Source organism: Lygodium microphyllum, chromosome 6, assembly GCF_053477565.2.
Source record: "Lygodium microphyllum isolate KBCC chromosome 6, Lygodium_microphyllum_v1.1.10, whole genome shotgun sequence".
NCBI classification, from domain to species: Eukaryota; Viridiplantae; Streptophyta; class Polypodiopsida; order Schizaeales; family Lygodiaceae; genus Lygodium; species Lygodium microphyllum.
Window position 1 is genome coordinate 32,910,411 of NC_141140.1, and position 72,089 is coordinate 32,982,499.

General features: G+C 39.9%; 1 protein-coding gene across 2 annotated transcripts; it reads right to left on the reverse strand.

Annotated features, from left to right (window-relative positions):
* Window positions 1–21,869: 21,869 nt before the first annotated feature.
* Window positions 21,870–26,942, reverse strand: LOC148034441 (uncharacterized). Of its 2 annotated transcripts, none has more exons than XM_087679376.1 (11): window positions 26,785–26,942; window positions 26,017–26,087; window positions 24,598–24,817; window positions 24,327–24,368; window positions 24,130–24,180; window positions 23,758–24,056; window positions 23,463–23,561; window positions 23,294–23,384; window positions 22,991–23,076; window positions 22,846–22,907; window positions 21,870–22,521 (listed from the first exon to the last, which is right to left on the reverse strand). In XM_087679376.1, the coding sequence occupies exons 1-11, from the start codon at window positions 26,795–26,797 to the stop codon at window positions 22,467–22,469; spliced, it is 1,089 nt and encodes a 362-aa protein (XP_087535502.1). In that variant the 5' UTR covers window positions 26,798–26,942; the 3' UTR covers window positions 21,870–22,466. The 2 variants fall into 2 exon arrangements, with proteins under 2 accessions (XP_087535502.1, XP_087535503.1); XM_087679377.1 differs by having other exon boundaries at window positions 24,130–24,177; window positions 26,785–26,941.
* Between the last annotated feature and the right edge of the window lie 45,147 nt (window positions 26,943–72,089).

Sequence of the window (72,089 nt, forward strand, 5' to 3'; positions counted from 1 at the left end):
ACCTTGAGATCTTCTATGTGCATAATGTCTATGCCTACCGCATGTATGGTTAGTGACCCATTGCAATTGTGATAGCTTTCAGTGCTGGTTGTTCTTGGTCTTTCTTTCTTAGTTTCTCATAGTTGGTTGTTGTTGGGATACTGATGTAGTTTATTATAATAGCCTGTCATTTCAGTTTTATGCATTCTATTTAAGGGTAGTCACTTGGATTTGATAGTTAATTTATTAAAGTAATAAGTGGATAGCTTATCCTTTTGGTAGTTTCTCTTGCTCAACCCTTGATTTAGATATGATTTTGGGGTTGTTTTGCTATCATTTACAGCAACCTATTTGTCTTGGATTATGCTTTTATCTCTTCCATTATGGTTGGTGGGTTGAATGATAATGCTATCTTTAACATTGAGAAGTTGGATAGCAAAAATTATAGCTATTGAAAGGCACAAATTTAGCAGGTTCTAGTACACAAATTGTACATTAAGCCATTGAGACATGAGGTGTAAAGCCAGAACACTTTGGTGGAGAGGATTGGGCGTAACTGGACGAGTTATGTAAATATATAATCATTTTGTCACTCTCTAAGCATGTCTACTATAATGTTTTCTTTTTTGACCGCATGGGAGTTACCAGATAAGTTTCACAATGTCTATGACAAGCAGAGCCCTATCTCTTAGATGTATTGACTGAAGCAACTCACTGACCTTTGTATGAAGGAGTGAAAATTATTTTCATTCTATTTTCAACCACTTGTCTTTGTAGGGAATTGGATTTAAGGACAATCTTCCTCCCTTGTTCTTATTGGTTACATTATCTGAGTCATGGGACACATTTTGTACTTCTATGTGTGCAAATATGTCTATTGATGGGCTGAAATTGCAAGACATAGAGGGTGCTCTCTTGAATAAAGAGGTTACTAGAAAGAATGTAGATGCTTCTCGTACCTCTCATGCTTTGATAGTCAGAGGTAATAATGGTAGGAGTAGTAATGACCGCTATGGGAGAGACTCTCAGAAGTTTTATTCTTAATTATATGGATAGTCTCATAGTAAGTCTTGTGGCTATAAGTTTGCATTGACTTATCATTATTTTGGATAGTAGGGTCATATTCAGCCACATTGCCATAAAATGCATGATGGCAATTGCAAGGAAAAGGGAAAGGATAAAGTTAAGAAAATAATGATGATTGCAACATTGTCCCTAGCAAGGCTAGTGTCAAGATTTAAAAGATTAATACCACATAGACTAATTCTAATGATGATTACATACTTGCAGCTTCTTTTCTTGATGCTTCATAGTTGACTAATGCCTCATCTACCTGTGGTCAATGTTGGCTACTTGATTTAGGGCTTCATTTCATGTTACTCCTTATCAAGAGTAGTTCTACTCCTATTGCAACATGACAAGTTCTATCAGATTAAGTAATGACCTAGCCTTGGATATTCTTGCTATTGGAGATGTCTAGCGATAGTTTCCTTTAGATGGTATGTTTACTTTGCATGATATACACCATGTTCTAGCTTTGACCAAAAGCCTACTTTTGATTGGATAGTTGGATGATGCAGGTTATTCTGTATCTTTTTATGATTCCTTATGGAAGCTTACCCATGGGAATTGTGTCCTATCACAAGATGCCAAGTCTGGCATTCTTTATCCTTTACTTGCATCTAGGCCTATCAACCATGTATTGACAATGGCTACAATACCACATGTATCATTCTAGCATCATCACCTTGGGCACATATCCTTAAAGGGAATGTAATTGCTTACCCATTTTGGTAGTATCTTTCGCTCCTTGACTAAAAGTGTTTTGATTCTTATGATCGTTGTCTTTATGATAAGCAAATTCTCATAAGAAGTTTGGCATTACGTGCATGGGTGATCCTTTTGGCTCTTGTTCATTCTGATGTATGTGGTCCGATTCCATATCAATCACTAGGTAACGTGAAGTACTTTGTGACTTTCATTGATGATTATTTTAATAAGATCTCGATATATCCCATAAAGCAAAAATCCAATGTACTGGGTGGCTACATATCAATGTTGGCTTACTCTTGTTGAGAACTAGCTAGGCTAAAATGCCTAAGGTCAGATAATGGAGTTGAATATGTCTTTAAAGCATTTGAGCAATTTTGCAATGAGCAGGATATTAAGTGTCAATTGATAGCTCGTGACACCCACCCCAAAATGGTATTGTAGAGCACATGAATAGGACAATTCAATAGAGAGTCCATAGTATGCTTAGTTAGGAAGGCTTACCACATCATTTTTGGATCAAGGCAGTTACTACTAATGTACACTTGATAATTAGATCCCTATGCACTACTACTGGTTGTCAGGTTGTAGAGGAGACATGGTTTGGAAAGCCTCCATCATATGCCCATTTGCATGTCTTTTTGGATGTGAGACTTCTTGCCATGTTCCCAAGGATAAATGCAATAAGTTGGATCCTAAGTCTATGAAATACATGTTTCTTGGTTTTGGGGATGTAGGTGAGATTAGCTATCACCTATGGGATCTGCAAGCTTGAAAGGTCATCTACAACCATGATGTTACTTTCCATGAGGTAAAAATGCATAAGTAGCTTGACCAAGTCATTGAGTTATACATGATGATATTTAGGAGGAGCCTCTTGTTACCATACAACAAGCTAGATAGCATGCAATAGAGCTTATATTCTTGTGACCCATGATCATGATGTTGGACAGGATGTATAGGTCCCATAGCCTATTTTGCAATGATTTACTAGAGATAGACATCAATCTGATGGATTTACACCCTCTAGGACTACATTATGGCGATAGATACTGGTGAGCCTCTTACCTATGATGAGGCCATATGCAAAGGTAATAGTCACTCTTGGAAGAGGGCCATGCAATCAGAGTATGCTCCATTGCAAAAAAATCATATGTGGAATTTGGTTTCTTTGCCTAGTGAAAAATGTGCTTTGCCATGGAAGTGGGTATACAAGTTGAAGAGTACCCATGGACACCCCAAGCTAGCCTATAAGGTCAGAATGATTGCTAAGGATTTTAAGCAAGAGTATGGTATTGACTTTGATGAAGTCTTCTTTGTTGTCATCAAGATGACTACCCCACACTTGGTTTTGACTTTGGTTACACAGCTCGATTTGGATCTCTATTGGACGGATGTCAAGATAGCTTTCTTACATGGAGACTTGCGTGATGAGATTTATATGTAGCAGCCTAAGTGCTTTGAGAAAAAAGGAGGAAAACACCTAGTGTTCAAGTTGAGAAAGAGCCATTTTGGCCTTAAGTAGGCACCTAGGAAATGGTGCCACAAGACTGATACTTTCATGCATTCACAATGATATATCCATAGTAATATGGATCCATGTTTATACACAAAGAAGGCCCGCAATGATAGCCTTATGATTTTGATACTCTATGTGGATGGTATGCTAATTGCTAGGAGTGCTCCTGATGAGCTAGATGCCTTGAAAGGTTAGCTCAAGAAGAGATTTGAGATAAAATACATGGAACATGCCTCACATATTCTTGGGATGCGCATCATGCATGATCGCTTTGAGAGACTCCTTTACTTGCCATAAGAGGATTACATCTAGAAGGTCCTTGAGTGGTTTCCTATACATGATGTTAAGCCTATTAGCTATCCTTTACCTTCTCATGTGAAGATTAGTTAGGCTAATTGTCCAGAGTTTGATGAGCAGAAGGCCAAGATGCCTTATGCATCTGTAGTGGTAGTTTGATATATGCCATGATAGCCACTCATCCTGACCTAGCATTTGTAGTGGGAGTTATGACGTACTATATGGCTACATTGATAAAATGTCAAATCTAGAGCATGGCAGGAGCTATGGAGGTTGGAAGATGAAGACTAAATTCATGTTGATATGACAATGAGTAGACAATTGTTACACAAGTGAATTAGGTTCCAAGATGGAAGATTGCACTCACAAAAAACAATCTTGTGTATTGGAATGACAATGACATTAATTGAAAGAGGAAAGCATCATGATATTGTATTCATCATTATGGAAGTGACAGTCAAGTACAATGTTTTATAGAAGTTGGGTTGTTCCACTCTCCTCATTGTGCATATGGGATTTAGGACATCTCTTCCTAGAGCATACATAATTTTTCATTTCTCAACACCCCCCCCTCAAATGATGAGTTTCTACACTTTGCTCGCTTTTGCCCCCCTACATGATGACATGGCCTGGGAGACTAGCTTATAGTAGGTAGCCTAGTCAAGTTAAAGCTTGGAACTTTACATCTTTGGCAAGGGTTTTTACAAAGAAAATCCACTAAGGGAAAAATAGAGATCCACTATGGAAAAACATATGAAAGATATAATGAAAATTCTTTAAAACAATCTGTCAGAGTTGTTGATGGTAGCAGAAGCAACTTCTTCTTCTTCTTTATTCATGAATTGGTTCCGATGGTGATCATTCTACATCTGCTATACTCTTTTCTTGTGGAAACATTTTCTAGTTGTATGACCACAGTCTTGCCACAGTAATGACATATAATCCGATCCTTGTTGTTGTTGGTTCTGAGTCTTTGACCACGCCCTTTTGTTCCATAAGTGCCCTTGGTGTACAAGAGACTATTTTTGGTGGTGTTCCTTTGCATCCTTGCTTTTAACTTTGCTTTCTCCATCAAGTAGTGAGTGCACAATATCTTTAAGTGAGAGACTTGAAACATTACTTAGGATGAACACAAGATTCTCATATAGATCCTTATTTACACTTGCAAACAGTACGATTATTGCTTCATCTTCATCAATATCCTTCTTAAGAGTTGCAAGCTGGATTTCTAGGCTCTTGAACTTGTTAATGTGTATGGTCATGGAAGTACTATCTTTTATATCTATTTTATAAAACTGCATTGAGTAATTTTACCTTTTAATTCTTTGCTTGGGTACTAAAGATCTTGTCAAGTTCCTCCCAAGCAGTTCTAGCATCTCTGATGCTAGAGATATGATGTAGCACATCATCACTTAGTCCCCAGGCAATGATGCCTAGTGCTTTGTTATTCATCTTCTTCCATTCTTTGGTTTTGATGGAGCTACTACAAGGATCCCGCTTTCTGAATCTTCTTTCTCACCATCCGCATCACCTTCATCATCTTCAAAGAGATCCTAGAGGTCTTTCCTTATGAGGTGGTACGTGGTCTTTTCCTTCCAGGCATGGAATCCTTCTCCATTGAACTTTGCTATTTGTTCGAGCTCTGCCATTTTTTATCAATAGCAAATCAACCAACAAAAGAGTTGAACTTTAATGTGTCAAGAGACACAAGATGATTAGTGTTTAACAACATTGCATGAGTATTAAAATGGTATATCTTGGAGCTCAATGTTAGATGTTGCTGCTTGATATTCTTCTTGCTTGCTAATTTGGTGTGATGCTTTGCTAGAAATTAAGTGCTCAATAAGACCAGAGTAATAGAGTCTTCAGTGGATTAGGAGAAGTAAGAAAATGAAAGGTTTAATGACCTTGAAGGTCAATGGCTATGGTTACCCACAGATATGACAATTAGGGTTTCTCAGATTGTGATCAATAGAAAGAGTATTTTGGGGAACCCTCTTGGGTGAGATAGCCCAGTTGGGGGGCTACCAAAGCTCTATGGTGGCAGCACAGATCGTGCAGCGTGGAGATGATGGTAGTCGTACAACCAACAAGGGCACAGTTTAGGACATTGAGGAAGAATTTAGACGATGTCGGCTTCTGCAATAGCGATGTGTGAAGTGATAGCATGGTGCGCCCTGAGTAGAGGGAAAGATCTCCAAAATAAATTGTGTGGAGATGTTGATTGTGGAGAGAGATCTAGGTGCTGCAAGCACATAGGGTACTGTTGTCCATGGTAGCCATGAAAGTTGGGTAGTTACCATGATAAAATGTCAAATCTAGAGCATGTCAGGAGCTATGGAGGTTGGAAGATGAATACTAAATTCATGTTGACATAGACAATGAGTAGACAATTGTTACACAAGTGAATTAGGTTCCAAGATGGAAGCTTGGACTTATAAAGACAATCTTGTGTATTGGACTGACAATGACATTAATTGAAAGAGGAAAGCATCATGATATTGTATTCATCATTATGAAAGTGATAGTCAAGTATAATGCTTTATAGAATTTGGGTTATTCCACTCTCCTCAATGTGTATATGGGATTCAGGACATCTCTTCCTAGAGCATACATCATTTGGCATTTCTCAACATAACTAGCAGGAAACATTGGGATACTTTGAAGGGTATCATGAGGTACCTTAAGGGTACTAGAGATATGTATATACATTATGGTGGCTAGGATACATGAGTCATGGGGTACAATGACTCTGATTATGCAAGCAGGGCATGCAAATAATAGGAAGTTCATGCTATGTCTTCACCTTTGCTAGAGATGTTGTTTCTTGGATATATAGGGTACAAAAATGAATGGACCTATCTACTACAAGGCAGAGTACATTGTAGCCAATGAGGGTTGAAACAAGGAGGCTCTTTAATTAGGCCATATGGTGCCAAACCTTGGTATTATTGATGTGGTCCCTACATAACATTTTGATTCTATGAGTACTATTTAGTTGGCCAAGAATCCATTATTCCATGCAAAGACAAAGCATATTGAGATGTATTACCACTTAATTTGAGAGGTCATTGAGGAGAAGTCCATTGATCTTGTCAAGATCTCAACTAACCAAAATGTTGTCAATCTGCTCATTAAAAGTCTCTCAGTGGAACATTTTGTCTTCCTTAGAAAGGTGATGGACATTAGATGAGATAACATCTTTCCTCATCCTATTGTACTTTATGTACATTTAAACTGTCACTTTATTCTTGTTCTCTCCTCATTAGGGGCACGTGTCGGATTTGTGAGATGCTTTCTACAGGTTCTTTGTCCTCCCAAAGGATTGGCTTTGGAGATGGGTAGTGGTACAACCCCTTTGATGCGTGCATGCATCGCATCTGGCCGCCCCTGTTATTCTTTTGATAGTGACCGTGACATTGTTGTGGTCGCATTCTACAACCTTTGGTAGAGGGACCTTATGCAGGTATTAGAGATCAGTCCAGCTCAAACGAGGAGATTTTAGAGAGTGAGCCACTGGATGATGCATATGGTTTCCCTTTTGATTAGTATGGTTACTACTATTGACTTGTGTTTTGTCATGGTTTGTCAAGGTTACTACTATTGACTTATTTAGGACATTATATGCACTCTAAGATGATATGCTTTTGTGTGTGAGTTTTTGTCATGTGCTTTGAAATGTTAATGAATAGTGGTTTATAAAATTCTTATTGTAGTGTACTACCATGTTATGCAAAGGAAGTTGCAAGGGAGATGAGCAAATATGCCTCCTATGATACAATCAAGACAAAAACCAACAAAGGGAGAAGAGTGGGATGTTGTTTTGTAGACGAGCTTTTGGTGTTGTGTTAAGACAATGACTATTGTGCTAAGACTATGAGTATTGTATGGGTTGGTTTGAAAATTTTGATAACCTTGGGTCTTTTAATCTCTATCATATGGTTTACTTATCAAATTTGAGCATGCATGGACTGTTTTTTTGTCACTTCAAGTCATGATGTTGTAAGTAAGGTTTGAGAGTTTTCAATAAACAATTAGAGTAGATAAGAGGTGTGATTTTGGTTCTATAGTGGTTGAATTCTATCATTTCTCTTCATGTTTCTCTTTTTTACTGCTCAGCTCGGTCTTTGCATGCTCGATTTCTGTCTCTGCTCGGATCATGCATGCTCGATTTAAAGTTAAACTCCACTATTGTATGCTTGCTATACGAACTATTATGATAGTAATAAAACTCTACCAAACTGAGCTAATCAAACTCTAAATAATCCAAGGAGCATTTCAAAGCATAACCATACTATCCGAGCATCCCCAAAGCATTAAACATGCTTTATGGAATTTATCAATTATTGTCCAAACCAAAACTATTTTGTTCTATGTGCAATAGAGAATTAAAAATTGCACAAAATCAACTTTTTTGAGTGCTTAAAAATATGGCTCTCATTATGCTCTTCTTTTCTAGCCATAAAACACATGAGTCTGATATCATATGCAAAAGTTATGGCCAAAATATAAAAGTGTTGTTAAGTTGTCATAGCTATCCACGACTTCTACAACATGCTATGTATGCACCCAAAATAGATAGAATGGATGCTCCTCAGCTCAATAAGAACTTAACAAGTCTTAGCTAAGCTCTGGGAAGCTCCTCAACAAGGGAGCAAGCTAGAACAAGCCAGGAAAATGAAAGACTCGATGCATACCTCAAGAGGAAGAAACAATGGTTGCCATGAAACCTTGAGCTGAAGCTTTGAATTTGACCCAAAGCAAAGGATGAAGAAGCCCCTCAAATGATTGTCTCTAATACTAGTTGAAAGATAGATCCCAAGTGGAAGCACGCACAAGCGAAAGCAAGAGCAAAGCAAGAGCTAAGGCAAATGGAGCAAGAAAGTGAGAGAGAGAGAGAGAGAGAGAGAGAGAGAGAGAAATCATATGTGGAAACTCAAAGAGTTACAATGTGTGACCATCCTTCCCTTATTCAATAGTTATTCATCACTGAAAGAATAAATAATAAAGTGATAGTGATTGGTGTCTACCACCTGTAGTATACAAGTATGCGGTCATAGTGTGAAGTAAATACAAGCCGATGTAGCACAGGCACCTTTACCCCCAAGAATAACATCCCTGCTCACTCTAAACTTACATGTGATAAGGGTATAACGATGATACTCTTTCTACTCTAAAGGATGTCCAATGAAAATACATTTTTTAGCCTTTGGATCAAGCTTCTTTCGCAGCTCATCTAGAACGTGAACATATGCAATATAATCAAACACTTTTAAGTGTGACGCGTTGAGCTTCTTGCTTGTAAAGCATTATTCAGGGAACATTCCATGAATTGCAGTTGTGGGAGTTCTATTCTTAATATAGATAGCAATATAAACAGATTCAAACCAAAAATATTTTGGTAAATTCTTTCAACCCATCAATACTCATGAAACTTCTACAATATGCCTATATTTTATTTTTGCAATCCCATTTTGCTATGGGATGAACCTACATTATCCCATGAGACCTTCGGAAGTCATTGAACTCATTAGAGAGATACTCTTCCCCTTCATCTGACCTCAAGCACTTAACTTTTAAGCCTATTTTTGTTTCAACAATAGTCTTGAAAGTTTTGAAGCTCTCAAACAAATCACTCTTTTCCTTCATGATATACACCCACAACTTTCTCAAACAATCATCAATAAATATGACTAAATATTTGTTACCACTAAGATATGTCTGACCATCATGTAAAGATAGGGAAACTTTTCTAATGTGTGAAATTGGGTGACAAATCATCACCATCTGCCTAGATTTTGTAAATCCTACATCTCTCTAAACTATTCAAGATGGATTGTCATATGATTAGAGCACTTGAATCAACATACCATACATCATCATGTATCCCCTTTCTTATAATAGCATTCATCAAATGTTGCATGATAGACAAACCCTCATTTTTTTCTTCATTATGTTGTAAAGAGGATGCATAATTTTCTTACTACAATTTACCACTGCAAATATCATCCTTCTTAGCTTGATAGTGGGCTACAACATGACCTATTTTACCACAATAATAACAAATAATACCAAAATTACTAGAACCTCTGTTACGTCATCCACCTCTTCCTCTAGAGCTCCCCCTAACCTCAAAAGTTTCCACAACCTTCAAAAACTTGCATATCACCAAACTGTTGATTTAACCTATTTTTTCAATTAGCACCAGTACATCCCATACCACAACCTCTTGAAGAGGACCTACCATGTTCCCTTCGTGAACTGTTATTATGATTCACCATGTATTTTGATCTCTTCGATGATCATGAGAGAGAGACTAACTCGTCAAAATGTGGAAATGGGTTTCGTACATACATAGAAGTAACAAACATTTTCCAAGCCTTTCCATTATTAAGACCACCCAAAGTAGATGATACCAAATCATCATTACATTAGGAATTTCATCAATCACTGTTAAAGTATCTGCAATGCTCCTCACCTTCAAAACATGCTCATTGATATACATTTTTCATTTCTTCAAAGCATTAAGCTCTTGCTTGAGTTGAATTTACCATGGCTTTTATTCATAGAAAATATATTTTCAAACATGGTCCATGTTGCATGTAGACTTTCTGTATTTCTAATATACCCTAACATAATGTTATCAATGACTACTACAAATAGCTAACACATCACCTTTTTATCTTTTGCATTCAATTCTTTACGTGCCTTTTATTCATATGTAGTCATAAGGTCACTTATCTCTAGCTCCTTTTCTTCACTTGAAACAAACTCAAAGAGGCCCTTTCCAATAAGAAAGATTGTCACATGAAACTTCCATGACGGGCAAGTTGTTATTATCCAACTTCTCAATGATGAGGTTTCCACTATTCTCTACCATTATCACAAAATTAATACAAAACAATAAGCAAGTCTTCTGCAACATTTCACAACAAGTACACAACAACACAGCAAGCAATGTTTTTTATTGCTTGCTCAATAAGACATGTAATTTGCAACCTGTTTGCATATAAAACTTGTGTTTGCTTCTTGGCAAATACCTTAGAACTTACGTATTCAAAATTTGTAACTTGTATACCCACTTTGGGTTGATACAATCAAAATAGCAATATACCCTGAAACTATTGTCCACAACCTTGTGGATCTAAAACAGAGCCCAAAACGGCCTTAGATGGGCAAAAAGTAATAGTACCCTACTCGTACACCAAATCTCACAATAATCTAAAAAAATTTCCATGCCTTACTTTCAATGCCTCCACAAGCACATCCAAGAGAAAGAGTGGGAGAATGGAAGAGTTTCTTGCCCTTTGCTTGCTTGCTCAAGTCCTTGCTTCTTGTCCTTCACTTCAACCTCCAAAACCAACCTCTATCAGTGGTGCAATTCTAATACCATATCACAAATCGTGTGGTTGTGGGATTTACCTGAGCTGATGTGCCAAACACACACCATGCACATAAGAGGAAGCTCACTCAAGAACACAAGAAGAGATATGGAGGCCAAAATATTTTCTAGGTGGTTTCTTCTTCTCTCACACACTTTTCAATGTACACAAAGTATGGTTAGAATACAACATAGAGGAAAGTGGGCTACTAAGTCAAACAATGCATAATGAACTATACTAATTGACTGGTGCTATAACTATGCCAACTGTAGAAAGGTATAATAAATAAAACATAATAAGTGTAAGTTAGTAGCATATAAAAGTTATAATGACCACCGACATGCTAAGTGTAGATGTGTGGACCCATCTAACTATGCAATCTATCATCAATGTCTACACATATTGAGCTTACCATCTCAACACATTATTAAGTATGGAAATGATTCTTAGGCTTCATATCTCAACAATAATGTTAAGAAAAGCTTTCCAACCTAAGACATCCGCAACACATTATTAAATATGTTATAAGGCTTCATATCTCAACAATAATATTAAGAAAAGCTTTCCAGTTTAAGATAATATCTCCATAATTTCAAGGCATGGGTTATTGCAAGTAGTTCAAGATCATGAGTAGCATAGTTTGATTCATTGGGTTTGAGCTTTCTTAAAGTATAGGCCACAAGTCTTTCTTCTTGTACTAGCGCCCCACTCATTGCAAGTCCAACTACATCAGTGATTACATCACATGGTTGGCTAAAGTTAGTGATCTTTAGCATTAGGGTAATAGTTACAACTTCTTTAAGCTTACGAAATATTTTTTTATGTTCAATCACTTATATCATCATAGTATTATTCTTTTAAGAGATTAGTTAATGGTGTTGCAATGAGGGAATAATCATTGATGAAGATTCAATCCATCCTATTACTCCCAAAGATCCTTGGATTTCCTTGGGTTGTCTTGGGTATCGGCCAATCTAGGATGTCCTTTACTTTCATAAGATCTATCGAGATTCCATTGACAAAGACGATGTACCCTAGGCATTCAATCTTGTTAGAAAAGAATATGCATTTGCTCATTTTGATATAGAGTTTATTTTTACAAAGAGTTTGCAATGCAATCCTTAAAAGGGACCTTCTTGATTCTCCAATGACTTGGAGTACACCAATACATCATCAAAGAATACTAGCACGAAGTCATCTAGATATGGTTGAAAGATATATTGCATCAGTCAACTGAATGTTGTCGATATGTTAGTCAATTCAAATGGCATGACCAAGAATTTCTAATGGCCATATCTAGTAGTATTGAAGAAATTCTTTGGGATATCCTCTTCCTTGATTCGGATTTGATAATATCTAGATTTTAGATCCATCTTGCAAAATACCTTAGCTTCATGTAAGCAATCTAGAAGTTCATCAATTCTAGGCATAGGATATTTATTCTTGATTGTCGCCTAGTTTAGTTCTCTAAAGTCACCTACAAAGTCTAAGTGATCCATCCTTTTTCTTTTGAAAAAGAATAGGTGCACCCCAAGCTAAATTACTTGGGGACGTATGAATGCTTGCTCTACTAGTTGCATTATTTATTCTTTGAGCTTTGTAGCCTTAGTACAAACATCTTGTATGGTATCTTGGATATTGGTTCAACTCTAAGAATCAGATCTATCTAATGGTCAACCTCATGGTTTGGATTAGATCAATTCCTCTGGAAAATTATCTTCAAAATCATTAATCCAAGAAGGCAGAGTGTCTTCTTTAGTCTTTTCAACCTTATTTAGCTAGACCATGTAAACTAGTTAACCTTTCCTTTACCCTTTTCTAAGTCAACTTTCCTTGGCTAGTCTTCTACCTTATCCAAGCCCTTATACAAACAATTTCTATCTAGCCAATTGTGTGTGGTAAGGACATGATGCAACCATATGCCAAGTCCCAAGAAGACCATCTTATCCAAACCCTTATATGAACAATTACTATTTAGCCATAGAGGGTTACCATACAAAAGGGGAGCACCCTTATCCTGCTTGCACCTAATAATCAAAGAGATGATGCCTCTAGTATTGACATTAATCCATCGGGAATCCTAAGACCACCCAATCCAATGATCACACACCTACCATCAACCCACTATTATGTGGAGTAACCATTAGAAGAAAGTGCTTACACAAACCCTTACATCACTTATTATGAAGAGAAAAATGCGGTCCTTATGGACTATAGATACATTCTAGAAATGGTACCTAGAAGAGGATGGTGACGTGGATTAATCCATTCTAGAGAAGATATCTCCTATTGTCATTATGGTCAAACCAAGCATGTGGCATATCATTGCCCAAAGAACTAGGAGCCAAATAAAGAAAACAAGCTAGAACAATAATGCCATGGATTAGGTGTCATGCAATTTGTAGACTATCCAAAGAGAAAAACTTCCACTGATAAGATTGTACCCTCCATACCCTTGAGCATGTTTGAAATTGAGTCCCTAAAAGAGGATTTTGGATCCATTTCCTAGCAAGATAATTCTACCCTCCGTACCCTTGATTTTGTTTGAAATTGAGTCCCTAGGTGAGGATTTTGGATCCATTCCCTTGAACATAATGACTAGAGTTCAACCAAGTAGGTAGGCATTAGTCTCACAAGATCTTCAATTATGGATGGATCCTCAATCTAGAGGAAGAATCATAAGGAGAGGTCAAAGAGAAAATCTATCAAGATTGATTTGAAAAGTGTAAGCCTATCGTAGAAGCAAAACTACCATGATTGCACCAAAATTGAAGAACTTTAAAGGACAAAAAATAGGATAGTATCCTAACCCAAAACACCAAGTTGAAGCGATTGATAAAGTCAAAGATTGGTTGAAGGGCATGTAAGCACAATTTCAAAATCAAGAAATGGAGTTAGACCTCAATGCTCAAGGAATGTCAAGATCAAGAACACAATCAATCCCCAAAGGGCTTGGCACCTTTGGATATCTTTGTCCAACCCTCAATTAAAGAAGAGCAATCTATGATGTCTTCCTAAGGACTAAGTCAAATGACTCAAAAGACTAGATAAACTAGGTTCAAGGATATGGATCCAAGAATGCTTGTCGCTAGTCTCCACGAACCTTTCAATGCCAATAGGATTAGTATTCAAACAAAACCTTCTATTATGGAGAGTCTTTAGCTTTTTAGTAGAAATATTCCATAAGCTTGCTACAATAGGAGTAGCCTTCCAATAGCCGAATTCAAATACATATACTCCAAGATTAGTACCAAAGCAATGCTTCATTAACCAATTGAATCAACATCCTCTACTTGACAAAGTCATAACTCAAGAGGACTTATTACATATAGCCATTGGGCCAAGAATAGGAGATAGAATTTCAATGCAATATGTTCTATCACATTCCTATTCATAAGCCACACGATCTTGATGTTTATAACACTCTTTCATATAATTCACATGTTTATGAATAGATTATTCCTAAGTTGAGTAACACTACAAGATAGCTAGCAATTAACCCAAATTTTGGTTCATAAATAAAGAACCATCCTAACCATTAAAACTTAATATCTCTATTTCAAAAAACCATGACATCAAGAAAAAATGCACTATCAAATGAACACACATCACCCATCACTGCTATAAAGCATTACACTTTTGCTAAACAAGGAGTGCCACCACGGTCATTAGGACTCACAATAAAATGGAAATTGTGTTTTGCACTTCATTTATGCAAAAGATGCATTATTGGAACTCTTTTTTCCATTGATTAGATGCTAGACAAGGAAAGTGAGCTAATGAGGCCAAGAGCTAGTTCCAAATCACCTTTACCCCTTATGAATAAACAAAATTTGGTATCAGCCCCTATAGAATTTTAATACTAGAGCTTGGATAAAGTGTGGATAGTAGATGAGTGTCTTGAATGGTTCTTTTTATACTAGGGCACATTCTGAAGGGATAAGTGTCTTAAATGGTTTTCCCTTGAGGAATGAGTTCATGGGGATGCATTTCCTTTCTAATTGTTGACACTTGTTAGTATGTACTTTAGTGACACCATTAGTAGATGACTTTGTAAAATGCATATTAGGTTGTCTTGGTTCAATCGATTTGATAATCAATTCAAACCCTAAGGGACCTATACTTTTTTGGTGAAAGACAACAAGAGTGCCTCAAGGTGAATTAGTAGATGGATGATGCCTTGGTCTAGCAACTGCGTTCATTGCTCCAACTTGATTGGTTCGAGGATGGACATTTTATAAGGCCTCTTTGCAATAGGCCCTAATCCAAGTAATAGTTTGATTTCACAATCAAATTCCTACTTAGGAGGCAGCTCGATCATTTTTTTACAAAACATGTTAACATATTCTTGGGCCAAGAGGATTCGTTGTCAAATCAGTAGTAGCAAGCTAGTCTACCTTATTGAGCTTGATCGGGTTGACTCGAAGTCCTTGAGCCATATGTAAATCTTGCCAGCTTGGCTAATTGTAACTTGGAGTTCCCAAACTTGCCTTATTGAATCTTGGGTTTCCTAAACTTGCATTTGTGTTTGGACTAAGTCACTATTAAGATTCGAGATTTCCCAAACTTGCCTTTTTGAACCTCAGGCTTCCTAAACTTGCATTGGGTTTGGATTGAGTCACTCTAAAGATTCTGGGAGGTGATTGGGCAGTGTATATTGGCTTCCCTAAGCACTAGCCAATCCATCCTTAGTAAGCAATCATGTACTTCAAGTGGCATGACTCTAGAACTCATTTTGGTTAGTCAAGTTCTTAATTGAGATTCCACATCGTTAGTAGATTGAGTCAAAAGAACTTCCTTTCCATTAGCTAATTCCACTAGTAATCTTTCTAGTTGGTTCTAAATTTAGCCACGGAGCTTCCTAGCAAAATTAGGTGAGATAAAAGAATGAGCACTGCCAGTAGTCATCATGAGCAGTGATTGCTTTTGCATCGGTGCTTACAACTTGCAAAATGGTAGCTCCTCCTGTAGCCTCGTTTTGTTTTAAGGTAGCCTTTGTAGCCAACAAAATGGCGGCTCATGACGTTGCCCATAGTTTTTATCATTATGATTCTTATTATCAATACTTTTCTTGAAGCCTTGGGGGTGTTCCCATGTGGAATTTGGACTTCCAATTTGCCCCTCTTGGTTATTTGTGTGGCTAAAAGGATCTCATGTTTTGATAAAAGAGCTTTGGTAATTTTATATTGTGGGTTAGCTCTAGCTAAGAATCTAAGGGGTTTTGGTCATAATTCCTTTTTGGTCCAAATATGAACATGGAAGCCTTAGTGAGTAGCCTTAGTCAGTTCAATGCTATGGAGATTAAAAACCTGATCCTAGATAGTGGTAGTGAGTCACATAGCCATTATACATTTGACAATATCTACTTCGAAGAGAGCTAATTGTACAAAGATGATTTCAATAAAACATTTATTTTTGAAAGGGAGATTTGAATCATTTTTGTGTATCTAATTAAGGAACACTAAAAGCAAGCTTGTGTAAAAGGCTAATTAAGAATGCTATTTTTATGTGTTACATAGTGGGGTAGTGTGGACTACTTAAAAACTAAGATTTGGGTGTGTGGGGTAGTGGATAAGGCTTACTTGAGTCACATGCATTGGCCACCATCACGAGGAGCAGTGGTTGCTTTTGCATTGGTGTTGTGTCTTACAAAATGGTGGCTCATGATGTAGCCTCATTTTGTTTTAAGGCATCCCTTGTAGCTTGCAAAATAGTGGCTCATGATATGGCCCGTAGTTTTTATCATTACAATTCTTATTATCAATACTTTTCTCTAAGTCTTGGGGGTGTCCCCATATGGTATTGGGGCTTCTGACTTGTCCCTCTTGCTTATTTGTGTGGCTAAAAGGATCTCATGTTTTGATAAAAGAGCTTTGGTAATTCTGCCTTGTGGGTTAGCTCTAGCTAACAAACTAGTGGGGTTTTGGTTGTAATTTCTTTATTGGTCCTATGATGAATAGGGAAGCTTGAGTGAGTAGCCTTAGTGAGCTCAATGCCGTGGACATTAACAACCCTATTCTAGATAGTGGTAGAGAGTCAAAGAGTGATTGTACATTTGATGATTTGATATCTACATTGGAGAGAGTACATTGTACAAAGATATTTTCAATAAGAGATCTATTTTTGAAAGGGAGATTTGAATTGTTTTTATGTATGTGATTAATGAACATTGAAAGGAAGCTAGTGTGAAAGGTTAATTAAGCATGCTATTTTTATGTGTTACATAATGGGGTAGTATGGATTACATATAAAACTAAGATGATTTGGGTGTGTGGGGTGGTGGCTAAGGCTTAGTTGAGCCACATGGGCCAATAGTCATCACAAGTAGTGATTGCTCTTGCATCGATGCTTGTGGGTTGCAAAATGACAGCTCATGATGTAGCTTCATTTTGTTTTAAGGCAACCCTTGTACCTTGCAAAATGGCAACTCATGACGTGGCCCATTTTTTAAACCATTATGATTCTTATTATGAACACTTTTCTCCAAGTCTTGGGGGGTGTTCTCATGTGGAATTCGAACCTCTAACTTGCCCCTCTTGCGCATTTGTGTGGCTAAAAGGATCTATTGTTCTGATAAAAGAGCTTTGGTAATTATGCCTTGTGGGTTAGCTCTAGCTAAGAAACTAATGGGGTTTTGGTCGTTTTTTGTTGATCCTATGATGAAGAGGCAAGCGTTAGTAAGCTCAATGTTGTGGACATTAAAAACCCTATTCTAGATAATGGTAGCAAGTCAAAGAATGATTGTATGTTTGATGATTGGATACCTACTATGAGAGGGAGATTTGAATCATTTTTGTGTATGTGATTAAGGAACATTGAAAGGAATCTTGTGTAAGGTAGTATGCATTACTCATAAAACTAAGATGATTTTGGGGTGTACATGAAAAGTAGGTGAACACTCCTCCAAATGGGCATGACCTATCGATGGTGGGTGGAATTGATTGGTTAGTTAGCTTGATCAAATAAGTGAGAGATTAGTAGCTAGGTTAGGATAATAAATCCTGTGGATCAACTTGTTTTAAAGGAAAATAGTACAAGTTGGATTGTGTTACCTATTTCTCTTTGTATAAACAAGGATTAACTACACCTACTTAGTAATGGTCTTCAAGTTATGTATATGAGTGTCTAACTAAAAATTACTCCTAATAGGATAGAGGCATAGAAAACATAAATATGTAATAAGAGGATTTCTTGAATTACCCACTCAATAAGACCTCAAAATATTTCATGGTTCATCTATCTATCTTATGATTGATTTATTTTGTCTTGTAAAGACATATTTAAATACCATAGATCAATCTTGATTTTCTTGATCAATCATTACTAAGTTCTTTCTTTCAAAAAATATTGATATTTTAGATACCTCTACATGTTAGCACCCTCATCGAAGTGCAACAAAGAGCCTTCCTTCTTAAGGAGACTAAACACCTAAAGTTCAATGGAGAGGAATCAAATGTCGAAATAGATGATGTAGCCTAGATCAAAACCGTAGTGAACTGTCTTTTGATAGCTCGGACTAGTGTTTCCAATCACGCCATGATAGCTAGGCATGCCTTAACTAGTGAGGCAATAATGTAGTAAAAAAGTATGGCATCATGATAATGTAGTTTTTGAGATTTGGACATCAAGGTACATTGAGAAATTTGTCAAGAAGAGACATTTGCCACTTACATTTGAGTCTATAAATATGAACAAGTTCTTTAGCCTTTAACGATTAGCTTCTATCAAATCCTATTATTCTTGCTTTGTAACCCTCAACCGTGATCATCTCGCAACAAATAGTCGATTTCTATGTAAGGTTGAACCTAGCATTTAAATTTCCAATTACAAGTGTTAAGGCCTACAAAGATTAAAGACACTTTCTTTAAGAGAGCTCACATCACTAAGCCATGGGTCACAAAAAGGCATGTGAGAACTATTACCTAGACACTTCAAGATCAAAATTGAGCCACCTATTGCCTGAACAATTCTAAGAAAAATAGGAACTAATGCCAAAGAAACAAATAGATTCACTCTCACATAAGGGTTTAACGCATGACCCAAAAGTAAATTGATCTCATAGAAGTCAAATCTAACAATATTAATGAGTTGATAAAGCAAAAAATATCACAATAACCTTAGACAATCATCAAGATAATGCATGCAATTCAAACTTAAGATGAAATATGAATATATCATAAATGCTTGAATTCACCTTAAATCCATTCTTGTTGCTTCCATAAGAATAAAGTAAGACTAGACCAATAGATTAGGGTTGATAACAAATACTCAAAATACTTTTTTGAAGAAATGTGCCTACAAAAGATCCAACTACCAAGATCAATAGTAGACTATTAGGTCTTTAGGAACCTATCCCTATCCATTCTTGTTGCTTCCATAAGAATAGAGTAAGACTAGACCAATAGATTAGGGTTGATAACAAATACTCAAAATACTTTTTTGAAGAAATGTGCCTACAAAAGATCCAACTACCAAGATCAATAGTAGACTATTAGGTCTTTAGGAACCTATCCCTAATTAGTGCTTCCATAAGAATAGAGTAAGACTAGACCAATAGATTCGCATAAGAATAGAGTAAGACTAGACCAATAGATTAGGGTTGATAACAAAGACTCAAAATACAAAATGTGCCTACAAAAGATCCAACTACCAAGATCAATAGTAGACTATTAGGTCTTTAGGAACCTATCCCTAATTAGTGCTTCCATAAGAATAGAGTAAGACTAGACCAATAGATTAGGGTTGATAACAAAGACCCAAAATACTTTTTTGAAGAAATGTGCCTACAAAAGATCCAACTACCAAGATCAATAGTAAACTATAGGTCCTTGGGAACTGTTTTTTTTTATCAAACCCTACGATAGTAGAGAATATTAAAGAGCTTAATACAAAAATACCCCCTAGCATGAGAGGCTAAGTTTACATTTCTTCAACTAGTCTTTGAGAAGAGCAAGGTATAAGCTATAAATGCTAGCAACATGAAAGATCCATGAAGAAAGCACAATGGGTGCACAATCTTACATCTTGGAAACCAATCCAAAATCATTGGTGCTCAAATAATCTTAAGTTTGCACTTGCAAAGTTCATCATGAAAGAGAACAAATGCATGTGCATCCTATAATTATAAAGGATAGGGGCAAAATTAGTGTCAGTCGCATGTTTGAAACAATGCACATCACAACCATAGGAAGACTTGGCTTTTGCCATTAATGAGTGTGTACAACTTCGCACAAATTCTAGAGCATAGAATGAAATACCATGACAACTAATAGAATATACTCATCATGGACAAATCCAATGTCAAGAAAAGGATATTTACTCTCAATCTTTGCTTAGTTAAAGAAAACCAATTAAAAAAAGTAACAATGCATCCATAATGTAAAACTTTTTTTCATAATGCAAATTGTATATGCATATATATATATATATATAACCTCAGCAAGTTACTCATTGCCCAATCACTTCCAGCTTACAACACGAGTTAAGTTCTTGAATCTCCCTTAATCACAAGTCCATATTGCTTAAGGATGGATACACCCACTTGGGTAGAGAACCAACTTGATGCTTCGTGCCAAAGCTTTGTAAGAAATAGAGTGTAGTCAATGGCCTCCATTGACTAACCTTCAAACAAGATGATATCTAAGGTATAAGTTTTATCATGCTCTGATTGCTCTCATAGTGGTTATCAATGTTAGTGAATTTAGGCTTGCAAACCTTTCAAAAACTTTATCACACTGATAAAGATGCATGGTCAAATTTACGGATGTGATATGCATGTGGGATTACGCAAATTCAATTGATTATCTCTATGCCTCAAAACTCAAATTTGATAGTCATTGGCTTGTATACTCCACATTAAGTGCAAAAGGTCACAATGGAAAAGATGCATGCAAGGTCAAATTTACGGATGTGATTTGCATGTGGGATTGTGCACAAATTCAATTGATTATTTCTATGCCTCAAACTCAAATTTGATGGTCATTGGCTTGTATGCTCCACATTAATTGCTGAAGGTGATGCAGGCACCCACAAGCTCAAAACCATGCTCGACTATAGCACTCTTGTAATGCAACTGCTACACTTGGGAACAATCAGGTAAGGATTGTGACTAACATAGTGTGCTTAACAAGGCTAGTGATTCACCCTCAAAACCATGCTCGACTATAGCACTCTTGTAATGCAACTGCTACACTTGGGAACAATCAGGTAAGGATTGTGACTAACATAGTGTGCTTAACAAGGCTAGTGATCACCACTAACAAAAGACTAACATAATGCTTAACAAGGCTAGTGATCACCACTACTGCCTTTCCACAGCAAGTCTTCACTCTGAAAGTCTCATCAAACAAATACTGGGGGGTAAACAGGGCTTGCAGAAGCGTGAAATGAACAGACTTAATTTGGCCATAACAGCATATTCGATTGCTTAAAAAGTATTGTATTCATAAACCCCTGTTGCCACTGGCAATACAACGCTTGAGTAGTCAGTTACAAATAGAAAGGCTTCAGAACCACAATTTACATGCGAGTGGTACCCTGTTGCCAGAGGCAATAGATTCTACCATAAGTAGCTTCAAGCATAGAAGGGACTTTGAATCACAGCTTCAACACAAACAAATACTGAAGGGCATTGAGAACACCCTGTATTTTGAATTCTTGACTCGAGGCTTGGACAGAGACAAATACTTGAGGCATAACAGGACTTGCACAAGAGCAAGAAATAAACAGGAGAAATTAACAGACTTAATTTGGCCATAGCAGCACATCGGATAGCTCAAAGAGGAAAGTATTCATGCCCCCTGTTGCCGCTGGCAATAGATTCTACCATAAATCACATCATGCATAGAAAAGCATTGAGAGCACCCTGTATTTTGAACTCTGGATAGAGGCTTGACACAAACAATACTCGGGTTAAACAGGACTTGCAAAAGACAGAAAAGAACAGACTTGATTTGATCATAGCACCACATCAGATGTGCTTAATAAAAAGGACCATTGTCACAAACCACCAATAAAACTTCCACGAGTTTCAAAGTTCAGAATGCCCTTGGCCATTTAAACCCTATCCCTGACTTAATTCTCATATCATGGCCTGAGCTGACTCCATGCTAATGCCCAGCTTCAGGGCAACACGCATCCAGGGCACATGGATTAGCACAGAAGTCAAGCACATGGCACATGGATTAGCACAGAAGTCAAGCACATCTATAGATAAAAGGTGACAGGTAGCAAGTACAATGAGAGAAAGTGGGTGCTCCATATCCTTGCCTAATACTGAAAATTGGCAGAGCTCACGCATCAAAGTAGCTCATATATATAACACCTACTCAAGCAGAAAAAAAGCCCTCCCTTGTTTGCACTCAGGCATTTTGCATATGACAAGCATGATTTGCTTGAAAGAGCAATTAAGCAGCAGATGCAAATGCCATCTGGTACAACTTCCACAAATCAAGCCTCTCAAAAACCCACAATTTGCAGGTAACAGGTATCATGGTTTTAGCCGTGTCACGTAGTCAGCTTCAGTGCTTCTTAGCTGAATTATGCATGGTCAGGGCAGCTTCAGATTGGAAATTCCTGCAAAAATTGCAAACAGGTATATCAAAAAGTAAGGGCTCTATTTATTGGAAGCAGAGCAGGCACAGGCAGCTGCAGCTGTTCTTAGTCCACATTGCACACTTCCAAACATCTTTTTCTAAAGAGCAGAAGATCTGGAAACATGGATTTCTCCACAAGGGGACAGAGCATAGCACAAAGGAGCATGACAGAGAGAGGGACAAACAGCCAGACAAAAGAGAGTGCATCAGGTTTTATATATGTTCGGGGATAGAAATTCGACTCACAACAGTAAGAGGAAAAAGGGTTGGGTTACCTAACACATTGAAAATCATAAGCACTTACTTGTTACAAGGGCTGCAAAAGAACTGTCCCTTCTTCCCTGAGGAAGGTGTTCCTGCTTTTCCCTGCCAAAAGAATGTCATTTAAGTAAAAACCGAAACATTGAAGGGCAACAGTCCTACATAGTATGTCAGTTCACAAAACCTACATTCTCTTTGGCAGGCGTTTTCTTATCTTGCTTTCCACTCTGCTGCTGTTGCTTGGGAGTAACACCAGATATCGATGGTGACTTTCCTGCAAAGATAATTGCACATAGATTAGCAACCTTTAACCTGAAAGGCACCACTCATACACAAAAACTAGTTAGTACCTTGGCCAAGTGCAATAAGACTATGCCAATATTCTGCAACTTCCTCATTGCCTGATTTCATAACTATGAAGTAAACAATGCAGCTTGTGTACTTCTGCTCCTTGCAGACAAGCCCAAGGATTGATCAGTAACTACACTCACCTTGCTTAGGTGCCCCTGATGGAGTTGCCACCTTAGCTTTTTTCTCAGATCCCGATGTTTTGGCAGTTGGAAGAAGTCTTTTCTTCCCAGACTGTCAAACAAAACATGCATGAGATTTGCTTCCAGTGCAGCCCAACAGAACAAGAGAAGCTTTGACCGTATCAGTTACCTGTGGCTTTTCATCCTCAGATTCTTCGAGATCAGAATCACTCTCATCATCATCAGACCCAAGGTCGTCGTCGTCATCATCACTAGCGTCAAGCATTTCCTGAAATGAGTTAAAGTACCGGTGAGCATTTGAAAAGTATAAAACATTCAGACAACCAGATCACATCACATCACATAAAAGCTCTTCAGAAAGTGAAGGCAAGGTGCAGACACAATGAACTTGAAAGCTTGGCATAAAGGCATTGAATTCAGCTACAAGATTTCACTTAATACGGATAGCAAAGCAGTTGCATTACATCATCTTCCACATCATCATCCATGTCATCGCTTTCATCATCCTCATCATCCTCATCTTCATCCTCATCTTCATCATCACTGTCTTCATCTTTCTTTGCAACTTCAGGTACCTTAACTTGCTTCTTGCCTTCTTGCTGTTTCCTTTCCTGTGACTTCACTTCCTGCTTTTTCTCTTGCTGTTTCACCTCCTGCTTTTTCTCTTGAGCCTTTGACTCTTTCAGTGCTTTCTCATCCTTCGCTGCAGGAACCTTTGCAGCTGGTTTTGGCTCAGCCTCTTGCTTGGAAGCCTTCAGCTTACCTGTCAAATAGGTACACGTCAGACACGATTACAAAATCCGAGCAAAAGCCCTTCAAACACAAAAATGGCATACCATTCTCTTTAGAGGGTACTGGCACAAGACTTGGGTTGTCTTCCTCATCTGCTAATGGACAATAAGAAATATAAATGTCAATAACCAGGGAAATTATGCAACAAATAGAAAGATTTTTAACCCAAAGTCTCTCTAGATAACAAAAACGAGAGAGTTCAATTGATGCATCAGAAATTAAACATTAGAAGGAGACACACCAGAATCTTCTTCTTCTGAGTCTTCATCATCAAAGTCATCAGATGTAATAATAGAGTCAAGGAGTACACCAGACAATTGCCTACTTCCTACGTTATCATTCACATAAAGCACACCATGCTAGACCAAAAATGTGATGGTCATCACGCATTGAAGATGGAATTGAATTAGTTCAGTTAACCAAGACCATATGTAAACTCTGAAGCACCTCTACTTTTATGTAGCTACTGTGAAGCCCTACACTGAAGCCACCATCTACATTTGCAAAAGGATATTCATCCCCAGCAGCATCTGTTTTGTACCCACAGAAATAGACACTGCTGGAAGTACTATTGTGAGAAAGAGTGAACTTTCTCTCAAAGATCAAGTCTAACTGCATCTGTTCACACTTTCCCTGAGACAATGTTCCAACAACTATTTCTGAGTCACCCACTTTGACTTTCAGGACTACTCGATCATTTCCTTTCCCAGCTTTGCCCTCTCCAAGAGCAACCTGCGAGCACATCAAAAGCATGTAACTACCAGTGCATAAAGATAAAACACCCAAACCAAAGTTACTTCTACTTCAGAGATAATGTTATAAATAGCAATTCATGGCTTTAATGAGAGGTTGCCTCTAAACCAAAACATGTCATTAAGAGTACATTCGTGGAGAATGTCATCTATAACAATCACTATAAACCCACCAGCACCCTCGTAATAAAACAATACTGATACCACTACTTACAGCACTATGGAATAGATTCATGGAGAATATCATCTAAAATAATAGCTGTGTAAACCCACACACATCTATAACAATCACTATAAACCCACCAGCACCCTCACAATGAAACAGTACTGATACCACTACCAACAGCACTATGGAATAGATTCATGGAGAATATCTAAAATAATTGATATATATAAACCCACACCAGTACCCTTGTTATGAGAAAGTACTGATACCACTATCTCCAGCACTATGGAACTCCCTCACTTTAGCTTCAGGAAAGAATTAGCGCTGACATAACCTTCTGCAGCAATGTACACTCTTCTATATAAACCACAAATGGAGGATCGTATCAGACACCTTATTCAACACCCATTTCATAGTCATCCGTCTAACAAGTGATGCATAATAATGGACTCAACATTCTTTTTTTGACAGACTCCTCGATCATCTTAGGGCCCTTGTAGACTTGGCAGGCATCCACAGAAGCAGATATTACTAGTGTAATAGCCCAATCAAAGGGTATTACTCTCCAATAGCCCAATCAAAGGGTATTACTCTCCAATGCTGTCTGAGGAAGAATAGTCCCCCAAAGCAAATAGAAAGCACCCTTCCATGCTTTGCAAGTTTTGGCACTTGTCAATAGCTACTATGTTAACTTTGCTTAATAAGCCATTGATAGTGTAATTAAAGCTGGGCCGATCAATCTATATTCACTACAAGATCAGACTGGCTTGATGAGCTGATCAACTAGCAGAACCTGCCTCAATATCAACACCTGGCTAGAAAATATTGTTCCGCATGTATAAATTGATCACACATCACTGAATGACACACTTTCAAAACAAACTTGCTTATAAAAAAAAGCATTCTGATACAATCAGTGTAAATCAATGAACTAGACTATCAGTGCACAGATGAATCACAAGAACCCCAATTCAGGCAACGATCAAAACCAACAAAAAAAAACCGAGCCATACCTGAGAAACATGTATATACGTCTGCAGACCAGGGTCACAAGTAATAGGCTTCCCACTTGGCACCTCAACAGCTGCAACATGGCCAAGTCCCAATGTCTGAGTGTATTTGATCCATACAAGCATACATATACCGCAAGGATTGAAAGAAAAGGTCGCATTATATTGATAAAATATACAAAAGAAACAAGTCAACTATTCAATGATTGTACTGTAGATATAACAGTGTGACAGAAACACAGAAGGGTACATATCCGCGCGGCTGTGTTGCCATAGCTCTGCTGTGGATTCGCACTACCAAAGCCGGTAAAAAAGTACAGGAATGGATAAAAAGAACATTTCGGACGTGAGCAATTCAAGGCTAGCCTTATGAGTGAGACGTGTATAAGTAGCTGGGCCTTACTCGCCAGACACGTCGAGCAGGGGAACTCGTCGCCGTGAGGTAAACCTAACTGAGAGGCCACATTACCAATGTTCGGATATGGTGCAATACGTAGTGCAAAAATGGACGTTGATTAGACCGAGCTGGAACAAGGATCACACGTCGAGTGAACACTCGTTTACGATAGAAAGCCTCCCGACCAAACGAAGAAACTTTCAAAGATACAGGAAGGAAGCAGTGCAAAAGCATGGCGACGATCAGGGCAAGCTATTACTGGCTTGAGAGGCCCACATATGCCAAGACGCAGGACTGCACAGACTGAAGCTAAGCAGGCGAACATCGACACAAAGGGAGGGTAAGAGGAAGAGAGGACGAGAGGGAAGGCTTACCCCAGAACTCCATTGGAGGGTGCGGCGACTCTCGGCTCTCCGCTGCTCTCTCTCGCGCGCGCGATTCTGTCTCAACGAATGAACAAGCAAATGGAATCGGAAAATGAAAGCCTGCAACGGTTTTCAATAGGCTTCTTTTTTCACAAAACCCTAGCTTTTCCCTCTTCTTACCGCGTTCCTCTCCTCTTAGGGTTTATCTTCAAAAATGCTAAGTACTAACCCTTTTCTATGTGCACAATAAGCCTTACACAAATTATTACCATAATTCCCACATTGTGAATTTCAACAACATAGTTAGCTTATGCTACTCAACACACAAAGTTTTAGACAAATTCCCATCATAATCCCCATATTGTGGGTTATGATAAGATGGGAGAGATGGCATACCTAGCTAGGTATGATTGGAGGCAAGGCGCCTAGCCCCTAAGATCACATCCTACATAGTTGTGCCTGGGGGCAAGTGCCTATCATCTTGGACTAGGGGCTAGTAGCGCCATTCCTCCAACCACACCTAGCAAGGTATATAATGTCTCCTAGGCAAAAGCTCATGATGTTGGATCCCCTTTCCCCACATGGAAATATGTAGTGCCCCCCAAGCAAAAACTCATGATGTTGAATGCTACAAGGAAAATCAAAGGGAAAACATCTTGTTTTCCCCTTCTCCCACATTGAGAAATATCAAAAACTTCTTGTGGTAGGTAGAGGAACAATTAGGTCTAGTAAGTTGAGTCATGTCCTTTAGAGCCTAAATGATGACAAGGCAATTATATCCTAAATGATGTGGTAGGCAAAGACATGTCCTTTGGAGCGTAAATGATGGCAAAGGCAATTACATCCTTGGAATGTGCAAAGTAACTTATGGTGTTTGAAGTGAATACTTATTTGCTTTTGTTTTACAAGGTGAGGTTTTTTTGGAGGAATGTCTAGCTTGCATGGGTGTGCAATGATTGGATGTCATCGAAACCACAAGTATGAAGTTTGGTGTGTCCTTTTTGCAATGGTTTATGTACATATAGGTTTCAAGTTGTTTTACTCTACCACATGTTGTGTTGTTTGACATTGTGAGACCTTTTGTTGTACATTTGTTCATGCTAATATAGACTGTAAAGGGAATTGATTGCATCATACAATAATGTTGCAATTTGACTAATATCAAATCCTTTTGTAATTATGGAATCAAGAAATTGCTTAATTCTACCATTAGTGGTGTTTGTGTCCACATTTTATGCTATTAGAGGAGGTGAGAAATTCAACCCATGCGATATGCATGTCATTATGAATGACAAAAGACTTGTAATGGTCATAAGATGCCATTGGAATCTAGGTCCATTACTAGCATGACATGTAGCAATTCTGTAGTCAAATAGTCAACGTGCAATTAAAGTGTGCACCATGGAGTGTAACAAATCCTTAATCAAATATCGGAGCATGAAGTGTAACAACTATGTAGTTAAATATTGAAACGTGCCATAAGATTATGGGTTCCATTGCTAATAGTGAATGGATTCAAACCTCAACACACCATTTCATATAAATTTGTTAAAAGCAATTGCTTGTTTTAGTTGTGAATGCATGAAGTTATTGCACTTGCATGTGAGCTTAATACATTAGGATGTAAAGGAGGATGACCAATAAGTCAATTATGTGATATGTAAACTTTCAAAATGAAAGGGAGGTTGATAAATACAAATGGATCCACTAAAGAGGTCTCAAATTTTCAAAAGGAATATAGCCAATTATGTGCCCTTGTTTTATTTTGCTTTGCAACCTACTAGACAACATTTATGTATTGCTTCATAGCCAATGCTTTAACTACATGCCAAAGCATACATGGAACCGTGAAGATCAACCATGTCCCTCAAGAAGCTATGTGGAGCCATGAACATTCAAGGTTGGTTTGAAATGCCTGATTTAGCACTATATTTTTTATTTGTTCATACAATTTATGTGAAAAGTATGCACTCAATTAGATGCATTGCTTTCAATCGCTTATATGTTATAAGTTATATTTAAAAAATTGTTTGGTCACATAATTTGTAGAAACTATGTGAAATATTTGTGTTGAATAGGTACATCTTATGTGAAAAAGTTTGTGCCAAATTAGGAGATCTAAAGTTCACCATAGACTTTTCTCATAACCTGAACAAATTAAGTGAAAAGTTGTGCTAAATTAAGCAATTGAAAGCAAGTCTAAATGTTTATGATAATTATTCTTTATAATATAAGCTTTTTTAAAGATTTAGTTACTAGTGTAGTAATGTGCACATCAAAAGAAGGAGGCATACCACAACTTAGAGAATGCTACCAACACACTCAAATATAGCAAGGCAATCGATAGCACAACCTAATAATGAAATCATCACTTGATCTCATCAATGCTTCGCTATTGTGCATGAGGAATTGTAAAAAAATAGGTAAGGGGTAACCCATACAAAGCAATTGAGAAGATCAAGACCTTCATGAGGATTGTGATACTACATCCCTTAAGCCACTTTCAGGATGCTTATCTTGTGAATAAGTGTGTTTTTAATTGTCTTTGTACAAGAGATGTAAAACTATGATAGTGTTGCTTCCAAAATATTTTCAACATCATGTAAAATACACACTCATAAATGAGGATAAAAATATCACAACTAGCATAACAAGTTTTTTTATTTCGACAATACAATTTTTCATCATAAGACTTAATTAATATGGGTAGGTTTTTTACAAGACCCACTTCAATGTTCTTTGTGTTAAGGATGGTTAGATTGATGCAATCTACATAAAAAAGTTGGATATGTGTACCCTCGATACATTGCAAACACCTTTTTATACTACAACGAAATGAACTATTTACTACTTTCTTCATCTTTAAAAGGTCATGGGACTCACTCATAAGAGAATCTAGGCACTAAACCCCTAGTGACATAATATGTAAAGAATTCAATTCTACTTTTGAAGGTAAATAGTTATAGTCAATCCTCCAATAATGATGTGACCAACTATACATCACAATATTATCACTTGAGCATATTCCTCAACAAAACCTCTCGTTTGTTAGCAAGATACAAGACCGCAACTCTATCACTGAGTTTTGAGTTTTAAAAGCAATCATAACTGTGAATAATATTATCAATGAAGCACACCCCTTCCACAAAGAGCCAACTTTCAAAGTGTTTTTCTTAGCCTAGGATTGAGTGGTAAGAGGCATGAATACTATCATTATTCTTATATCTTGGGGTAGGGAGGGTTCTTGGCTCCACTCATGAGTAGGAGCCCATTGTCTCATCGAAGCTCGCTACTTTGTCATTTACTATACATATATATATACTTTTTTGGTTTTTAAGTCCATTTCTATGTTCTAACAACACATCTTCTAATTTTTTACTAGTTTATTATGCTTGATAGTCAACATAATTGCACAAGTCCCTTACATGGCACGAACCACTTAGTAGTTGTTGACCGGTGCCTTCTAAGGCCATAACTCCACACCATCCACAACCCCCTGGTCATCCAAATGAATTCATTCCCCCATTACCCTTCATCTAATGGGTACAAATAGTTGAAAAGCAAGATACTTACTACTACATTGATCAAAATAGTCTCATAATAGGAGAGTTTATGTTGATCAAAACAATCACCCAACCAGGGAAGTTAGGATTACAAGCTTATGGCAACTTTCTAGGCTTTTACAATTGGTTACAAAATCACCAAAAGGCAAACACCTTTTTGGTTAGATGTAGCACCAATGGCATTGTACAAGTGCACTTAAGAATAACAATACAAGAAAGATGGGATGCTAATGCTTTGACAAAGTAAATCACTTGAGTGGAAATACTTACTAAGACATAGCTTTTAGCCATTGTTGTGCCTCTCTAAATTTAGCCCATCTTAGTTTGAGGCCCAACCACAAAAAGTAAAAATATCCGATCTTATTCAAAGCCCTGCTAATGAGAATGGGCTCAACTTTGCACAATGTACTTGACTAGGGTATATGAACCTAATTATGTAAGTTTAGTAGAGAAAAGTCTAAAATTCAGCATAAGACATGGGAGGAGCATGAGGTAATTTACTTCAAGCATGCAAATTTTGTGGAGGATTTTACAAAGACCCTCTCTCATAAGACCATGACTAATAGCTTAAATGAGGCTTAAATAGATCCCCACATTTAAGAGAGATTTAAGAAGAGTTTGCATACAACAAAACATAAGTATGAAGTTGGATTGTCTCACATACTAATATTTTAGATATCATTATCATGATTAATACTTCCTAATGTACACACCTTGTGGTGAATAAATTGGAAAAAAAATTATATTGATTCAACATATTTTCCAACAAACATGCATACAAAAAGACTTGCACTAGTTGCAAAGAAGTTTGCCCCAATATCTTAAAAAAATTCAAAAGTTAGTTAACTGTGATATAAAATATGATGTATCCATTACATGTACTAAATCCCAAGTAACCCAAGTCCTAATGCCTATTCAATTAAGTCCAAAATAAGAAAATTGACATCGGTGAGCTCTTATTAAGCATTAGATAAAGACCATAAGAACACAATTTGATATTGTATCAAGACTAAAGACAATAGACTTGATAATAATTTAGGAGACTCAAGAGCAAAGATTTGAGAAATTTTAATTATAGAATCACACTTGGCAAAAAAATTATACCCAAGCCCCGCTTAAACATTAGGCAAGGCAAAAGCAAGAAGGATAGGAACAAGCAAGGACACAACATTTCCAAACTGGGAAAATGCTACATGCTTTTAGGTTTGAGAGAGTTGTGCTCACCTCCCTTGTCCTACCTACATCTTTTTTTTTCTTTTTTTTCTTTTGGGGGGTGGGGGAGGGGGGACAATGAAGACAAAATAAGGACCTCACATGTAGCAAGTGCCATGGTGTGAAAGAAGGAGTGAGGGAGTGAGAGAGAATGACATGAATCCTCCTCCTCATCATTTTCATCATGTTCCTACTCATCACGATCATCATATCCATCCTCTCTCCCCCTCTATAAATTATCACCACATCATGTCTTGGTCTTGATATGGAGTGAGAGAATTCTTCGTAAGCCCTCAACCATTTCTTAAATCTCTTACTTCACTTATCATCTCCTCATCTTATTATATCTTCTCTAATAATCCCCAAATGTATGCTAACCAGGGTTTGAAAGAAGGTTCAAAAGATTGCTTTATTGCTTGCTGTACAATAAGCGTATGAGATTGTTGTGTGATGGAATGTATTGTGTTTAATCTTTGTTTGATTTTTGTTAAGTTGTGGTGTTTCTCTACTAGATTCATGGTGTTAAGAAAGGTATTGGAGCAAAGGCAAATGGATCTGAAAGATCGAGGATATGCACATTTCTTCTTTTGTTTATGTGGGAGAGCATTACGTACATTGGTCCAGGTGCGAACATGCTTCTTATGTGTAGAGGTGCTTTTTGGTTGATTGTGGCTCCTTGCGATTTATGACCAGTGACTGCGTATGCGAGTGTTAAGGAGAACATGGATTTATGGTACCACTTGCTATTTAGTACCTTTATGCTGGTGCTTACTACATAGTAGGGTGAGTTGTTGGTTCATTAACTAGATCATGACCTAGATTCCTAATATCATTTTGTCATTTGATGTGTCGATACGGTTGATCTTACACACCGCATTGTTTGTTGCACCTATGGTGAGGTCAATGTTCTCAGTTATTGTAGTTGCCCCAACTGCTATCTCGTGGAAGTTCTTGTCATGTAGCCAGGTCTACAATGCTGGCTCATCATTTGCATTCATTTGAACTTTGACGATGTGGATATGTTCGGTTGTGTAGTATTTGTGTAGAATCTACTTGTTGCAGTTGCGAACATATTCCTTGTGTATACATATGATTGTTGTTTTTTGGTTGACGATATCTAAGAGGTCCTTCTCATTGATCATGTGCACTGATGTAAGCATTCATGTATCTCTTGCTTTGTTGGACAATGATACTTGATCACTTGTAGAAACTGTAGGAATGGTAGGTCGCATGCATATCAAACTAAGGTTTGAGGGTGCATTGCTTTCCATGTGCCCAGTACAATGAGGAGGTGATGTGACATTGTCGTAGAGCTCGATTTGATGGTTGCAAATAGGCGGTAAGTGTGCAAGTTTGCCAAATAGTATCACGAGCTTCTTATTGAATGGATTGAGTAGCGAGCCTTCGCATACGCTCAGTATCTGGTGCACTATTATATCAAACATTGTCCTTGTTAATATGGACATCTCATCGATGATAATTGTGTCAGCTTCTCTTATTGCAACGTAGCATTCGTTTGTCTCTTGCAACTATATTGGATATTACTATGCACATTACTGGATATGGTGGATATGCTACATAATCTAGTTGCAGCTGCTTATGTGCTTGGTGTTAGCAATATGCTCTTATTCATAGCAATGAGGTTGTAATTGTAGTAATGTATGAGGAAGCTCTTTCCACTACTCGATGTGCTACTAACGATGTGTAGGCCGTATGTCACATTGATGAGGTGGTTGTTGTAGACAACTTGTTGTTTTGTTATTAGAGTACTCTAAAAAATTGTACAGAAGTCTTTCGTGAGCTATAATGTCTTTATTCGTATTGATGCAACACTACTTTCATAATTAGAAGCCACTAGAGGTATTGTGAATGTCTTTGAATGATCATGTTCATCAATTAGTGGGTTCTGAGTAAGTTTCTTTGAGTGTAGTTTGTGATGAACATTTTGAGGTCTTCCTCATTGGCCATGAGACCACAGAGTTGGCATTTGATGTAGTATGATTGTGTTGAGTTCTCGATGCTTATAGTTCACTCTTTGACCTGAAGCTTGTTCATTGCATTAATGTTTTAAAGAAGAAACCTTCAGTTTGGTGGCTCGGATGAAAATTGATGAATCGTACCAATCTCGTATGCTACTCTATGATATTGCCATAAGTGTTGTAGAGAGTGAGTTCGAGATTAGATGCAGTAGTGATTTTGGTGATGATTTAGTTTTTGTGGCAATGATATAATTTTACATGCTTTAAGCTCAATGACTGAGCATAGTACATGTCTATAGGGTGTCTATTTGTGCAAGAGAGTTGTCGATGTACTCAATAGACTTGCTTTGTGTGACTATCAAAATTTGCATACAATTTAATACGGCTTCAATCAGTGACATTGGCTTGCACAATATTGTGACGAAAACTATTACTTTTTGCTTGTTTAAGTCCAATTCTTACAATCCTAGTCTCTTGGCATCTTCTATCTGGATGTTTAATGAAGTGGGAGCTCAACCTCATCTGCCAAGTCCCATAGACCGCTTATTGTTTCATGCATTTCAAGCAAGTACAAATGGCTATCTCTCACCTAGCCAATGCACCTTCGATTCCATAGGGGTGTAGTGAGCTTACCTTGATGCTTGAATGAGTAGCCTCCTTCCTCAAGCAAACCGGTAGCTCCACGATTTGAGATGTGATCTCAAGCAACCTCAAGCCTCCTCCTTTGAGCTCCATCCTCCATAGCCATGTTCGAGATAAGATAAGAGAAGAGAAGAGAAGAGGAAGAGAGGAGAAGATGGAGAACTTCTCCACTGCAGTCCCTCACCCTCACACACTCGCTTGCTCCCACTCTCACACTCCCTCTCTCAAGCACACACAAGCAAGCAAGAAGTAGAGAAGAAGAGAAGAAGAAGAAACCACTTTATCCACACACCAAAGAATGAGCTTCTCGTTCACTTTTTGAGTTTATATACAAGCCCTAAATCCCTTGGGCACCCATTCCTTTTTTACATGATCGGGCATCTTGCCAATGTCCTCTTTCCCTATTCCCTTCTAGTTGCCTTATCCCTTCACCTATGCCCCCATTTAGACTTTACAATTTGCACAGGAGGGAGCTTGGCACTCTTTTACAAAATTTAAGTGGCACCCTTTCATTTTAAGAGGTGCCTTTGTCTTTGACTTGGCCTTTGAGGTTGCCCTTGCGCTTTTGGCCTTTCTTCTCTTATTCCTTTGCATGACTGCCTTTTTCCGCATTATTCCATAGTTTTGATTTTTTTTTTCCCCGTCTTACATCAGGGTTAACATTACCCCTCTCCTAGACGAGTGCCAATCCCATGGCACTTGCAGGTTTATGTTGATGAGGGTTCGATGACCTAAAGGGCGGTCGTGTGAGCTGATGATGATGGGACCTCGTGGGGATTGGTCCTGGAGAGAAGCTGATCACATGATTAAGGTGGTGAAGGCTGAGAGTGGATTAAGTGGATGATGGGGCCTCCGAAGTTGGTGGTTTGTAGCATTTGTATTTGCCTGGAAAGGAAAGAAGGTGCACTACATGGGGGGTGTGTCTACCTTACCATGTGATGCAATGTGCTCGTGCTAGTGGAATTGGGAGCTAGGTCAACCATAAGCAACCACAAACAAGCCTGGGTGTTGTCCCACACTTGAAGACCCAGTTTGTGCCCAAGGGTGGTGCGGTGAGTGTGGCTTAGGGAGACAGGTCTAACCATAGGCGAGGGTGACCTCCCTAGGTATGTCCTGCCCTTGATGTGCCCTAAGTGTGATGTGGGGAATCAAAATGGGCTAGGGGGTTAGGGGCGGAGCCGGTAGACCGAAGCCATCAAACGCACCTAACTTGAGGACCCTTAGCTGTAGTGACTATGGACTATATGTAGCAAGATGATTTGTTTTCTTTCTCTTGCAATTTTCTTCTCGTGATCTCTTATTCATTTCTTTTATTTTCTCTTTTCTTTGTCCTTTCTCTTATTTTCCTTTCCTTTTTTTAAAAATAGACAAAAATCTAATCTTCGTCATCAGATTCATGAGAGAAAGGAGTTGGGGGCTTAAGAGATTTGTTAAGGAATTTCCAACCTTGCACATATCCTTTGAGGTTCATTTATGCCTGCAAAAGAGTAGTGGAAAGAAATGGACGATTACAATGAATGAAGTGGCTATCATTCATATCTTCTAAGAGAGCTAAGCAAAAAGAGGGAAAGAGGGTAGTTCGCATCATTAACCTAGTCATAGCGCATCTATCTATGCCATTTGGATAAAAAAAGAGTGGCGATAGGTAGTATGCTTGCAATGTAGGGGTTCTTGCTTTAATAGTATTCTAAGTAATGGAAGATAATTACACGTAGTTAGGAAGGCTGGGTCTAGTGGGCATGAGGTGAACTCATTAAGGAAGTGGGTTGTTGAGTCATATAGGTCTTGTAGTGTGAAAGTGAGGGCTTCCTTAGGTTTGGTGGCATTGACATTGTATATCATTGGGAAGTCATATCGACCATGGATGTCTGGATTGTAATCCACTCCTACCCTTCTTGGATATGGCATGAAAGTAGGGTTATTTCTTTCGAAGGGTAGTGTATTACAAAATGACATCCATGCCTCTGTGTTGCCTTCCCAGATGCACCTCCTTCACTTTGGTTGGCACTCATAGCTCTTCACTATTTTGGACACTTCATAGACTTTGTTCTCCCAAAAGTTTGGAGCCTTTGTTCCCCATTAGGTAGGATTCTTCTCTCTCTCAAAGGTCCACCTATCTCCCAACCTCCTTCCGACATTAGTCACCTCTTCCACCACCTTGGTTGATAATACTATGCTCAATGCGGTGGGGAATTAGAAATCAAAGTCAAACGGTTCATAGTTATTCTCCCTTTGCTCCCAGAATATGAGTTTAGCATTATAATTTATCGAGAAGTAGTCTTCTCTCGGCAGGATGGGCGCTCCTGGCACCATTGCCAGTTGAGCATTCAACCTTCTTTGTGCTTGCCACCTCCTGCTGCACTTCAGATCGTAGGGAAGGAGGTTGGAACTAGCTCCTCCTCTTGTTGTCCCATCTCAAAGTGTTCTGCATCTTCCTCCTCCCTATGTTCATGCGGTGCTTCTTCAGTGAATCCCAAGGCATCCACTTCATGCATCATCAAGCTTGCCCTCAGCAAATAGTTCATATGATCTTATAGCCTTATGCTGACTCCTATTGCTTGTGGTGGCACATGTAGCCCTTGGGTCAAGGCCATGCGAACAATCCCTAGATTTCTTTTCAATGAATCAACGGCCTCCCCTTCTTTCGTTTGGGTGGCATCCATGATAGTGTTGAGGAAGGTGCATTGTTGAGTCTATAAGCTTACTTGTGCGGTCTCGACCTTGCTCTTTGCAAGCACCTTGTCCCATTCTACATGAGCTAGACGACGCACTAAGTCTTGTACTCTTCTTTCACTTCTGGTTGTCCATTCTTTTGCCTTGCTTTTCATTTCTTTGAAGCTTTCTCCTTGCCTTTGAGATAGGATCATTAATCTCTACTCTTATTCTTGAATTTCCCTTTCTAATCTCTTCTGCTCTTCTAGCTCTAAGGCTACCTTCTTCTTCAAATGTTCTATGCCTTCTTGATACCTTCATGCCCTCTCTTCTCTTGCTCCTTCTAACATTCCCATGGCATCTTGGACATTTGTCATCTCCCCTCGTAGCTCTTCGTATTGCATTATTAGCTCTTCATTTAGTCGTTGCATGCTCATGAGAGTTTGTGTTTCTTCAGCGAGCTTTGCTTGTCACCTTTCTGCTTCTCCTTCCTTGGCCTTGAGCTCCTCCTTTAGCTCATTTATTTCTCTTTGACACATGGCCACTTAGTGGGTTTTTTCTAGTTAAAAGGCTACCATAGTCTCCTTTTCAGCCTCTAACTCAACAACAGCTATTTTATTTTCTTTTTTTGCTCTCTCAAGCTGTGATAGAAGTTCCTTAACATAGTCACCATAGTTCGTGGTGGATGACGATAGTGCGGTGGGGACAGTAGTTATGGATGTTTCAATTCTCTGTCTATTAGGATCCTACCTCGACTCAACATTTGCTACTACTACCGGTCTCTTTGTCCCTGTCGCAAGAACTCCTTCACCTCCCTCCTGGGCCATTTATTTATTGACCAAAAATTGTGCCCAGGTCATGATGTTGCTAGCATTGACTTTAGGTGTAGCACCTTGGGTGGTTGTGGTTGTCGGGGTGGTCGGCACTAGGCTAGCTAGAAGTGGGTGCAATATACCTTTACCCTTGCCCTCCATAATTGGCGATGTTATAGCTTCTAGCACTTTGGTGCTAGAACTTGGGCCTTCGTCTCTAGGTGGGCTCATGGCAGCCAGCTCTTCTTCACTTCAGGGTTGCCCCACTGATATGTGGATGGCCAAGGCTATGTCTTCTTCTTCTCTCCTCCTAAGCTCCTCAGCTTCTTCATCTACTTTCCTTTTTCTCTCCTCTTCAACCCTCTTGGATTCCTCTTTTATCCTTTTTGCCTCCTCCTTTCCTTTTCTCTTTCTTTTGTCTTCAGTGTTTTTGAACCCTCTTTAGGCTATTTGTAGGTCTGTTCTCTCTTTCTTCTTGCTCTCTTGTTTATCACTCTCCATCCTCTTACTGGATTGTTCCTGTTCTTGGTGGAGAGGGAACTTGTTTGGTGTTTCTCCAACTCCCTCATCTTCTTGGGTTTCCCCCACTACCTCTTTGATGTTGGCCGTCAATACCCCACCAAACCCAATGGTTGAGGCCTTTGATGATGACTTCTTCCTTGCCTTGGAGTGTAGAGGTGAGCTCATGCTCAACCACCAAGACCCATGCATCCTCAAGCCTCTTCCTTCAAGCTCCATCCTCCATAGCCACATGCGAGATGAGAAAGAGAGGAGATGGTGGAGGGCTTCACCTCCAAGATCTCTCACCCTCACACACACTCTCCCTCACTCACTCACACTCCCTCTCTCAAGCACACAAGCAAGCAAGAGAAGAGAAGAGAAGAAGAAAAGAAGAAGAGTCCACTTTGCCACACACCAAAGAATGAGCTCTCATTCACTTTTTGAACTTTATATACAAAACCCTTTTTTCCTTGGGCGGTCATTCCCTTTTTACATGGCCGGCCATGGCCTAGGCCCTCTTTTCCATTGTTCTCCTATCTTCATAGCTTCATTCCTACTTCCCATCCACCTTTACAATTTGCATGGGTGAGAGCCCGATGCTTTTACAAAGGTTTTGACTACGCCTTTATATTTAAAGGTGTGCCTTATTACTTTTGGCTTCTTGCGGCTTCCATGGTTGCATCTTGTACTCTTAGTGGTTGTTCCCATGCTTTTAGATTTCTTCACGGCCCACTCTCTTGTAGGGCACCTTTTCCTTTTTTTTGCCTTGTGCTTTTCCTCTTGATGCCTCTTTTTCCACTTCATTTGCTTTGCAATAAACATTACCTCCCTCCTAGTTGGGTGCCAATCCCATAGCACTACTGGGTGGCGATTCAGACAGTTCTATGAGATGTATGATTTAGCATATGCTTGGTAAATGTCTTGTGGACTAAGAAGGGGATTGTATGCTAATGTTCGAAGCTAGAAACAAATGCATTGATATTATCTTGGTTGGTTACAAACAGAGAATGCATTCTATGACATTGTTTGTTGAAGACAGAGTGTCTATGGTTGTCCATATGGTCATTATTGACCCTTGCACTTGATAGCACATGTAAGAAGTACTTTGAGGACATTTTGAAGCTGGATAAACCTAATTTGACTTAGCATTGTTTGACTGCAATTTGTAAGTAGGACATTTGACACGTGTACTTGTTGTACATGAACTGAACTATGCTTGTATGATTATGTATGGACTTCTACATGAAATAGTAGATGTCTTGGATGTCTTGAAGCATATATGACATGTATACATCTCTGTTTTGGCTGTGAAAGAACTGTTGGTCATTGACAGTCTACAGATTTCAGACTGCATGTTTGGTTAACTATAGTAAGGTCGCATGATATAGAGTTACAACAACTACATGGTCTATGTGTTGATTGATGTATCTACATGTTATGCTTATGCTTGTGGATGGTTTTGAGATGTTAATGAGCTGAAATATTCTGATTACAATAGACAGTTAATTGCAAAAAACTACGATAAACAATTAAAGACTACAATAGGCCAGTTAGACTTGTTGGCTTGCACGAAGTCACATACTAGCCATTGTCTGTTACAATATGGAAAATGCAGATAGGACCCACAACATAACCCAGATAGTGGGGGAAAGCCTTGACATCAATAATTATGTCATATGGAAGTTTCGCATGGAGAACTTCTTGATAGGTAAAGGCTATTAGGACTTGGTGACAGGTGTTGAAGCTAAATTTGAAATCCCAGAGAGAAATCCTACAGCTGATCATAGACGAGTGCACTGAGCTTGGTTGGAAAGAGCTCGCAGGGTGCTACACTGGTTATCTTTGTGTATCTTGGATGCTATGGTAATACAGATCATGAACTACAAGTACTAGCAGATGAATGGAACATATTGATCATGTATTATGGCACAACTACCAGTTCCAGGAAGATACAGTTAAAGAAAAAAGTCAACAACATGGAGAGAAAAGGCAGATCTATACAGGATTATGTCACAGAAATTAAGACTATTGCGGATCAGCTAGCATCCATTCACACACAGGTTGAGGATGAAGACATGGTTGCAGTGACTTTAAATGGTTTGGGATCTAAATATAAGTCATTTGATACTTCCATCTATGTGCGAGCTGAAATGCCAGATTTCAATGAGCTAGTTGCATTGCTTATTCATGAGGAAGTTCAACTTGGATTTTGGCTACATGCTCTAGCAGTTCCAAGAGTAAGGATGTTGTCTTTTATTTGCATCAACGTAGCTGTGGCAGCCATGGTAGAGGTTATGGTTTTGGCAGAGAAGGCCAACAAAATGTATCTTACGGTCATAATAACCAGCAGGGTTCAAATGCAAGAGGAGGTGGAAATTTCTAAGGCAGGGGGAGATCTAGCCCTAGAGACATAGGCTCTTGGCAGCAACAACATCCCTTTGACAATCCTAATAAGGATAAGGATTGTCACTATTGTGGAAAGTACAGTCATATTGCCAAGGAGGATTGTTGGAAGAAGCAAGGCAATCAAAAGGGTAAGCAACATGGACATTATGCATTGTCCAGTTAGACAGATGATGCTTCTGGGGATAGACTATTTGCCATGACATATGTGAAAGACAAGGCTGATGAGAAGTCTACTGAGGATGATGTTTGGTATATTGATTCAGGGGCACCAAATCATATGACCCCTCATGGTGATTGGTTTATTGACATGGTGCCCAAGAGGAATGGCTATGTATGCATAGGGGATGATACACATCATAGCATTGAACATAAAGGCAAAGTGCCTTTGGTAATCCATGATTGCAAGAAGAAGAAGAACTTACATGATGCATTGCATGTCCCGTCAATTACTAAAAATCTATTTTCTATGGGCCAGATGATTGAGCAAAATTTACATGTTAGGTTTAATAAGTATGGTTGCTTCATTGAGGAGTTTGGTAATGTTTGCAAATTGATTGCTCATGGTCATAGGAATGGCAGGATGTTTACTCTTGATGCAACTTTACCATAGTTGAAATCAGCCATGTTTGCCCATGGCTCTGTCACAATTAGAGATTTAGAAATGTGGTATAAAAGAATAGGGTATGTTAATCTTCAGCGGTTGCAAATGATGCAGAAAAAACAACTTGTTATAAGTCTACCTAAGTTTGCTTACATGGATATTGGTCATGTCTGCGATGCTTGTCAGTTTGGTAAATAGTCAAGGTTGCCATTTGTCTAGGTATTATGTGACATTCATTGATGAATTTAGTTGCTATACTTGGGTTTATATACTGAAAATAAAGGATGAGGCATTTGTTGTTTTTCAGCAATTTAAGTAGCAGGTTGAAAAGGAAATTGATTGATGTATCTCTTGTTTGAGTTCTGGCAGTGGTGGGGAGTATGTGCCAAATGAGTTTGACAGTTTTTTGGCTAAAAATGGCATACATAGGCAACTTACATGCAGCTACACTCCACAACACAATGGGGTAGCTGAACGGAAGAACAGGGTCTTAATGGAAGCTGCACATGCAATGATGAATGAGAAGAAGATGCTGCTCTATTATTGGGCTGAGGTTGTTATGACAACCATGTATATCTTGAACAGGACTCCCACTATAAGTATTTATGATATGACACCATTTGAGAAGATGCGTAGCTACAAGCTTGATATCAATCACATGAAAATATTTGGGTGTCTTGCTTATGTGCATGTCCTGAGATGAGAAGAGAAAGAAGCTGGATTTGAAAGCACATAAGTGTGTCTTTTTTTGTTATTCGCAGGAGAAGAAGGCATATAAATGCTATGATCCCTCTACTCGGGAGACACTAGTCAGCAGAAGATGTTATATTTGATGAGATGTCCTCTTGGTATGCATCACCAGCTATTGCAGTGCCATTGGATATGCCTTCTACACATGCTTCTACAGTTGATTTGCAGCAGAGTACTGCATTGATAGGCCCTAGTGGTATGACAATATCTCCATGGACAGGGAGATTGTGGAGCTGTGGCTCACCGTCCCACTGACACCACTATGTTAGTGAGGAGGAGATATGATGTGGTGGACAAAAAAGGAAAAGAACAAGCTTTTGATGATACATCTGTTGTGACGACACCTAGCAGGATGACTTCAAGTTATGACTCAGTTGACAATCTAGATAGTGAGCTTGGTATTCCGACTGTGTATACGCCTGGCACTAGGCAGAACATATATATTCCGCCTCATGAGAGAGGGGAATCGAGTAGTGCACCACAACTTAGACGCTCTCAGAGAGTCAGGTATTCTGTGAAGAATTACGCTTACATGACAAAAGTGATGGAGGTCAAAGAACTTGCTACATATGCTGAAGCAGTGATGGATAAAAATTGGTGCACAGCTACGGATGAGGAAATATCTACCTTGGATGAAAATAAAACATAGGATATTGTGCCACTGCCAAAAGGAAAGAAGACCATCGGCTACAAATGGGTCTACAAGATTAAATGCAAGTCAGATGGCAGTGTAGAGAGATACAAAGCCAGGATAGTTACTAAAGGATATGCTCAGTAGTATGGGTACTATGAGGAAACATTCAGCCATGTTGCCAAGATGGAAACCATACGAATAGGGATCGCATTGGCTACTGCTAAAGGCTAGAAATTGTAGTAGATGGATGCTAAGAATCTGTTTCTCAATGGGTATGTACACCCTGATTTTCAACATTATGTATATAAGCTAAAAAAACATTGTATAGGCTGAAGCAAGCTTCGAGAGCCTAGCATGTGAGGATCAGTAGTTACTTTTGCAGAGTTTGGGATTCACTGTTGGAAAGGCTGATCATAGTTTGTTTACAAAAAGATGGTTTGTTCATACTGGTTATCTATATTGATTTGACAATCACAGGTGATGAACTTGGGGATACATCATGTTATGCGAATGCTGAAATTAGAATCTGATATGAAAGACTTAGGTGAACTGAAGTATTTCTTGGGTATTGAGGTGATCAAGGTTGAAAATAGTTTATGATTGATGCAAAAATACTATGCCATGGAAATGCTAAAGAAATATGGTATGGTTGGATATAAACCATTGGATACACCTCTTGATCAGATATGTCAAATTGGACATTAGCACTAGAGCTGAAATTGATGACGTGACTATGTACAAGTAGATGATTGGGGAAGCTTGATCTACTTAATCATCACCAATCCTGATTTGAGTTATGGTGTTGGGCTCATAAGTCAGTTCATGCAGAAGCCAAGAAAGCCACACTTGGATGCTGCTAGGTAGATTATGAGATTTGTAAAGTCCACTACAGATTGGGCAGGATGCTCATATGATTGTAGATCTACAAGTGGTTATGCCTTTCGATTTGGAAGTGGAATGATCACCAACTATTGCATTGTCTAGCACTAAGTCAGAGTACAGGGGTGTTACATTGGCAGCATGTGAGATTGCATGGCTGCTCAAGCTTATGGCTAATTTGGACGTATAGGTGGATGCTACAATGACCTTGTTATGCAACAATCTCAATAGTGTACTCTTGGCAATGAATCTGGTTTATCATGCCAGGACTAAACACATTGAAGTACACTACCATGTTATCGGAGAGATGGTTCTTGTAGAGAAAGTGGATCTTATGCATGTGAAGACAGATGAGCAAGTCGCAGATATCTTTACCAAGTCTTTGGGTAGAGATAAGTTCAGTCGATTCCAATAGCTACTTGGTGTATAGGTTTTATCTTGAGCTTGAGGGGGAGTGCTAAGACTTCAAGCTCTTGTGTGTGATTGACAGTGTCTTGGCTATGTCCAACTATATAAGCAAGTGTGGGACATTTAATAAGTCGGGTTAGTTGGTGTGACCTAACTAGAGTTACTCATGGTTCATTAAATCTAGTGTATAACTTACTCTTTAGTAAGTGAAGAAGAACAATGGAATAATGAATGGAAGATAGAGAGCATGACTAATCTCTTGGTTCCTCTCCTCTATTTGTGTCTCGTTTCTGAACATACTTGTTATAATTCATGCCTTTAAATTATGGAGACATTGCCTGCTTGGTAATAGGTTTTCTCTAGTCAATGATCATAAAAGCCTAAAGTGGATTTTTACTCAACGAGATCTCAATATGAGACAATGCTGATGGATTGAGACCTTACAATAATTTGACTTTGAAATCAATTATAGATCAGGCAAGGAGAATGTGATTGCGGATGCCTTGAGCCGTGAATCATTCCTTAATACTCTAATCTTAGAGGAACCCTCTAGGGCTAAAACTCTTGCTCCATAGTGATTTCCATTCCAAGATAACCTCTTATAGAAATGGCTAAAGAAGAGCAATGAAGATTGTTAAGAGAAACTTCTATCAAGGATTCAAATCCAAAACTCAAGACTAAGTATCAGGATTTTTCCATAAGCGAGGAGCTTGCCCATTGTTACAGGACAAGACTATGTATTCCTGCAAGTCAGGAACTCAATAGGAAAATACTCTGGGAAGCTCATGATTTTCCATTTTTGGGTCATCTTAGTTATGCTAAGACTCTTAATACATTCAGAAGAAGCTTCTATTGGGAAAGACTCAAGGGTGATGTATTCAAGTATATCACTAGATGTATAAATTGCCAATGAATTAAGGCCGAGCATGTCAAGTTGCCATGAAAGCTCCAACCACTTGACATCCCTCAAATGAAATGGGAGTATATTAGCATGGTCTTCATACAAGGAGGATATAACTCCATAATGGTAGTCATTGATATGTTAACAAAAGTTATACACATTATTCTTGTAAATACCAATTACAAGGCTTCTGATATTGCCAGGCTTTTCATTAAGTAAAATTTCAAGTTACATGGATTACCCTAGAGAATCATTAGCGATCACGATTCTCTCTTCACCTCAAACTTTTGGAAGAGTTTGTTTGAAGCTTTGGGAACCCAAGTTTGCTTTAGTACTATTTACCATCCCCAAACCAATGGACAAACAGAGTGGGTCAACCAAGTTATTGAAGACATACTAAGAGCTTATTGTAATAGGGAACCCAAACGATGGATCCAATACCTACCCTTAGTTGAATTTGCCTACAACGCATCATACCATCAAAGTATCAAATGACTCCTTTTTAGGCACTATATGGGCAAGATTTTCTTACACCATTAAATTTTTCCGATCCTACCCTATGGGTAGAAGCATCTAGGTGAATGTTAGAAGAAATGGATCAGCAAGTGAAAGCTATAAGGCAAGATATTCAAGCCACCAGCAAGGATCAACAGAAGGCATATGTCGATCAACGAAGGCAAGAACACATTTTCGAAGAAGGTGACATGGTTTTCCTACGAGTTCATCCAAAGAAAAGTTCCTTATCTTTGGGGGAATTCAAGAAGCTAAGTCCCAAGTATTGTGGGCTATATAAGGTGCTAAAGTGTCTAGGACCAAATGCCTACAAGCTGTAACTCCCTAATAACTTGAAAGTACATAATGTATTTCATGTCAATCTATTGAAAGCATAGGTTCTTAACCTAGACCATATGCTTAACGACCAACAAATTGTAATGCCAAGTCAAGGAGTCCTCGAACTTCAACCAAAAAAGATACTTGACATGCGGGAGAAAACTCTAAGAAGCAAAACCCTTAGAGAGTACCTCGTCCAATGGAAAGACTACCTTGAAGAGGATGCCACTTGGATTGACCAAAAATCACTATGTAGCCAATATCCCCAGTTTCATTCGAGTTGAGGACATCTCGATTCCTCTAAGGGGGAGAGGGTGTGATATCCCAATCTTATTTTTTAATCTTCTCAACTTATCGCAATTGAACTTGAAGGTTTCTAGACCATTAAATAGAGGAAGTATCGAACAAAAATAGTCAAAAGTTCATAACCCTAACACCTTCCGAGTCCGATACGGTTGCAAATATCTCTAGTGAGAATTGCCATATGCACGACAATTATTGGCTAGTAAATTTGGGATAAACCAGACACATTTAAGAACTTGAGCAGGTCAAAGCTCAAGTCAAGCAAGTTAAGAAGGGATTAAATTTTTAGGAAAAAAAAGCATTAAGTTTTTTTTTAAAAGAGAAAAGCTTAATGAAGAAGTCAACAACTGAAGGCGCCACCCCCTGTTCAAAATTCAGAGGGAGAGAGAGAGACAAAGACATGGAGCTGTAACAGAGAGTAGTGAACTCTCATTGTTCTCTTCTCCTCATTCTTTCATAATGCTTACTAAAGTCTAATCATGCATAACTGATAAACACGTTAGGTCATTGATTGACCATACCACTAACTATGGTTGAGTCTGACCAACTCAGTTATTACAACACACATGTAGAGTGATAGCTAAGACGACAACTGTCTAGATAAGGTCGGTCATGTTGGTGATACTGATCATGAGTTTGATTCTCAACACTCCCCCTCAAGCTCAAGCTAGCTGATGTACTCCAAGTAGCTCCCTGAAATGCACAAACTTCTCTTTACCAAGCGATTTGGTAAAGATATCTGCTACCTGGTCTTCTGTCTTCAGATGGAGTAGATCAATCTTTCCAGCAAGTACCATCTCCCTAATAAAATGGTAATGACTTCTATGTGTTTGGATTTAACATGATAGACGGGGTTGCTAGCCAGCATCACACTACTGAGATTGTCACAATACAAGGTGACCTTCCTGTCTAACTATATACCCAAGTCATGTAGTAGTTTCATAAGCCAAACTGCTTCGCATGCCGCTAAGGCTGCACCCCTGTATTCTGCTTCTGTACTAGATAAAGCAACAATCATCTACTTCTTACTACTCCAGCTGATCATACTACTACCTAGACTGAAAGCATTGGTTGACCTCCTGTCATAGAGACAACCAGCCCAATTGGCATCCATATAACCTGTCAAGTTGAATGATTTTCCATGCTCATAAAATAACCCATAATCAGGAGTACTCTTCACGTACCACATAGTCCTCCTGACTACATCTAAGTGTGGCTTACGAGGTTTCTGCATAAACTCGCTAGTCATCCCCATTGCATAACTCAAGTCAGGATGTGGGTAATAGTAAGGTAAATTAGGCTACCCATCATTTGTCTGTACACAGTGACATTCTCGATCTCAGTCGCAACATCAATTGAAAGTTTGACATTCTGATCAAATGGTGTTTCCATGGATTTACACTCCATCATGCCATATTTTCACAACATATCATGAGCATACTAATTTTGCAATAGGCATATACCTTGAGGTGTAGATGCAACCTCAATCCCGAGAAAGTACTTCAGCTCACTAGCATCCTTGACTTTGTATTCAGCCTATAACATTGCTTTAATTTCAGCAATCCCATGATCATCATCTCTAGTGATGATTAAATCATCAACATAAACCACTAGAAAAACATAACCATGCTTTGTCTTCTTTGTAAAGAAGCTATGATCTGCATGACCTATCTGAAAACCAAGCTGTTGCAAATAAGTGCTTATACAAGCAGTCCATGCTCTTGGTGCCTGTTTCAATCCATACAAGGCCTTTTCAACTTGCACACATATGTTGGATAATCAGGGTGTACATAACCCTCAGGTTGCTCCATATACACCTCTTCAAGAAACTCACCATTGATGAATGCATTTTTGACATCCATCTGCCATAATTTCTAGCCCTTAGAAGCCGCTAATGCAATAATTGTTCTCATCGTTGCCATCTTGGCAACTGTGGGCTGAAAGTCTCCTCATAATCTAGGTTGTACTGTTGTGCATATCCCTTTGCAACTAGTCGTGGGCTTTATACCTTTCCAAGGAACCATTTGACTTGCATTTCACTTTATAAACCCATTTGCAGTCAATAGATACTTTGCCTTTAGGAAAATGGACCAATTCCCATGTCTCATGTTTAGCTAATGCTGTGTATTCCTCATCCATTGTAGCACACCAATTCTCATTTGTAACTGCCTCACTGAATTTGTAGGCTCTTTGTAGCCTGACAATTTAGTCATATATGCATAATGTATTGTTGAATACCCATTGTATGTCATCCTATCAATTGGTTTTCTGACCCTTTCAGACCTCCTCAACTATGGTGCACTCTAGGCTTACCTCTCATAAGGCGGCACATACATGCTTTGCCTCACACACCAGGCATCATAACTGATGGTATGCCCAATTCACTATCAAGGATGTCACTACTAGGTGACTCATATCCAGATGTAAGTGGGCTAGTCAAATCATCAAACATCTTTTCTTTGCCTTTATCCAATCTCCCCCTCACTAACATATCTGTGTCAGTGGATGCAGTAGCACTATTGCGGAGTCGTCCTATCCAAGGAGTAGCAGTAGATGAACCATCACCTATCGATCCACTCATAGACATACTAGTTGAAGGATAATTTTTAGCATAAGTAGGGATGGCTAGTCCATCAAACCACTACATTCGAATTACCATACCATGAGGCCAGCTCATCAAAAACTACATCCATGATGATCAAGGTTTCCTTAGTGGATGGATCATAGCATTTGTAAGCCTTTCTCTCTTGTACATAGGCAAGAAAAACACTTTTGACAGCCTTCGGGTTTAACTTCTTCCTCTTTTCATCAGGCACATGTACATAGGCAATGTAGCCAAATACTTTTAGGTGAATAATGCTGGGCTTGTGCCCATATAATTTCTCATATGGAGTCGAATCACGAACCCCAGTTGTAGCTGTTTAGTTTAGCACATAAACTGCAGTAACCACTGCTTTAGCCCAATAAGCATTTGGCAAATTCTTTTCATTAAGCATTGCCGTGGCAGTTTTCATAAGCACCCAATTTTTTCTCTCTACCACACCATTTTGCTGAGGTGTGTGATTGCATGTGAGCTATCTTTTTATGCCATATTTAGCAAGGTACCTGCCAAACTCTCTAGATACATATTTTGTCAAAAGATGTGAGATCTAGAGCATGGCAGTGGCTATGGTGGATCGAAGATGAAGATTAAGCTCATGATGACATAGACAAGACTTGCCCTGTTACACGAGTGAATTAGATTCCAAGATTGAGACTTGGACTCATAAACAAAATCTTGTGTATAAGATTGAAAATGAACAAGACACTAACTAAAATGGAAAAGCATCATGATATTGCATTCATCATATATCCAAAAGTGGTAGTCAAGTAGAATGTTTTACAGTTGTTGGATGGGTAGCAGTTTCCCTTTTTGTGCCTATGGGATTCAATCTACCTGCATGTCCTAAGCCCAGAGCTGCCTCATACAAAGAGGCCACAGTGGGTGTGATTGTAAATCTTAACACTCCTCCTTAATCACAACCAGAAGTATAAAGCGTATAGAGGCTTTAGTGAAAGCAGCACGTGCAAAGTGTAGGCACACCATAGACATGGCAAAAACACTAGAGATTGTCACAAAAAAAAGGCTAAGTGTGGGTACCACAAACATGGTGGACATCTAGAGGTTGTAACAGGGGCCTCACAAAGTGTACAAAGGCTGTAGTACAAGGCTACATGAGGAGTTTACAAGCTTATGTCAGAAGCATTAGGGCTAGGCAATAAAAGGCTAAAAAGTCTACTAAAAATTTGGGTCAAGGACCGCCAGGCCCTTGTAGTTTTTAGCATAGATATTCAATTCATTGCAAGTCTTCTTGTCGATGTAGTATAGCTTGATCTTGTACTTATTCTTCACTTTGATGTAGTCTAGCTTGATCTTGTACTTATTCTTCACTTTGCTTGCAGCTTCAGTGTCCATCACTTTGATATTTTGGTCCTCTTCTTCTAGGTTCTCCTAGTCTTCTTCTTTATGACTTTGCTTGCATTAGTTGCATTAGTTGCATTAGTTGCATTAGTTGCATTAGTCTTCATATCCATGTCCCCCTCAAGCAAAGGTATCATCTTTGAGGCAATGGAAATGACTTCAAACTCTTGCACTTTCTCCAAGGTAGGAGACATTTCTTCAAGTAGTGATAGCACTTGAATACTCACAACTCCATCATTCCCTACATGTAAGACAAGCACATCTCCTATGTGCTTGAAATGAGCAACAAGAATAATGTTACTCTTCGTTGGAAGTAGCCATATAAAATTCTTCATGCTTGGCACTCTCATTAGTGAGGATCAGCTTAAAAGGACTAAGAGTAACCAACAATGAGCTGATCTTGAGTGTGTCAAAGGACACAAGACAGTAGTGTGAAGGCACACTTTGTATGTAGTATCAAGAGGTACTATGATTATTGTTGCTTGTACTCTTCTTGAACTTGAGTGCATCTATCCTTCCAAATCCAAATCTTCTCTTGAAGTTGAGCTTGCTAAACCTTTAGATCTAAATGGTAAAGATTGAGCTAAGAGAATGTAGTGGAAAATGAGCCTGAGATTGTAGCAATCAAGAACTTGGTGCTAATGTCATCTCCAAATCTTCCAAAATCTTCACAAATTTCCCTCCTTGATGAGCAATCCTTGTTGGAATCTTCAAATCTGAGTGACAGTAACTTCAGTGTACCAAGAGGAGTGAGAAAATGAAGGAGAGATGAAGCTTTTGATTTTTGGCTATGGAGTCTGCATTAGGGTTTCTAGGGGCACCTTGGTTTTTTAGCTTGTGGACATAACCATTTTGTGCAATACTTGATGGAAAGGAAGCTTGGGTAATGACCTTTAGTTGCCCTATGGACATCGGGTAAATCATAGCATGTAGAGGTAGCATGAACAACACGAATTGTACAATCAACATATGGTGTAGAATGGGCGGTGAGCTCCAATTTTTGCAATGCTAAAGGTAGGATTTACCAATGGCAAGCTCTAATGTGACAGAGAACTGCGCCAAGAGTAGAGGAAAGTTTCTCCAGAAGGAAGCGTGGGGAAATATGGGCTGTAGGAGTAGATCAAGAAGCTCCAAGTGAGTTGGGTACTGTCTAGCTATGGTAGACAAGAGGGAAAATTGAGGATGAAGTTGGGAATGGAGTCATACACCGATCCTGAGCAGTTTAGAGATGAAGAGGGGTTGAAAGAGTAGAGAGGAGACCCAAGACATGCTAAGCCATGCTTAGCTAGACTCTGATACTGTGTCAAAAGATGCGGGATCTAGAGCATGGCAGTGGCTATGGTGGATCGAAGATGAAGATTAAGCTCATGATAACATAGACAAGATGACATGTTACACAAGTGAATTAGGTTCCAAGATTGAGACTTGGACTCGTAAACACAATCTTGTGTATAAGACTAACAATGACCAAGACACTAATTGAAATGGGAAAGCATCATGATATTGCATTCATCATATATCCAAAAGTGGTAGTTAAGTACAATGTTTTATAGTTGTTGGATGGGTAGCAGTTTCCCTTTTTGTGCCTATGGGATTCAGTCTACCTGCATGTCCTAAGCCCAGAATTGCCTCATACAAAGGGGCCACAGTGGGTGTGATTGTAAATCTCAACATATTCTCCACCTCCATCAGATCTCAAACATGAGATATAACAGCCAAGTTCATTTTCAGCATGCTTCTTAAAGTCCTTAAAGAGATCAAGTACCTCATCCTTGTGCTTCAGAATATATAGCCATGTGTATGTTGAAATCATCAATGAAGGATACATAATACTTGGCACTGCCAAAAGACGCATTATGGGCAGGACCCCATACATCCAAATGTATTAACTGCAAAGGCTGAGAACTGTTTTTGACATGTCTCATGAACGGGAATCTCACTTGTTTCCCAAACTAATAAGCATAGCATAAATGTCCAAGATCAGTGTACTTGAACTTTGGCAAGGCAAGTACAACCTATTCCATTATCATGGGCAAACATGGCTACCTTCAATTCCGAGATAGATGCATCCAAGGTAAACATTATGCCATCTCTCTTGCCTTTAGTAATCAATTTATAGCCATTGCCATATTCTTCAATGAAACAACCATCCCTATTGAATCTGACTTGCAAATTTTGTTATGCCATCTGTCCAACCGACAGTAAATTCTTGGTAATAGAAGGTACATGTAGTACATCATATAGGCTCTTCTTCTGCCATCAGGCATGAGCAACAGAACCACACCTGTATGTTGAATATCATGCTGTTTATCATCACCAGTACATACAAATCCATGAGACCCTGCTACTAACTCATCAAACCATTCACCATGAGGAGTCATATCATTGGATGCTCTTGAGTCTATGTACCATTTCTTATATTTGCCTTGCTTAGACATATTCTTTGATATGTGTTGCATAGCAAACAATCTATCTCCATGGTCATCTTGAGTACCACTGAAGATGCATAATATCCATATTGCCTACTCTTGCCTTCATATCAGCTTGCTTTTTATGACAATCCTTTGCGATATGCCCAAATCTTCCGCAATAATGACAGTCTTTATTCTTGTTAGACTACTCATGCTACTGCCAAGAGCCACCTCTACCTGTAGGTGATCTTCACCTGCCTCTAAAGGCTCCAAATCCTCGTTGTCCTTGTGTATTTGAGCTATGCCAAGCATTTTGCTGACGCTATCCACATGTGTTTCAAGTGTCTCCTCAACCCCAAAAGGCTCCATGAGCTCTACCACCTCTAGCTCACTGACTAGAGTAAAAGATAGTGTCTTTGCCCTAAGATGTGCTTGAACCTATATTTAAGCCAAGCTTTACTTCTTCATGTAGCAATAATGCAAGTAACTCATCCCAATCAGAGGGTTCTATTCTCATAGAAATGGACATATCAAATGCCTTATACTCCTTGCCTAACCCATTCAATGCCATTACAATCATATCATCCTCTGAAACACGAGATCCAATAGTAGCCAGCTAGTCAGCTATGGTCTTTATTTCCATTGTGTATGCTTGAATGCTTCTACCATTCCCTAGACATGTTGTTGAATTGCTGCTTCAGTTGTATCTTCCTTACATGCGTAACATTACTATAATTCTTCATGAGTGCATCCCAAGTATCCTTCGTGGAATTGCAAATGGTAATTTGCATATCCATCACATCAAAAATGCATAAAGAAAATCAATGTAGTACTTTACTAGCTCTTTTTGACCATTTTCGGTGAGCTCCATCTTTAACAACTTCATAAGGACCAATATACCTCAGCTTTAACTTTCCCAGATGCTTTCCAAGGCATGAATTATACACCATAACCAGATCACCTTCTTTAATTATCTTCTTTTTTATGTGTCTATTAACCCATGCTTGTCTTCTTAACTGCACCACTCCTTGAAGGTAATGGGCTATAATCCGGTCTTCCTCTAATTGCATCAACTTCTACAGCCTATCATGGACTGATTCTTTAGGGCACAACCTATAAGTAACTGCTACTCTCAAACTAGGAACCAAGAACTCCATGGGACAACCGCCTCAAGACCATAAACTAGCTTGAAAGGAGTCAAACCTATTGAAACCTTATATACTATACGGGAGGACCATAATACTGACTCCAACTTTGTGTCCCAATCCTTACGGTTATCAGCAACTATCTTCTTAAGAATTCGAAGAAAAATCTTATTAGAACTTTCACCTTGCCCATTTGCATGAGGGTGGTAAGAGGTAGACTTCTTATGTAGAATCATATGCTTAGAAGTCATCTTCCTAATCACTTCATTCAAAAAATGATTATCCCGATCACTTACCAGCTCTATGGGGCATCCAAAGTGAGTCATGATGTTAGAATATAAAAATCGAGCCACACTTGATGCTTTGTTATCCCGCAAGGCTTTGGCTTCAACCCACTTAGTACAATAGTTAGTACAAACCAAAATATACTGATTCTTACTTTGACAAGCAACTGGCTTGATGGGGTCCACAAAATCAATACTCCACTTTTGAAATGGTTCCAAAGGTAAAATGAGATGATCTTGCATTCGATCCTTAGATTGAGGTTGACCTTCCCTCATACAAGTAATGCATTCCTTGGCATATTGATGAGCATCTTTAAGTACAATTGGCAACCACAATCCCGCTTGAAGAACCTTCATAGCTATAATCTCACCAGAGAAATGTCCTCCAATGAGTCCTGCATGTGCCTCATGTAGAACAACAAGATGTTCTTAATCAGTTACATATCTTCTTAGCACATTATCAGTACCCCTGCTATAAAGGACTCCCAAAATAACCTGATAATTCCTACTTTGCAATGCCAACATTCTACAATGGTCTCTAGACAAATCTATAGGCATCACTCTGTGAAGGAAAAAATGTAACATTTGATCATAGAAGGAATTAAAAAAGATAACATTGCAAACTGTGTTCATTCCATTGGAACAAATGCATCCTTCGCTGCTTGAAGATTTCTTACAAGTTAGAAGTCCTTGGGAGTTACAGTGATGTGCTTCGCATGTATTGCACAATGCTGAGCATTAGTCATCAAGTTAACTAAAAAGGCCTCTACAGCACACTGTAGAGCATGAAGATATTCTTTTGTGAAGCAATCAGGTCTATCCTAACCTTGTGCTAAAAACCACTTCCTACTTTATGTGTGGTAGAGGTCTTGCACAATCTTGCAAACAAGTCTCGAGAAGCTTGCATTCGGAATGATGAGATCAAAAGAGTGTTGATACCTCCTAATTTCTCTCAAGGCCACTGTACCTGGCTTCCACTTGTGTTTCTTGTGGGGATGTTGAGGAGGACCCTTGTGAGGGCAGCTTGAGGAAGGTGGGTTAGGTTGAGAAGGGGGTGCATCTGTGCTAGTAGATGCTCCAAGGGGCTGAACACGATATGGGGCTCTGAGCGAAAGCTTATTTGCAACTACCTTAGACCTAGCCATCTTTCCTGTACAAGAGATGTGAGAACTTAATGAATAAGATAGAAAGTGAAACCCTCTTTTATATAACCCTAAACTGTAAGACTCATTCACATAGATGCACACTCTCTCTTTCTCTCTTAAACTATGAATTGCATTCACATTGAACACATTGTTTATCTTATTATCTTAGCTCTCTTTGAACCCATTTGCTACCTTGTCGAAGCCTTGTTTCTAGCCACTTGGCATGGTTTTCTTTGGCACTTGAGGCTTCATAACCCACTCTTTTAGTGACATGATGTGATTCCATCATGTCTACAGCCAATTCATCGGCACTTTCATTCGCTCTCTTTTGCGAGAGTTTAGCTTCATCCACTACTATAATCCTATACTGCCAAGATAGCAATTGGATCATTGGATTGCTACCATTCACCCCTCCACCATGATCAATTATTCTTTGGTATGCACCATACGCTATCCAATGTAAAATTTCCATCCCTTGTGTAGACCAAATTCCAATGCTTTCCTTTTCTGCAAAGTATGGCCCATGTGCCTCAAGGATATGCTACAAAGACACATATCACACATGAGTAAAACTACGCTCAATAGTTTATACAATTCATACAATTTTAAAATATTAACTTAGGATGCACCATGTAATGTGTGATAGAGCTTTTGCCCCATACTTCCACCATGTTTTCGTAGAAGCTATGCACAACATTGATAAATTCTTGCTTATCTTCATTATTAAACACCATCTTGCGAAGTAAGGGAGCCAATTTGTTAAGACTTATCAAAACCTTAGCTTTGGCCAACCTTGTTTTTCCTCCATTACTTCAATCAGGAACTACAAAATGTAACTTTTTCCACCCATCGTAGTCCTGCGGCCTACGAACCATGACATTCCCTTCCTCATTGATGGGAGTTTCTCCATGATTCTGACAAAAGCATGCAATGAACAAATGTGAATACCATCCAATGGAATGTTGAAGATGGGCTTCCAAAGTGGGATCTTCTCTATTACACGTCGATGCAACACTTGTCACCCTTTGACAGTTCTTCTTTTCATTCTTTCCTTCCACCCTCTCTGTCAAGAAATATAGGCATGAATTCTTTGTATTTGCACCATTGAAGATTCCACACATGCATTTTAAAGTTTTCAAGTCTCCTACAAGATGCCATTCAACCAAGTATTGACCATACCCTTCAACTAAGAGCATCTCACCATGTTCCTGATGATCGATGATGCTTGGAATGCTTGTGTGCATAAAGAACAGTTGTAGCACCTCAAATGTTTTCTTAGGAACTTCAAATGCAACGAGGCACTACACATGGAACTCTAATTGAACATGGATTGAACACTAAAGTTCCCTTGGTTGTTCTTATCGAATTGTAAAGCTCTATTCATCAGAGTTACACTAACTCTTTCAAGCTTGACTTCTTTGATGACCTCACTTTCATCTAATTTTATAACAAACTACAATTTACCATTACATTCCTCAATAGAGATATTGTAGTACATTACCATTGCCGACTGCACCTTGTACAAATCTAAATAGTAGTTGTTGAGTTCGGTGAACTTCACCTCATATGCATTTTTGGTCCTAACCTTTAGTGTTTCCACGCATTGAACATGCATGGGATCTCCTATCAGCTCCAAAACCTTTGTATTAAGTTGCCATCGGGCCTCTATTAACTTTGAAGGTTGAGGAAGAGGCACGATTCTACCTCTCTTCAGCACAAAACCAAACCCAGCCTTCACACCTTTGAATATCTTTGAGTAAGTCGTTATGCTAATACCGGCCCTATCACAAATAGATTGTGCATCCATAGCTGAGAACTCATTTGACACATCTTTTAATGTGCACTCAATCACCTTTTCCTTCACAGCCTTAAACTTAGGATTGCTCAAAGCATTTTCCAATGTACTTGCCTTTAGCAATCTACTAATACACAATCCAACCTCACCCTCACCTAGGTTCTCTTTATGAGCTACCTTACATGCTTTGATACGTCGCTTCCATCGGCAGCTATTCACGATTAACTCCTTGATTGGCTTCGTCTTTCGTTTGCACTCCTGTGTTAGCTTGATGTTGATCTTTCTCAAGTCGTCTAATTGTGCATTTGCCTCCTCATATGAGATACCAATGTCATGTGCATTGAAATAATTTGATTGTTTTGTTGAATTATAGTGTCATTCAGTTGTACCACTTGTCTTATGAGCTGTTGTATATGAAGTTGATGTGCAGTGATCACATCATGGTAAATTTTTATGGTTGCTTGGCAAGTTGTAAATACTTTGAATGCTTGATCATTGAGCCGCCTAGTATAACCGAGCAACCCATTTTCACCCTCACGCACATACTTCAGCAAATTTTTTATTCCTGAGAAAGTTGGGGGTCTGTTGTTTAAGGGGTAAATTGGGTAGATTCACCCATCAACCCACAAATCCACATGTTTCAATCCCATTTGCTTGTAACTTTGCAAAACTTGAGGGTTGACACTGGTACGTTGGGTTCTTTTGAATAATGGGGCATATTCAATCTCTACCTCAATATGCAGCTCATTCTTTCATGTATTCATTTTACTATTAATAAAAACGGGAAGCCTACTTGGTTGTCACAGGAGGTAAGTGGAGATGCATAGAGAGGCACACAAAGGTGCCAAGGGAAAGGAGGGTGTAAGTAATTCACTCTATTATTGAAGGTTACATAAACACATAGAAGAGGTCACAATAGAGCCATGAGTGAGTATAGATATGGGGGAAAATAGCTTAGAGGGTAGGGATGTCCAAGACTTTTCGTATTTTAGACATTTTTGTTTTACCTCCAAAAACATCTCCAAAAAACACGAAATTTGACCAGTTGGTTTGTTTTTTGACCAAAGCCTAGAATATAAAAAATCCCCAACATATCTTAAAAGGAACTTTGAAATTTTCATTTTCCTTGTTCTCGATTAAAAAATCAATTACCTTGTATCTACTAATCATTTTGCATTGAAAACTATTTACTGCAGCACAGAAGGACGGAAAATGGAGCAGAAGTGCGAAAAAAATGGAAGCCTGAAAATTTGAATGATTTGAATGATGGTGTCACCTCGAGAAAAGAAAAGAGTAAAAGCACACAATTAAATATGAAGGTGCTCTCGAATCCTTGTAAAAAGAGTGCCGGGCTCACTCCTGTGCAAATTGTATGCATTAGTGGGAACGGGATAAGTTGGAATGGTGGGAAATAGGAAAAGAGGGCCTAGGCTAATGGCCGGCCATGTAAAAAAGTGTGGATTACCGCCCAAAAGGTAGGGCATGTATATAAAGTTCAGAAGTGAATGAGAAGCTCATTCTTGGGTGTGGCTAAAGCTTCTTCTTCCTCTTCTCTTGCTTCTTACCTTCATGCTTGTGCTTGAGTGAGGGATTGAGGAAGTGTGAGGGAGTGAGGGAGTGAGTGTGTGAGAGTGAGGGATCGTGGAGAAGAAGTGCCCCATCTTCTCTCTTCATCTTTCCTTCCCTTCTTCTCTTCTCTTGTCTTGCACGGCTATGGAGGATGGAGCTTGACGGAGGGGGCTTGAGGTAGCTTGAACTTGCCACAAGGATTGTGGAGCTACCAGAGTGTGAGAGAGAGGAGGGAACTCAATCGAGCATCAAGGTAAGCTCACTACACCTGCAAGGTAGGCATTGAGCGTTGGCTATGTGAGAGGTAGCCATGGCCGCTCGACTTGAAACGCTTGATCAATAAGTGGTCCGTAGGTCTCGGGATAGAGCTCCGTAGGTCCCCTACATTTTTGTTTCATTGTCGGGATAGATGGAATCGAGCCTTGAGTGCCATGCGCGTCAAATCGAGCATGGCAGTAGGGTTTGTAGCCTGAACTGGTGCTCGAGATAGTTAGGAGAAGTAGGAGGTTTTAATCCCTGGAGCAAGTAAGTATTTTGATTTGCTGCTGAATATTAGAGTAAGACCATCTGTCTGTATTTTTATTTCTAATTTCTATTGCAATAGGTTAAGTGTAGGATAGGAAAAAGAAGGGAACAGAAGGGTTTTGCTGGCTGCTGGAGACATGGAAGTTGGGACGCAGATTCAAGCATCTGGCTAGAGGAGTGTACGAGATTAATCTCTGATTCTACAGTAGACTGAGATGAGGTAATAAGGAGCCCAAGGGATGCCACATTTGATACCCTGCCTTCTGAGAAGACTGTGAGCTTGAGAGATGGAAAGAGAGCGAGCGAGAGAGAGAGAGAGAGCTACGGGAGATCGTGAAGTGCTGACCGATCGAGCGCCCCATCGCTTCGAGGTATGCCAGACGTTTCCCTCTGTTGCTCGCATCTATTTGGAAGGCATGGCACGATTTGATAGAGTAGGCGTTGACCTAGAGGCACCGTGCGCAACTTGCGGGCCGTTGTCCGCGCCGTCGGACCAGTGTGTCCGATTCATAGAATAGGACTGTCTGATTTTGAGAGTCAGACAGTCCGACTTCCATAATCGGACCAGCCAAAAGAAAATCGAACCGTTGGTTCGATTTGATTCTTATAATCGGACCAATTGAAAATCGGACCATTGGTCCGATCTAATTCTTATAATCGGATGAGCCCATCAAAGTCAGGCCATGTGTCCTAGCCGTAGACTTGAACCACTTGACCCATTGCAATAGTCAGACCACCCCCGTCCGGCTAGGGGAAGTCAGACCTGAGTAAGATTGGACCCGCCTGCCCGATTCCCAGAATTAGACCATCCCGTCAGATTCCCAGAATCGGACCAGCCCGTTTGATTCCTAGAATCGGAGCAGTTCACCAGAGTTTGAATATAAGGTTTTTTACTTGGCCCACAGTCCTGGGTACCTTGGTCACGTCTTTGATCCCCTAGGGAACCCAGTTTAATCTTGGAAGCTAGAGACAAGACAGGGTGACCGAAGATTCACCCCGAATAGCTAGACACTGGGCAGACCAAATTTGGAATTGGACGTGACGTTCGGCGACCAGCCAACCAACTAACCAACCTTGAAGCAGAATAGAGAATGCAGCAGGGTCTTTCTATAAGACTTTAGACTGGCCAGAACCTACGCTTAGAGCCACATCAGGCTACAAACGTAAGTAGTAGGGTGGAGTCTGCATTGGGCATTTAGTGCATCCTCACCTCACCTTTTGATTTCATCACCTAGGGTACACTACAAGGAAAGGAAAAGCATGCTTTCACACTGAGCACTAGAAAGCACGAAGCACAAGTTGTGGATAAGATTGACGACGGTTTCCAATAACAAGAAGCTCAACAACAAACATAATAACATCAAGGAACCTACTACTAGGAGAAGATCTCAAAACATAGCTGGCTACTAGAGAACCCCATTAATAGGGCCCTAAGAGGACATGAAGATCCAGAAGGCAACAACATAGAGAATTGGATGCTACCAGAGTTACTCAAGTTGATCGACGACCTTGTGGAGCTGGAAGTGGGAGCAATGTCAGGATCACAAGGCGGACAAGGAGAGGACCGACTAGACTTGGAAGAATTCCCAATCATGGTACAAGAGTTAGTCAACGAGTATGACTTGTTGGCCAAGACGGTAGTTCAGGGTAGGCCAGTAGAGGAAGTGGTAGCAACCCTAAAAGAGGAAAGAAAGGCGACCAGAAGGGCGCTAGAGAGCATGATCGCCTATAACCACGAGCAAAAGGCTAGGAAACTCCAACAAGATGTGGATATGTACGAGGCCCAGTGCATGCTAGCCCTGGCGGGAGCAGCAAAAGCAGGACCAAATGCGGAGAGAGAGCAGGCAGTGGAGGCTGACTTATCATTCAGTGAACTTGTAGCCAAGCGGCTCATGGACAACACGTCCGCTGAGCAGGGCGCAACAGCCTTAGCCATAGCCTTACTCTCGAGATTAGGGGTCACACAAGGGGCAAAGGGGCAATCTAAGATCCCTGTAGTGGTAAAACAACTGGACAAGTATGAACCTAGCAATGACCCATATAGCTTTGTAGAGCAGTTCGAATAAGTTTGTGAAGCAAATGGCCTCAGATACCCTGCACAATGCTCCCAAGCTTTTGGGTAGTGCTTAGGTGATAAGGGGAGGGTTTGGTACACTAGTCTAGATGCAGCCGAGCGCATGAACTTTGCCCATCTTAAAGATCATTTTATCAAGAGGTTCTCTGAGGCAGGATACTCTGACAACCTCATCATCCGGTTGATGAATGTCAGTTAGAGGGAAAAGAAGGACGTGAGAGACTACGTCACACATGTACATAGCCTCTTCAAGAGGATCCCGACCAATGAGCGACCTAACGAGAAGGCTGTGTCTACAGTGTTTATAAATGGAATCTGAAGCGAGGAACTCTACAAGGCCTTGGCTAGTAACTCCACCCTACACAGAGATGTGCTAGCTAGGGTTTTTGACGAAGCAATAAGAGTGGATGATTAGATTAGGGAGTGAAGCATGAGGAGCACCAGTCGGGACAATACAGGCCAGAGGGCTTCAGAGCGGTCAATGACATCAGGAGAGAGAGAGAGCTCTAGCACACGGGATAAGGGAAAGGGAGTTGACCAAGGCCAAGACCTGGTTGAGGTGAGAATGGAGCTTGCACGTTTGCAATAACAAATAAGGAAGCCTACGCGAACTCACGTGCAGAGTGTATACACTGTGGTGGAACCGCCTCCCAGCCGAGTGTCAAGATCCTAGATCTAGGCCGTGTTCGAACTATGGTAGGTTCGGTCATGACACTATCATGATGCTATGAGAACATAGTGTGAAAATGTATGGAATGCATCATCATTTGATTTCTCTATTGATCTAGAGAGTCAATGTGATCTGAGCCATTAATACTAGTGTGAGTTGCATGAATTATCCGAAAATACTAGATTTTTTGATAATTTTAGTCTATTTTTGATATTATTTATTGTAAAAATCCAAAAAAGTTAGAAAAAACTTCTAGATTAGGATGACATGCAAAAAGCTAGTTGCTTTTTCAGCCAGTTAGGGAATTTTCACAAGAAGGACAAATTAACGCACGTCGCGATCGCTGTAAACAAGCTGAAAACTGCAGATTGAACTGAAAGGAGTGATCTGGGAGATCTATGACCAGGCATCCTAGGGTGTTACCCCCCTTTCAGAGCCAACGGAGCCATCAGATTTGGGTTCCGGACAGTAGAGAAAGAGCTGATTTTTTTGATCCACGTTTTTGGTCTACGAAGGAGCTCCAAGAGAACTAATGCCTGGAGATTACTTCTGAGTAGAGCAAAGATTCCAGGTTCTTTCAATACATATTGTTTCAATTCATTGTGATTTGTTTTTGTCGTGTTTACCACTTGGGTATTCTCTATCTTCTCTTCCATCTCCTATCTCTACTTCCTTCTACTTCTGATCCCCGGTGGATTCGACCTTTCGACAAAAACCCCTCCGACATTGGTGAACCCAACGTGAAAGGTCATCACAAAAGAAGGAAAGATAAGATGGGAGAACCTTCAAATACAATCTCCAGTGATGTTTTGCAATAGTTGGTGCAAAATATGAATATGCTTATGCAGGTACAACAACAACAACAGTGATGCAAGCTTCAGCTCAAACAGAAAGTGTTGTGATGAATGCTTTGCAAGTAGTTGAGCGCGAGGTGAAGTTATTCAATGGCATGAATGTATTTGCATATGTACATACCTATGTTCAGAAGATGGAATTCTTTGGAGTGGCTCAATCTGCATGGAGCTGGTATTTTGTATGTGTTACTGTTCATGAACTGAAAGCACGGATTACTAAATTATACTTGCAGGATGCTGACTGGGTAGCCTTCAAGAAGACACTCAGGGAAGAATTTTACATTGAGGACACCAGTTTGATTACGCATAAGACTTTTCAGGAGTGAGTTATACAACCCAATAAGGGTCTTGTGCCAATAGAATTGTTAAGAGAATTTGAAAGTAGATTTGAGCAGTTGGATCTTGCAGAACAACAAGCTCTTGCAAGTCAGAAAATTGAATTGTTTCTACAGGCAGCTGATCTTGAGCTTCAAGAGAAGCTTGATGATTTGCTGGAGGATTACACTACAGAGACAGGTTTGAAAACAGAGTGGCGACATGTCAAGGAAGCTGTTATTGCACTTGTGAAGAAACATAGAAGAAGAGAAAGATTGCATGTCTCTAGCTTGCCCACTGTTACGGGTAAGACAGTTAAAGTATCCAGTAAGCCACCCACTTCTGTGGCTAACCCTATGGCTGTACCTGCTATTGTTCCCTCTGTTAGGGAAGATGTCTTAGATGAATTGGTCAAAGGGATGAGGGATCTTCAATTGAAGGTTGCAAAATTGGATGAAATAGGACAAGAGGAAAGGGGACAGGCAGCAGCCCCTAAGCTTGGAAAAAGATGTATGTGGTGTGACAGTTTGCAGCAGGAGAGAAAGGATTGTGCTACCTATCAGGAGGCCTTGGCATGACAGCTTATCTTTTGGAAAGATGGCAAGATCCATGCACAAGAAATGGGATTGCCTCTTGCTTTGAATTTTGAAAAGGGAGGTATGCAGAAGTTGTTGGAAGACTTGGCTGTCTGAAATGCTTATGCGGCGGTACATGCTTCTACTTTTGGTCTACAGTTGGATAGAATGCATGGCCAAGTGATGGTTGGTCCAAAGGCTGAAATATGGACACAGGCTTTACATGCAGCTGAAAAGAGAAAGGTCACTGATAGTGAAATGTCTCATGCAAGGCAAGACATTCGTGGCATAACTGGTTGGGAATCACCGGTAGATGCATATTCAGTGTATGCATATTTAGCAAAGGTACAAAACACGGATGTACTTGTGGAAGAAAAACAAAAAAGAGATGAAGATATTGCAGGGACATCTAAAAGAATGACAAAAAGAAGTATGGATCAGCCTAAAGATGCAAATCAGCCACCTCTCGAGCATGATATGGAAGAGGTTAGTCATAAGCAAAAACAGGATAACAAACAAGAGGGCAAAAAGAAGGGCAAATAGCCAGGATATAAGCTACAATCTGACATTGAGACAGCCATAGATCTTAAGAAGGTTCTTGAAGAACGGATCTTAAATAGTCGGGTGGAATTTACCTTGGGAGAGGTGTTTGGCATTGCCAAGCGAGATTTTCATGATGAGATCATTGACATAATTAAAAGGAAGCGCCAGTTTCTTGGTGATACCACTAGTGCATTGCTACAATTTGAAGAGGAAATTGGTTTGTTGGGTATTCGGGCTGAATATGAGTATGAAGTAAGTACAGGATTGTCTATGCAGGATGCTACTAATCAATGGACAACAAGTGGAGAAGAGAAGAAAGTGGTTGAAAATGCATTGTCTTATAGCAATATGCATGGTGGAGTAAGGCAAATGCAACAATATGGAGAAGAGACTCTAGGATTTATTCCTCGAAGTCACTACACAAGAAATCATTGGGCTAGAGCTACCACTGAAACGGTAGTGAAAATAGGGGAGCGTGAAACTCCTTGTGTTGCTTTACTTGACCATGGGTCTGAGATAAATGTCATTGAGCGGGGATTGTATGAAAATGGTGCATGGCCTGTGGACACTGATCATGGTTGGCGTATGAGGGCTACAAATAATTCTTCAGGGGAGCTCTATGCTGCATGTTCTAATGTAAAAGTGACAATTGGTGATGTACAATAAGAGCAACACTTCTTTGTACAAGATAATTCCTCATATGCAGTGATTTTGGGATAGCCCTATATTACAGGTGTGCGTATGGAAACAAAGGTGCTTGATGATGGTTCTGCTTATGCAAGAGTCAAAAGCAAAGATGGGAGGAAAGCAATCCAATTTCTTACTATTTGTGTTAATCATCCTAGAAATCGTGATACACTTCGAGAGTCTCCTTTGGTTCCAAAAGCAAGGGAATTCAAAGACTTGGATTTTCATTAAGCATTGCTGTAATGCTGGGCTACAGTAGTGCTGATCAAAGGGTGTACTCGCCTCTTGATGAAATGAAGTATGCATTTACTATTGGTAATTCTCAGTTTACAGCAAATAGTTCATGTTGGTTTAAGCCTATGGAAGCTATGTGTAGGGCTGAATGCATATCTATGAAATGGACTATTAAGAAACTGAGATAATTGGGGATGTTAGCTGAAAATGATGGCATTTCAGGCATCTTTTATGGGTTGAATATTACTGACACTATGGCTGAAATTTCAGCAACTATACATGTAGAAAATGAGGCTGAAAACAAAGTGTTGTTAGTACGTTCTTTAGATATGTATGATGTTATAACATTGTTTGCTCATCAGGAAGGATTACAATGGGCTGAAGCACTTGTGGAGACAAAGTATAAGACAGTTGACAAAAAGGTGAAACCAATTGCTTTGCCACTTCCACCAAAGAGTGAGGGCATGTATGAAAAAGTGTCAAGGCAGCCAAGCTTACGGGATCCTAAAGATATAGGTCATCAGTTTACATCTGAAACATTACAGGAATTGAAAGTCGGTGCAGAAGGGTTTCTTTTGCATGCTGAGAGAAATTGTTTTATGCAAATGTTGGCTAGACATGGGAAGGCATTTGCATTTCAACCAAGTGAAATAGGTTATGTGGATCCAAATGTTGTCTCTACTATGTTCATATTTTTTGTGCCACATGTACCATGGAACTTGAGGCCTATTCTAGTGCCTAAAGCTTACTTGCCAAAGCTGATGGATTTGCTAAATGAAAAGATTCGCATGAAGATCTTGGAGCCTTCTTCAGCCCTGTACTCAAGTCGTTGGTTTACTGTGCCCAAAAAGAATGGGGCTTTAAGATTTATTCAAGACATGCAACTGGTCAATAAAGTGACCATAAGAAATGTAGGTGCAGGTCCTGTGGTTGATGAATCTGCAGAGGCTTTTGCAGGCAGAGCGATCTATTCTTTGGGTGATCTTTACTTGGGGTATGATCAGTTTCAGCTTACAATTGAAAGTAGGGATATCACAACCATGAAGACTCCTGTGGGGTTAGTACGAATGTGTACTCTTCCACACGGTGCAACAAACTCAGTGGCACACATGACAAATGCTATGAATAGGGTACTCAGGGATTTTATACCACAATTGACTATGCCCTTCTTGGATGATGTTCCAATCAAAGGGTGTGCAGTGGATGAAAAGAATGAAGAGATGGATGCTCATGGATGTAGACAGTTTGTTGCAGATCATATTGTGGATTGTGAGAGGATTTTGACACGTCTAGAAGAGGTGCATTTAACTCTTTCAGGACAAAAGTCTGTCTTTGGAGTTGACAAGGTTTTGATTGTTGGGCATATGTGTGAGCCTTATGGGCGAAGGCCATCACCAGTAAAAATAGATGGGATTGATAGAATGTGAGATGTATGCATGAATGTATCAGAGGTGCGTAGATTCTTGGGTGCATGTGTGTTCTATTTGATATGGATTCCTCATTTTGTACATGTAGCCAATGTTCTTTATTAGCTTCTACGAAAAGGTCAAAAATTTCATTGGGAAAAGAAGCATTAGAAAGCAATGAAGAAATTGAAGCAACTCTTAAAATCTGCTCCTATGTTGAGAAAGGCTGACTATTCACATGGGAAGCCTATCATTATTACTATTGATACAAGCCCAATCGGGATTTGATGGGCAATTGGGCAAGATGATGAGGAAGGGGAAAGGTATGCAATACGCTTTGGTGCAAAAGTATTGACTGAACGATAGAGAAGATATCCACAAGTAAAAAGAGAATTATGGGGAATTGTGATAGCCCTTAAATGTGATAAGGAGTATTTTATGGGTGCTCATGTAGTCATTGAGACTGATTGTTTGCCAGTATTGGGTATGATTACTAGTTGTGCTACCCTAGATATTGCTATGCTCTGGTGGATTGCATACATCAAATCTTTGAACCCTGAATTTTAGCATATTGTAGGAAGAGATAACCCAGTGGCAGACATGTTATCTCGAGTACGCTATGAGAATGAAGATGGGATGATGGATGAGGAGGAAGAAGATGACTTTCTTATGGCTGAAAATGATGTTGCAAGAGTGAATTTAGTAATGCAAAGTATTGCTACAGCATTAACAGAAGCTTGGACAACAAAGAGAAGACACTTTAGATGTTTTGCATCTTGTGCAGAAGTGTTTCTGGAAGACAAATATGCAGGAGAATGGCTGAGAATTGGCCAATATCTCAGTACATTAACAAAGAGAGATGAATGGTCAGATGTGGAGTTTAAGAAGATCAAAAGGAAAGCTTATGGATTTTTCTTAAAAGATGGATACTTATGGAAACATGCTAAAAAGAAATAGGGTATGCCATTGCGAGTTTTGGGTGACAGAGCTTCGCAAGTAAAAGTAATGCAAAAATTTCATGAAAGTTTGTGGGCTGGTCATAGAGGTGTTTGGGGTACTTTTACAAAGATCAAAGAAAGATATTGGTGGCAGGGTATGTATAAGGATGTTGCTCACTTTGTGGAAACATGTACAACATGTCAAATGTATTCAACTGTGAGACATTGGGATGGATTGCAATCCACATATCCATTATCTCTTCATTTTAAGTGGGTGGTAGATTTGGTCACAATGCCTACAGGTCTTTGGCAAATGAGGTATCTTGTGCTTGCTCGTGAAGACTTGACTAATCAAGTGGAAGGGAGAGCTCTACGTACTAAGACAACAAATGTCGTATGTACTTTTCTCTTAGATGAGATATTTTGTCGATATGGCTGTGTGGGAAAAATTACAATAGATAGGGGTGAGTTGGATGCAGATGAAGCTCATGATTTCTTTGCACTATTGGGGATAAAGCTTGCTTTAACTTCAGCCCATAACCCTTAAGGAAATGATGGTAAAAGTGAAAGAGGTCATCCACCTATTGTGAAGGCATTGGCAAAAGCATGTGGAGAGAAGATAAAAGAGTGGCCACAATTGCTCCCTTATGCTTTGTGGGCTGATAGAACAACTCATAGTGCTGTTACAGGATATATGCCTGCAGAATTGATGTATGGTCAAAAACCTATCATGCCGATAGAAGAGATGACTATCACATGGAGTGTGTTACCTTGGGAGGAGGAGTTGAATTGAGAGGAGTTGTTGGCCTTACGCATTAGACAGTTGGAAAGAAAGTCAGAAGACATAGAGGCAACAACTACAAAGCTAAGGGCAACAAGGATACACAAAAGACATAGGCTGAGACCAAGAACCATACAAGATGGGGATTGGGTATTGGTTTATGATAGCAGTTTAGATAACCAGCATAGTGCCATGCGTAAAGTTTCCAAAAGATGGTTTGGACCCTATGTGGTAAGACAAGTGTTTGATAATGCTACTTATGCATTAAATGAGCTGGATGGGACAGCCATACAACTTTCGATAGTAGGGAAAAGAATCAAATTATTCAAAAGGCAGGAATCTACTACTTATGAGTTGCCAGAATTGGAAGAAAATAGTGGGGATGATATAGGGGCTAGCCAGGAAGATATGGAAGATGAAGAAGTAAAGGATATGGTTGCAGAGGATGAGAAGGACTCAGAATCCGGTGACAACTAGGATTTTGGCACATACCGGAGGATGTGCAGGTTCAGAGGGGGTGGATGTCGTGATGTTATGAGGACATGGTGTAAAAATGTATGGAATGCATCATCATCCAACATCTCTATTGATCTAGCAAGTTAATGTAATCAGAGCCATTAGTACTAGTGCGAGTTGGATAAATTTAGTTTACTTTTGATATTATTTATTGTAAAAATTTGAAAAAGTTAGAAAAAGCTTCTAGATTAGGATGACATGCAAAAAGCTAGTTGCTTTTTTAGCCAGTTAGGGAATTTCCACAAGAAGGACAGATTGACGAAATCGCGCGCGTCATGATCGTTATAAATAGGTTGAAAACTACAGATTGAACTGGAAGAAGAAGAAGGAGTGATCTGGGAGAATCTGTGAGCAGGGGTCCTGTGGTTTTACCCCCCTTTCGGAGCCAACGGAGCCATCAGATTTGGGTTCTGGGTAGCAGAGAAAGAGCTGATTTTTCTGATCCACGTTTTTGGTCTACGAAGGAGCTCCAGGAGAACTAATGCCTGGAGATTGCTTTTGAGTAGAGCAAAGATTCCAGGTTCTTTCAATACATATTGTTTCAATTCATTGTGATTTGTTTTTGTCGTGTTTACCACTTGGCTATTCTCTATCTTCTCTTCCATCTCCTATCTCTACTTCCTTCTACTTCAGATCCCCGGTGGATTCGATCTTTCGACAAAAACCCCTCCGACAACTCGTTGCACTGCAGATTGCCTAGGAGGTTTCCATATGTGCAGCAATACAACCCTCCTTACCTAGGCAACAGGCCATCTAACTTCCTTGGTGGCAGGGGAGCCTAGCTGGCACTGGCACTTCCAGCACCAAATGATGCAAGACCAGCCATCCCTAGGCTAGAGATGAACCCAACAGGCATACCCAGACCACCAGGACCCTACGTAACCCAACCACCGAGTGACACTCCTATTCACTATGTGGAGGAACCTAGTGAAGAGGAAAGCTACATAAACCCATACATCTCCTATGACAAGGAAGGCAATCCAGTCCTGATGGACTATCAACCGATATCGGTGATGGCGCTGGGCAGAGGAAGAGGCAGAGGCTTTGGAGGACCAAGCCAGGACCCAATCTCATGTTGGACTTGTGGTCATCCAGGCCATATCTCATCATGCTGCCCGGAAAGGGAACATGCAAACCAGGACAAGGCTGACCCTCTATGCGCCAAATGTGGGATCACACACCTGTTTCCTGACTGCCTTAGACGAAAACCATCAGCCAGTTCTGCGAATGTGCCCTCCGTGCACTTGGGACTATTTGGGGTGGAGACCTTTGGCGGGGAGGACACGCCCATCCCATTGCGTATCATGACGCGAGCGCAAACAAGATGAACATGCATCTCGCTGCCTGGGCCAAGTAACTTGGATGCAGCCTCGCTGGGAAAGAAAAGCCAGAGGAGAAGGAGAAAGAGAACAGACGCAAGGATCACCCTTAAGACTGAGGAATCTACAACCTTAGTGGCAGGAAAGGGGATCACAGATATTGAGGCAGAGACCTCAGCTCCCAAGACAGCAGAACTAGGTAGTGCCAAGGTAAGGGAATACCCTCACCCCAGACAGCAACTCGAGTCTATAGCCAAGGTTAAGGAGTGGGTCAAGGAGGCCCAAGAACACCTTAAAGATGTAGAACCCATACTGGAGGATCCGATGGAGGACCTTTCTAGTGCAAGCACACCCGCTTTGCCATCGCAACCTCAATCAGGGAATGCGCCCACACCACGAAAGATGCCACAAAGGCAAGACCAGGGAGAAGCTTGTCAACAAGCTAACCAGGAAATGTGGCCAAAGAATGGTGACCAAGGAGGAAGCCAACTACCCAGCAACCTCCTCAACCATGAGCTTGGGAGATTTGCTTCAGTAGCACCCTCCATTATGGCAAGAATTGAGACATTGGGTGGAGGGAAAGGGGGAGCATGCTGCCATTGACTTGTAAGAGCAGGACGCAATCACGCAAATTCCAAGCCTAACATTGCACTTAGCTCCAAGGTCACTGCACATCAATGCCTTCTGGGAAGGCACAGAGATGCATGCAGTCCTACCTATTTTAGCCTTGGGGAACGCAACACAGAAAGTAATTGTAGACATCGGCATCGGGGTTAGTGTCTTGAGCCATGCTGTTCTACAGGCCTAGGGAAATCCACCTATGGAAGCGGCTTGGTTTAATGTTACACTGGCCAATGGGATGAAGGTCAGACCATTCGGGGTCTTAAAAAACTGGCCAGTGAAGGTGGCAGGAGTGCAGTTTTTTGTGAACTTCATTGTCATGAAGGGTGTGGACTACGACATTCTGCTAGGCCGGCCCTGGATGAGGAATGCGTGAGTGGTTGAAGACTGGGAAAACAACATCATATTCTTGGGGAATAGGATGAAAGCGGTAAGGGTTGAGATGGACACCTGGAAGACTACCCCAGTCGACCTCGATGCTATCTCAACCATGCCAAAAGGTGATGCCCAGGCATGCAAGCCCTATGGGACACTGACCAAGTACATCCCCTGCCCTGAGGACGAGAGGGATTGGATGCATGTCTTGGCAACTGTTGACCTACCATTCTCAGATGAGGAAGAGCTATATAAACGAGCTGCTAAATCACCAAGCATGCCAGCAAAGGAGCCCACTGTGCCACTCTGCATGATGGTGGGAAGCTCACATGACCCAGGGAGACCGGTCTCGTTCCACACCCCCACTAACAAGCAAGACACAGAGGCCCTCATGGCCATGGCTTTCATGCAATGAAGACTGCACCTTGCAGAGATCCAGAGCCACGAGCAGCTAGCGCAGGAAAGGTTAGAACTAATTGCTGAGGCAGAACAGAAATTCAGTATTGCAAATCAAGCGAAAGAAATCGCCGAAGAACAGTTGGCTCGGAAGTCCAGGGAGTGGCACCAACTCTGGGCCTTAATGAATGAACAGCAACAGATGGTAACCACACTAGCAAGTGAGCTGGAAGAAGAAAGAAGAAAGATGGATGAAAGGGCCAATGCATGGGAAGCGAACAACTTTGAAAGAATCATGCAATTAATGGAGCGCTTGGTAGTGGCAGAGTGCGAGAGAGTGCTTGCCAAATCTAGGGCTGAAGCAGCCGATATATGCACCAACGCACAGAGGCAAGCCTTTTTCAGCATCGTGTTGCATGTCACCCAAGCACATGGCGATGATTCAGTGGAGAGGGTGAGAAGGAAATTGGAGTTGACTACCCGGGTGCTAAGATATGGCCTTCAGGAACGGGAGCTCCCCGCCGACACGGGACTCACCAAGGAGTAGCAATTCCACTACTTGCGCAGTGCCGGCCTCTCCACCGTTGAGCTCAAGGAACTGGGGTTCGAAGAACAAGAGCAGTGCGCACCACCACTACAAATGACCCCAGCAGTGACCAAACAAGATACCAAGGAGGGCCCGAATTTGGAGCAGGAGGTCGACGAAGAACAACAAAAAACGCCTAGTCCCCCTCTACCAGACCTCCTGCCAGACGAGCCTGAAGATGCCCACATGCCTGAGCACATTATGGAAACTCAAAGAAGGAGGTAGGAGCTGGCAGAGGACACACAACGCAAAGCACGGTCACTACCCTGACAATTCTCTGACGAGCCGGTACCACTACGAGGGGACCCCAACCCTATCGATTGGCCTTAGGAATTGATCATCTGGCGTGACTGGGAGTTCCAGGCGAGACCATTTGAGTTGTCATTTTCCTATCCACGCTCGCTGGACCGTGCGTTGCCTCTAAGTATCCTATCCAAGATCAAGGACCTGGACAATGACCTGGCAAACAGATGGATGGAAGAGAGGAGCCTAATTATAACCAGGTGGAGGCAAGA

What these genes read in the sequence shown, in the direction of transcription:
- LOC148034441 (XM_087679376.1), bottom strand. An exon ending in AGTACCCTCTAAAGAGAATG is followed by an intron (nt 24,057 to 24,129) that starts GTATGCCATTTT and finishes CCTATTTGACAG; the next exon opens with GTAAGCTGAAGGCTTCCAAG. An exon ending in ATGATGATGTGGAAGATGAT is followed by an intron (nt 23,562 to 23,757) that starts GTAATGCAACTG and finishes AACTCATTTCAG; the next exon opens with GAAATGCTTGACGCTAGTGA.